The 71884-nt window shown below is 46.5% G+C and overlaps 3 long non-coding RNA genes across 3 annotated transcripts; all 3 read right to left on the bottom strand.

The window, feature by feature from the left end:
• Positions 1 to 29801: 29801 nt before the first annotated feature.
• LOC311434657 lies at positions 29802 to 33451 on the bottom strand. The gene is made up of 2 exons (XR_014691628.1): positions 33252 to 33451; positions 29802 to 31310 (listed from the first exon to the last, which is right to left on the bottom strand). It is a non-coding gene; the product is annotated as an uncharacterized lncRNA (long non-coding RNA).
• Positions 33452 to 39639: 6188 nt separating this feature from the next.
• On the bottom strand, positions 39640 to 43256 carry LOC311435332. The gene is made up of 3 exons (XR_014692066.1): positions 43000 to 43256; positions 42304 to 42375; positions 39640 to 41961 (listed from the first exon to the last, which is right to left on the bottom strand). It is a non-coding gene; the product is annotated as an uncharacterized lncRNA (long non-coding RNA).
• A 10710-nt stretch (positions 43257 to 53966) lies between these two features.
• LOC311433348 lies at positions 53967 to 61999 on the bottom strand. Its single transcript, XR_014690695.1, has 3 exons — positions 61909 to 61999; positions 60673 to 60782; positions 53967 to 54081 (listed from the first exon to the last, which is right to left on the bottom strand). It is a non-coding gene; the product is annotated as an uncharacterized lncRNA (long non-coding RNA).
• Between the last annotated feature and the right edge of the window lie 9885 nt (positions 62000 to 71884).

The following is a 71884-nucleotide window of genomic DNA, read 5'->3' as shown; positions in this document are numbered from 1 at the left end:
CTAGGTGTTTCAAAATATTAAAATTTCTTCTGAACTTTCAAGGGTTAGAAAAATGCATTTTAAAGTGTGAGTTGAGGTAATGTCATGATTTAACAAAACCATTGCCTGATAACACACCCATTGCCTTTGGATGATAAAAAAGGAGCTGCTGGAGGGACGGAAGAGGGTGCTGTCAGCCTCAGGTAAGACGCCTTTAACAAAGCTGATAAGAGCACAAACACCCTGTAGACAAAATCCCTCTTGAAGGTTGGGGGAAAGAAAGCAGATCAAGTTTGTTCAGCCTCAAAGAAGGTATCAGAGCAGAAAGATTTCTTCCTCTACCTGCCCACAGTGACTTAGCTGTAGCTCCATGGTCATGTTGCCTCCTTGAAAGACCTGCATGTCGTTCAAAATACTCTGATGCAAAGGAAATGGTGGTCACCAGACTGGCATTGGATGTGGGCATGGCCACCAGTGGTCCTGGCTGGTGTTCAAATGCCAGAGCTGACTTCACACCTTCATGGAGGACCTTGCTAGGGTACACAGAGGGCCCCCAGGCAATGAACAACATGAAATCCTTGGAGAGGGGAGGAGATGGAGAGCAGAGGAGAGGGCATATTCTTCCCTCCACACCTGCACCAAGAGCTGAAGAGAACCACCTGGCACCCTGTCCCTCCTTTAGCTGCTTAAACTCCCAGGTGAGGCACAAAGGGCAGGATGAGCCCCACTCCAAATTCTGCATGGTGCAGAGCCCAGCCCCAGGGATGAAGGTCTCGCTTGGCATCGGATGCCCAAAGGCACTGCGTGGCATATTAAGCATCACGTAGGCATGTGATCCCGAGTCGCTGGCAGCATCCCAGCAGAGTCATATTCCCATTGCATTCCTTGGATATCTCCCAGCCACTGGCTTGAGAAAGTCACTAACCTTCGTATGCTTCATTGTTCTGCCGGGGTGTCTCAGTCCAGAGGGTGTCTCGTGATTTCCACTGACCACTGCACATGCACTTACACAGGTCATCCCAGCAGCTGCTGAGCATTAGGATATGGCTGGGTGGCATGCCCCAGTCCCCAACGCCCACCAGCAGGAGCCACATTTCTTCCAGAGCTGGACAAGTCTTTCCAGCCACGGCATGTAATCATCACTCCCACTAACACCTTATCCCAGGAGGGAGCAGAGGAGCAGTCTAACAGTGTTTGACTTAGCATCTGAAGTGTTTGAGGAGAGGACTCCTTGGGGATGCAGGGCCACAGCAGCACAGCAGCAGGCAAATTGTACCCGGGGAACACATCAGTCACTATGGGGAGCAGTCTGCATCCTCTCTAGTCCTGGGTAACACCAAAATTCAGTTCAGGAGGGGGAGGGTCACCAAATAGAAGTCACATTTCAAAAGAGGTAGAGCAGTTAAAATGTAAAGGACTCAAAACTATGATATTGACCAGCTGGCCTGAGAGGGGAAAGAAATTTTGCTTTCTTACCTGCTGCTGGAGGATGTTTTCTCTCCTACCAGGCAAGCCGTGTTTCATCCCCAAGCTGCCTGCAGTCCTCCACTGCCGAACACAGGAGGTGCCTGGGTACCATGGCAAGCAGTGACAATACAATGGAGACATGATTTCTTCTCTTTGGCTTCTCTGCCAGCAGGGCTGGCCCAGCAATATGGGCACACCAGCCAGAATGCTTCTTAGGGCCTGTTTGCCTTGGACTCAACACCACAAGTGTGCTTTGTAGCCTGCAGCTTTGCCACACAGCAGTCCACACGCTTCTTGTCCCTGGGAATCTGGGCTGGTGATGTATCCAAAATCCTTTCCCAGACATCTTGCCAACATCCACACCCTTATGCCAGAGCACTTACTCAAAGAGGAAATAATCAGGCGTGGGTCCTGGGCTGCTGCCGAGACGCTGGTTTGCCACTTTGCAGATAAAACCCCAAGGCTTCCTTCAAACTCACCTGTGCAGGAACAAAACCCTCATGTGTTGGCCCACTCATCTTTCTTTCTCTTTCCCTCTGACAACAAGAGTGCTGATTCTTTCATAAGACTGAATAGTCCAGGGCAAATAGGCACTCTGAGCTAGAGGGTGACTCTTAGGATGTCAGAAAGGAGCTGAAAAGCAAGCTCAGTCCCAAAGCAGGCAGCAGGGCTGAGGTATGAGCCACAGATGGACACCTCCTGCCCTTGGTCACAGCTGACAGGCAGGGAATCGCTGAGCTCAGAGGAAGGGCTGAGAAAGAAAGGGAGCAATGGCTGTGTCTACCTGGAGGATAGTGAGGATGAAATGAAGATGGCAGCAGTGAGAAGATTCAACGAGGGTCAGTAACAATTAGGATGACACCACAAGCTGTCATGGACATAAAATTATCTTCAAGCCTGATAGAACAGCATTGGGTGCTGCCATGAAATATCACCTTTCACAGCTCAGGGAAGAGGATGCTGTCAGACAGAAATTCATATGGCCAATACACTGGTCTCATGAGGAAGGGAAGGAAGGTGCTCTACAGACAACACAAGATTTACAGATGTGTACATTCAAGACTGCTTTATAGACAGGCCTTTGGATGAGGAGAGTGAAGGACACCTGAAGAAGAGGCTGAGGAAAACAGCAGCCATTGGAGAAGGAAAAATAGATTTGCCAGAGGGCAGAAGGCTTGACCAGCTGCTCCCATAAGAACAGAAGTTACAGTAACAGAAAGGGACTCAAACATGAAGTGAGAACCAGGGACAGGATAAGAACCAGCTGACCAAGGACGGCATGATGGACCACTTTCAGCTATTCAGCATTTCCTGTTATCCAGCAATTTTATTTGTACTGGCTTAGGCTAGGAAGTTAGGAAATGTTTCTCTTTTCGAGCATTATTGCATTTTTGTGAGTTATTAATGAAATGACTGTAGGCTCCCATGTGTCTGATACTGTTAAACTCTGCATAAGGTTGGAGAAGTGAGACAAGGTTTGATGACAGTCAGACTACAGGGGGTAGCATAGACTTCTCCCTGGCCTCCTTTTTTTTTTTTTTTTTAATGTACAATAAATAGATGTTACAATTATAACAGGAACAGAAAATATCCAGGACACTTGCAGAACGCAGGCCCAGTTTAATTTTATCAAATTGATATAAAAAGAAACTCAAATATACTGATGATATATATTGAAAGATAATTCTCCAGTTTAAATTAAATTACTGATATATCATGTTGAAGAGGCTCTGTGCTGTCTTTGAGAATATGCAGAAAGAGAAAGACCAGCATCTCCCATTTCCTGATATATGTGAACTGGAAAAGTGAGTATAAACTTCAGAATCTGCTTCTTTTGCGCAGTAAAACAGAGAGGTTTATACAGCAGGGACTAAACAGCAAGCAGCCAAGAAGCCAACACACAGGTACAAGAAGAGTTAGACCAATTATTAAATACAGAACAGGGCATCTTGATTAAGGACTTTCTTAAATCATGTAGCATGTAAGACAGGGAGACATGAGAAAGATGTTCAGCTGGTGGGGAAGGGGATGTTTTTCCATGTCCGCTTATTGTTTAGCATGCGAGCCCCTACAGTGAGCAAACATGCATCCAGTGAAACCTGCCAGACAGAAGTTGGTTTCCTACAGACTTCACATTGCCTCTGCAATCTGCATGCTCAACCTTGAGCATATGGATCTGTAGAGAACTTAATTTCACAATCCCATACCCCTTTTCCACAGGGCTTCCACTGTTCTAACTGTATGCATAATTATTCAGCTTAGCTATTTGCCCTCCTTACGCAGTGCATCACCTGCAGACCTGTTTTCCACTGATTCTTCCTGTTTTTGGTGGTGGTGGTTGGTTGGTTGGTTGGGTTTTGTTTGTTTGTTTGTTCTGTTTTGCCAGGTAGACAGCATTACTGAATTCCCTTGTGACCTTACCCTCAAATCAGAGAGCTTCAAACTCTTGATGTCTATTTCTCTATGGCATGCATGTGAGAGGGGATGGTGCAACCCCATAACAAAAGAGAGAGGTCAAAGTTGCCAGAAGTCTCTCACTAATTGTTGCTTCCAAAATGAAGGCACTCAGGGCTTATATTTCCCAAAACTGTTGGCAAGCTTACAGCATTTTATGCATTCAGCATACAGCTCCCACTGATTTCCCTTCCAGGTGTGCATGCTCAGCACTGCCACAAGCATTACCTGCATAAAAAACACAGCCTGCAGTGAGTGACAGACAAAGTCTGGTCTGAATGGACTCTGCAGCTGCCCAGAGAGACAGGAGAGCATCTGTTTCTCCAGCACAGCATCCCTCTGCCTCACCTATGGGACACTCCCTGCTGCTCCTGCCATGAAACCCATGCAGATGGCATCAGTGCCACTCAGGGCAGGTAATCCAGAGCAGCTTCCCCCTCCACAGCCTGACTCCTTCCCAGATCAGCCCACTCTGTGTGCTGAAGGAGGCAGAGGTCATACCAAAATACAACGTGTGCTCATGTAACCAGAGAGCAGCACAAGGCAGAAGCATTCCTCACGCTCGGCATCTCCTAACAAAGTGACCAACTCTGCAACTTCAACATGAGGCGCTGCAACAAAAACAAAACGGTCTTTTACAGAAAAATTGGACAAAACATTTTGTTGAGTGGATTTGTATTGATCAGCCACTTTGTCTGCCACAGAAGAGGTACTAATTTCAGTTAAGTAACAAAGGTCTGCACTGCAGATTAGCTGGGTTAGGAAAACTGTTTTTTTCTTCACAGACCAGCCACTGGTTCCAGGAAAGGAAGGGAGGGGGTAAGACAAACACTTCTGCTTGGAGTTTCACAGCTATTTAAGACAGCAGTCGGATAGGAAGACTGAGGTCTTCTGGGTTCAGTTCTAGTGTGATAGTAGCCATTGCAACCAGCAGTTGCACACCATTCTGCCACTAATCTCCCCTCATTTCTTCGTCTCTGTAGATGAAAGAAAAGATTAAAAAGTATTAACAGCAATCTAGTCCTCACCTCCATATAAACACAAAAATGGTATGAAATAGGACCAGTCTGGTACCTCTCCCAGACAGATTGCATTATGTGTATTTTCTGCATGAGTCTGGCCATTGAATCTTCATCATCGTAACAAAAATGACTGAAGAAAGGCCAGTTGCTTATGAGTTTAAACGGTGTCCTATGCTCTTGGCATGAGTTTGATGCATGGTCGTGGCAAGTAAAATTTGCAATTGATTTTGCTAAGTAGGTATTTCAAAGTGATAGAGGTCTTTCCCTTGCTCTCTGGGAAGCATCCGTTTCAGAATGCCTCTGAGACGTTACCTCATTAATTTTAATGAGAAGCCCAGACGTGAGTCTGACACAACCATAAATTGTTCTTTTTGTGCGTGCGTGTATGTGTGTGTTTAAAAGAGCTCCCTGTGTTACCTCCTGAAGGACCTCACTGTGTTGCACGCTGACGTCCGCTATTTAGGCACACGTCATCCTGGCTTCGCCACACAGCTCCCTTTTCATGCTTCAGCCACCCTTTGCGAATTACCTTCGTGCTTCTCCCTGCCATGCCCTCTGTGCACAGATCTTCTTCCATCTCTGTCAGGAGCAAGAGGTTTCTCCTACATCAGACAGCCTCTAGACTGAGGCTGTAACATCACCCCCAAAATACTCTTGCTCAGGCACACCTGTATACTCACTTCATCCCACCCCATGTCCCTCACCATCCTGTCCAAGCCATGCAGCTTCTAAGGAGCCCCCTCAGACCCTTATGCAAGGGAAAAGCTGAAGATTAGCCAGGCTGAGGGATTGAGGATGGGTGGTGACCCTGACACCCCCAGAAAGGGGGTAAGGAAGCTAAATTATGACAGCTTGCTATCCTATTTTTCCATACCTGATTGCCCAGCCAGGCTGGCCATTGAGAGACAAGCTGCAGAAAGAAACCATTGACAAAGGAAAAACCCTTGCTTCGGATATCTACATGTATATCAGGAGGGATCCGGCTTTGTACGTCCTGTTATAGACAGTCCTGGAAAAATAGAGTCCTCAATGCAGCCCATTCACTAGCTGCCGTGAGCTCAAATCCCACACATCTGCTGTGGGCAGTGGGCATTGGCTGCTTAAGTGACATTGCCACAAGGCACAGCAGCCATTTGCCCCTGCAGCTATGCCATTTTGTCTGGTATAAGAAGTAAAATGAACAGCAGAATATCGCTTACCATGGTACCTGTGCTCCTAAATTTCGTCCTCCCACATGTGTGCATTTCAGAGATGACCCATTTCCCCTCCCAGAAAGATCTCAGCTTCCTCCTGTTGCACAACAGGCTTACTCCCGCTTCCAGCTATGGACCATTTTCATCCCAGCTCATCTCCTCATCAAGTTCTGACACTACTTAGACCATCTCAGACTGGGAAAGAGATGTTTGGTATGTTTTTTTGCCCAGCTGGTGTCTATTCACTCAGTAAATGCCCAAAATTAAGGTAAAGTTTTTCATCTTTCTCTGTCTCTGTGGGACTCAATTCTTGCTCATAGTTTGATAGTCACTTGGGTTTTCCCACCAGTGAGAATATTTATGTTGTTTTTAATCCTTCTCAAAGCAGTAAAGGCCACCCACCAGCTCTTTAAAAAAGAGATGCTGCATCTGTTTGGTGAACAAGTTATATGGATCTGCATTTGTAAACTTTGATTCAACCCAGATACGCTAGTGACTTGGGCTTCCTCTGCTCTCTACGTCCTGATTAGTATCTGCCCTTCTGTAAACATCCCGAGTAGCTTGGCAACATGGACTCTTTCCATCCTCTGTGATCGCATATGACTACATTGCCATTTTATCTTGATTATAAAAGTAGAAAGTCTCTGCTGGTACAGACAATATTTCAGAACGTGATGGTGTCCATCTCACCCCAACGTCACAAAGTGGCCTGCTCTCTACCTTTGCTGTGTACATGTTAGTGGAAACCTGAAGAACTTCACTTTCTTTCTCATCATCAAACCTATTGATTCCAAGTTTTTGTCCCCCCAGCCATATGTTCATAAATACACTTTGGTTTTGTGTGTCTTTGCAGTCTGCCAAAAGCAGCATAGTTTTGTTATATGGGATGCTTTTATTGAAAATTTGTAACTAAATCGCTTTTGTCGAGCTCATTGTTTTCTGTTGCAATTGCTTCCATGTTTACTGCAAACTAATCTGCTCTTTGCCTTCTGTTTACCCTGGCACAGTTTTTGTGCCCTGGTATGCATATGTAAGTAGATTCACTACCCCTGGCTCACTGCTTGTTAACACTTCCAAGTACTGGTTTCACTGGACTCCCAAACCCCTGATGTTACTTGTCAGCTCAAGTCCTCTTCTCCCAGCAATCTTCCCTTGTGGTGTGTCACAGTAAATTCCCCACTCTCCAAAATACCAGCTGCCAAATAGCCATGAATGAGCAAGGTTCAGTTTTATCCAGCAAGCCCATCAAAATGGTTGATAGCATCTTCTGCCAGGACAATTCTTGTACAGTCGCCTCTGGGATGTTTCAGAAGGACTGGAGACTAATCTCCATCAGACTGGAATGGGCAGTGAATTTCCCTCTTCTCAGAGATATAACCTTCTGCTGTTTCTCTGAAGTGTTTCTAGACAATCTTAAAGTCGATGCAATCTGATTCTGAATCTTCATCAGGCTCCTTTTAAGCCCAAGGACTGAGTCTTAACTTTAGCAGACTTGTTTCCTGCTGACACTCTACAAGAGCGATGCTACTGCCAGGGTGTGGAGGACCAGCCTTTTTTGCCTGGCACACGATGTATCGCAGCGTGCAGAGAGTAAACATCTCATCCCATTCAGGCAGGTCATAGCCAGGGAAGCAGTGGCAAAGCTTTTTCCCATAACAAGTATTCTTTCTCTGGCCTTGTTTTTCATGTTCTCCTCCTTTCTCCAGCCCTCTCTGCCCCCTTCCTTTCCTCTTACTGCTTCCAGTGTGGTCTCTTTTCTTTCCACCTTCAACCTTGCCTGTCTTTTTGTTGCTGGCTGACCGTAGAAAAACTACCTCTGATCCAGGGAACAGCAGAGCAATTCTCTACGCTCGGTGAGCTGCTAACAGGACTCTGTCAACAAAGCGCCCGTACAAGCAGTGTGTTCTGTGTGAGCCCAGCCTGCTGCGTCAGAGGGAGGGAGCCACATTTTGTCGAGTATGGACCTCCTCCATGGCTGGGGTCTGCTCTTTGAGTATCCATCCCCCAGGTGCAAGCGAATCTCTATTTAAATGGCACATGTTCTCTAGTTCCTGCTTCTAAAAGTAGAACCCATTTAACTCAGCAGATTGCCCAGCTGGAACAGGCTATTTACAGCTGTACCTGAAGCTCTGATAAGATAATGGTTGTAAATACCTATCACATTATGTTGCCTTCGGTTAGTGTTTTGGGATCACTCATGAACCAAACGGCTTCAAGTATTGAATAACATCTCAGGGTTCCTTCATGAAGCAAGATGAAAGTCCAACGGGATTTTTAAAATTTGTTTATAGTACTAGAAATTTCCTGGGGACCTGGTAAAAATCATCTGATTGCGTGGTAAAAAGCAGGCATTGCAGCTGGGTCTCGAGGCAGGGAGTCAGGGTGGGCCATTTTTCCACTTTGTTCATTTAATAGGTGTACATTTCATTAAGTGAGATTGGATCTGACATTTATTGGAATTATTAGGGAACAGGGAAAGGAGTGAGGTGAGAGAGCTTAGAATAAGGAGGCGAGCGGAAAACGTGTGCACATCACAGGGTGAAAGAGGATTTGTTCTTCCTTCCTCCCTCTGCCCTCTCCCCTTCCCAAAATTTAGTCTGCTTTCAGAGCAGAGTGGAGACAGGCTTCTGTGTGGTTTCCCCAAGGTTCTCCCACATTCTGCTGGTGGCAATGGATGTGGGGAAAATGCACAGCACTGGGAGCCCCTGTCACAGCAAGAGGCTGTTGGAGGGGGATTGCCCAGCCCAGGGAGCTGGTGTAGGCTAAGCCTACATAACAGAGGTGTGAGGCAGGCTGGTAAGGAAAATAAAAGACCAAGGTTGTATGGGGATGTTTGGGTCTGGGGAATGCTCTCTCCTTTTCTTCACTGCAGCCCCACAGTTTAGCATGAAGTATTTATAATATATTAGCATGAAATAAAATTTGAAGACCGGTGCTGTCCTGACATGGCAGAAGAGGCTGCTGAGGTGCCACTTTCCACCGACCTTCAGCATGGCTGCTCTCCCATCAGCCAAAAAAACACCCCTCAAGTAAGCATCCTTACGGGATGCACACGTAGTTACGCTTGCAGACCACACACGAGCTGCAGACAGCGCTGGATGGTCCATTTGCTTCGTGTTGTTCCTCTTAGAGAGGAGGGAGATCCCATTAAATGTGAAAGCCGTGCTCTGCCGTCTGCCCCGGTTTCCTGTTCACGTGACGGCCATAAGAGGCAGCCCGTGCTAACCTTTGGGGCACCACGCAGAGCTCATCAGCATCTTGCCTGAGGTCATTAATAAGGCATACTTCTTTTTCTATCTAATTAAGCAGATTTTTCTATTTAATTGCTGGACCATCCTTCCTTTAGCCCCGTGCGTCACTGTGGTTATATTCACACAGGCGCTCTCAACCTGAGGAGCTGGAAAAAAGCATCCCCTGAATCATGCCCAAAGCACAGCAGAAGATGTGGTTCTCTCCTCCTAGGAAACCATAATCAAGTTCATATGTGTTGTTTAAACCCACTGTTGTGTCTGTGTGTCAAATAACTGCTGCTTGACCCATTAGGTGAAACGACTGCAAATACAAGGCTATTCTGGCGCCAGAGCTAGAACCACAGAAAGTCAGGAATATTTATAAGGGCAACAAAGTCAGCAGCTGGGATATAACTCCAGGATCCAGGAAACATCAGCTCCACTCCAGGTTCAGCCTCTGGGTCTTCTTTTTCACTGTCATCCCATGTCCATGAGGTACAGACTCTCTCCCTCATTAAGAGCTCGTACAGTATCTAGCGTAACAGGGCCTTGACCCAACGCAGCCCCAGGCCCTGCCTCCATAAATCAAGTACAAGAATGGGATTACAGCACTGTCACCCAACAGCAATAGCATGTGCTCCAGGTCAGAGACACTGAAGGGCAAGACTTGCTCATTAAGAAAGAGAAAAATATGGGATTTTTCACTTGACATTATCAGGGAAACATGTTCATTCATGTTTACAGAGTTATTGTAAGGGCTTCCTACAGCAAAGATATCCTCTTATGGCGAAAGTGAAACCCTATCCAGCTGCTCAGCCTGCTCTAGGCTGACCTCCAAAACTGAACAAAGCCCCCAAGACAGAAAGCGGATTTGGGGCCCAGAGGAAAGCCTCAGGCAGTGCTAAGCTCCTTGGCTAGAGGAAACCTCTGCGCTATGCCAAACCGCCCGGAGGCTGCACATCTCTGAGCTGCACCAGAACTGATGGAAGCAGGCACCTGGCCCTGCCACAAGCCTCCCAGCCCTCCTGTACCAGTGCAGGCAACTGCAGCTGGAGCCTAGCATTTGCAGGTGTTATTTCAGCCCCATTCCTAAACAGATTTGGCCTTTTCCCATTTGGCTCAAAACGTAGCTCAGGAGCAGTGGCAAAAGCTGCAGCCTCTGCTGGCCTCCGAGGGATTCTGGCTAGTATTGGCTCCTCAGCACAAAACCCAACATGCCTCAGACTGAGAAAGAAGAGACTTTCCACTGTATATTTGCAGCCTGGGTTTTGCTTTCCTACAGAAAATATTTTCATTGAAGCAAATCAGTATTTCCTCGCCCCTCCCGAAGGTACCCCAGATCTATGCTGCTTCTTTTGCAAGAACTAATGTTCCCCATAGATTCACAGAAAAGCTTTGAATTACACAATTATTGGAGTGACAAAATAGGATACAGGGCAGCCTGTGGTGTAATTTTGTGAGCCAGGGAGATGTTAGGGTTACTCACATCTAACCCCGCTTCTGTACCTGGCATCCCGGTGAGGCATCAGAATGGTGGCAAGTCTAGGTCAGGTATGAGTTTCTCAGGAAAGGGGTGGGATTCAGTCACTCAAATAATCTGGGGTTGGAGCTGGGGAAACCTGGCCCTGCTGCTGAGGGGAAGGCTGCTCCTTCCCTTCCTTGCCCTGCTCAAAAGGAGGATCAAGATTTCTCAGGACTGTGAGCAGGGCAGAGGCAAGGGCAAAATCAAGGTCTGAAGCTCCTGCTGAAAGTGTTAGTGATGGACTAGCACGACCTGAATCCAGCTTGGCCAGCTCCACTGAGCAGTCTGGGGCAGGTCGTTTCATCTCCACGCTGTGGTTCCCCGGTTGTAAAAGAGAAGAAAACTTTTCCCTACCTCAGAGCAAATCCCTTGGTTCTTGTCAAGCACTTAACTACTACAGCAGTGAGGGCCACATAAATTATAATTACACTGAGTGCCTGGTGCTGCTGCCCGGAACTAGCACTTCATTCTTTAGTGCTCAAAATTTCTTTTTGGTGGGGAAATTAGCTGCCGCTGCAACCCTAATTAGGTTCCCTGTCTTGAATGGCTCATTTCAGCATATAGAAATCAGTTTTCTTTGTCTCTAAAGGAAGCCTGAAATCATGTTTCAGAATTCAAACCAGGTTATATTTGCCCATAGCACACAGCCCCCAAAGTCTGGTTAGGACAGGGTGGGGAGCCAGGGGTGTTAAACTTAGAAATGGATTTAATTAACCTTTGCTGTTTATTGCTTGCTTCCAGAGTTCAGCCAGGTTAGGAAAAGAACAAGGAATGGGTCACCCAGTGTTTACACAGGGCTTTTGAAGAATGGCCCAGACACTTATTTTCCCCCTCCTTTCTTTAAACATTCTGAGTTTAAAGTTGTGGCTTAATTTTGGAGCCCCGGAAGGGGGATGTTGATTCAGGGAATGGTAAATAGATGGTGGTAGGAGGCAATACAAGCTTCTCTGTGCTGCCTTTATCCCAGCCTATCTTTCTACTTCCTCAGCCTGCTGTATGCAGGAGGTGGTAGGAGAGCTCAGCACGAGGGCTGCGATTCATTTCCATGCTGAGGGTGCGCACAGCGTTTTGGTCATCTCTGTGTTTGTACTGCTCCTCTGTGTGAGATGGGAGTAAAACAAATCATTGTCTCTTGAGGTTTTTTTTGAGACATCCCAAAAGCACTTCTACATGAGGTGTCCCTTTCTGCCCTTCCTTCTACACAGAGCATCCGTGCCCTGCCCATGCAGCTGTTTCTGATAGGAACAGACAGATCTGTCGCCTGCTGGGGGAGAAGGTAAGGAAATGTATTAATGCTGCAGCCACCTGCCAGCAGTCATACCAAGTCCAAACTCAGCCAGTGGGCTGCTTTGTTGCAGTCCTGACAAGGTAGTTCAGCTTCTCCAGGAGAGTCCACAGTCCTCCAGGCTGCATTCGCACCCACCGGCACATAGCTGGGGAGCTGGGGCTTTTCCTGGGCTGGGGAAGGGGACAAGGAGACAGAATAACTGAAGAAAGATGCTGTTTACTTCTATTCTCCCAAATGAGTCATCCCCAAATCAGCTTTCTATTGAAAATACTCTGCACAGTGTTGCAGAGGGAAAAATTGTTATTCGGGATTTGATGAGCCTGCCCGATGCTACGGAGCAGGAAGCCACATAGTTTAAACAGCTGTCATCAGACTGGCATAATCACAGCAAGAAGCTCCAGCAGTGGCTCTGAAACTTAGGAGTGACACAGGAAGATATAGGAAATGATTAAGCAGGCAAATTGCACTGTCAGTGTAAAAAGAAGAGGTAGCACTTTTTCAGCCATTGATTTTTACTTTTTCTCTGTTTACTTAAAATATGCTGGAGAGGAGAGGAGAGGAGAGGAGAGGAGAGGAGAGGAGAGGAGAGGAGAGGAGAGGAGAGGAGAGGAGAGGAGAGGAGAGGAGAGGAGAGGAGAGGAGAGGAGAGGAGAGGAGAGGAGAGGAGAGGAGAGGAGAGGAGAGGAGAGGAGAGGAGAGGAGAGGAGAGGAGAGGAGACAAAGGAAAATAAAAAGAAAATACATAAAATTAAAAAAAAAAAAAAAGGAGAGAGAATTTAGCACATTTCAGAATGCAGTGTTTTATATTCAATATGTGACAGATTCCTTCCTTAGTGACCTTATATCAGATTGTTGGATGGTATAAACTGATTGATATCCATTGGTTTTTGGTTGGGAATCCTATCCTGTATACTCAAGAAACAAAAGATGGAAAAAGAAACTCCTAGGAGGTCACTTTGAGGTGTAGATATTACACAAGACAAGGCTTTCACTCGCATATTGTTTATGCAACAGCAGTGTCAGACTGCAGTAACTCTATTTGCTTCCACCAGGAGTTTCAAAAACTACAAAAGATGAACTTAGACTGGGAATTCTGTAGGGTAGAGACATGAGCAATGCTGTAAAGAATGAAGGAAACGGCCTGCAAATAGAATAAAAATTTCTATAGCAAAAAGAAAGGAAAAGAATATCATAGCTTTAGCAGGCTGCCATAGTATAATTCCCTCTAATAATCACCCAGAGTATACCCCTTCATTTTGTAATGACTGCAAGCTGTGTATTGAGCCGGAGGTGGAAGACAGAAGTTCTTCCAGTGGAGTGGGTGTGATGTTTGCGGTCATGCCTTACCTTCTAAATTTATGTCCATGGAAGGAAAAGGGGTGGACAATGACCTTTGGTCCAATCCTGAGCCAAGAAATGTTGATGCGCCAAGAAAGAAAGAACAGTTTTCTAATAAATAAAACATGGGTAGAAAGATGACTTAATGGTTACAGGACACCTCAGGAGACAGTAAGCCAACCCTTGCTCCCTCCTCCACTGAAACATAAATAGGAATAGTTCCTATCCCTTTGTTGATCCGTAATGTAATGGGAGTCAAGATAGTCTCTCATTACACTTTTGGACAGCGTCTAGGAGAGTGAAACCTCAGTCATGGCAAAACACCTCTGGAATCCAAGCGAAGACGAAGATGTCATGGAAACTTGGATCTGGATGATCCAAAACATTCCACCAGCCTTGCAGTGGAAGGCCGTGGAGATACTGCATGACAGTAAGTGGCAGTATTTGCAAAACAGAAGCGGATGCTTGCTCCTTTCTAATTATGGAGGAGAGAGTAGTTGATTCAACCTTAAATGGCCTCTGAAACAGGAACATGCAAAGAGAAAATTTCCACTTGGACTGAAATATTGACTCAGTTGGTGGAAGCCAAATTCTTCAGCAGATTAGATGCAGTGATAAAGTTTTTCAGATCTCCTTTGGCATGGAAAGCCCAGGGCTGAACACCTTGGATATATTCATTGGGCAGGTTCCAAAACATTTCCCTGCACAGATGCTAAAAAACATGTAAAAATTGAAGTGTCTGCTGAGGATTTAATTGTCTGGGACAGACCTGTCACTGAATATCGCGAATTATTTCAGCATGCCCTTACTGAAAATTGCAAGTGGGAAAAGGTTTCAGATAAATAAAATGGTTTCAGTTAATAAATAAAAAAATAAATAGGTAGAAACAGGCAAGAAAGAGAAAGGAATCTCTTAATTACTACAGATACTGACCCTAAAATGATGAACTGAAAGTTTGGATTCTTAGACATGTTGTGTCCATAAGTTTATGACAAGATTTTCACAACCTGTGTGAAATGGCTTCCCAAACAAAACAAAGGCAGTCTGACAACAAGATAAATAATAATAATAATAACAAAAAAAAATGTAGTATGTACTGATATTAATCCAGATTACTTTTTTTTTTTTTTTTTTTTTTTTTTTTACCTATTAAAAGCAACCAGGTTCTACATGAATGCTTCAACTGGAGACTCCTGAAACCACGAGTCTCCAATTTCATGAGTGTCCAACTTTGCCCAACGTGCTGCATGACTGAGCAGAGGCCTGAAGAAGTGCATGCAAAGAGCAACGGAGGTAAGAAAGTAAGTGCTTGCACAGCTTAAGAAAGCAATGCTAGGTCTTGCACAGTTTTCCTGATTTGCCCAAGTATCGCAAGGGTTATAAACAATACCAGGCGGACAGCAGTTCCCGCTGATTCTAGAAGAGCACACTGTGATCCTCTGGTTGTATGATTTCGTCATGGCAGGTGTGCTGTCGAGAGCAAATGCACTACCTGATGGTGGGGAACAAGCAAGAACAGCTCATGCAAACACAGTAAAGGCATCATGTACTGCATCTCCTGAGACAAGGGAAATCTTCTAGGAATGAAATAGGGCAAGCATCAGCGCACACAACAACAGAAAACTCGTGTACACATTTATTCGCTCTATGTTTACATGCTTCTGGGATGAAAGAAGCAGAAAGTAGATGAAACAGAAGAGGAAGGTGCATGTAGTTGTATCTAGATATTTCTGCATTTATTTGGAGCCCTCTGACAATGACCAGCCCAGCCACATTGAAACCGGGGCCAAGAAGCCAGGTTTTCTGCTGGTACAACTTGGCACCAGTCCATTGACAAAAGCAGATCACATCCTTGGATGGTGTGGAGTGGGGTCACCCCACTGAAGTCACTAGTCCACTAACCCAGCCTCGCCTTCACAGAAAGTTGACAGAGCAGCAGCAGCCATCAGGAGCTGAGAGTTCGGCCCCCTCCTATGTGTCCTGCAGTAGATTAGGAAGACAGAGGTTTCTCCAAAAGACCAACGAGGCACGCTGACAGCAGAAAGGAGGGGAAAGGGAGGCAGGGAGCCAATGTAAGGATCTTTGCTGGGCTTGTCAGCATGGGCTCCAAGCTGATGCTGCCTGAGCCAGCACTGGGACAGGCAAGGAGGACGTGGCTTGGGAGGCTGAGTGGCTGCAGGTGGGTGAGAAGGCAGCGTGCCCAGGAGACGGGGCCAAGAGGAGGAGAAGGGAGTAGGACCCAGCAGAAGGAAGACTGGTGGAAAGGCACCCGCTGTCCTCTGACACATTCGTGATGTAACAGCAGCAGCTACACCACGGGGCTCCGTCATTGTGCTTCTTCAGCAAATTTGCTGGTGTGCTGAATTTAGAAAAGCCGTCTTTAAAAAGAGAAAGAGGGAGACATTGTTTCACTAGAGATGGTCCCACCTAACACTGAAATTGCTTAACATTTCTTATTAAAGGCTGGTTTTGGTTACTTATAACTTTGTCACATTAACCATCTGCCTGACAATTCCCCATGCTGGGTGCCTGCCTCAAGCTGAATTTGTTTTGTTCATTTGTTTTTGCATTTCTGCCTAAGTGGTGTGGTTGTTTCTGAGAACAAGGAGAAGAAAAATGCATTGTTTCCTTCATGGTGAAACAGTCGTACTGATTTGTGACTCCCATGCTTCAGCAGGCACATGAATACAGGGCTGCCCTCATCTCAAGGATGTGCTTCAGGCAACCTCCTTAAAACCTACCCCTGCTTGGCCACCTTATGAGCCTTAGAAAAGCCAATGTTTGCATTTTGTAAGCAGAAGAAGCAAGCCAAGTGCTGGTTTTCCCTGAAGGTTTCCTGGATATCTCTTCTGGGTTTGTGTCTCATCTTGACCAGCTCTGTGCCACCACGCAGGAGATGCAATTGCACCCATGTGCCCCTGCACAGGGACATGAGGACTGGGGAGGATTGCTTCATCCACCCCTCCTACTGAGTCTTCTGGCTGTGAGAGGCCTGGACCTACTCTGCCTTCCAGGAAAGAGGGGTAAGCAGAGATGCAAACTGGAAGGAGCTGGGGGCTAGGAGTGGAAAATAGCATGAGGCACCAGCAAGAGATGAGTGATGGGGTGGTGTGAGTGAGAGAAGGGGTAAGACGAGGCAAGGAGCACCATGGTGTATAAGAGAACATTGCTTAGGATCTAAGTGATGGAGAAGGTGTATTTAAGCCATAGAAAATTCTCCTTTGGGAAGTCTCAATGTCCCTTGGCTGCCCAGGCTCTGAGAACAAGCCCAGCGTGCTCCTGTCTCTACTGCTCTCCTGTCACCTCTGGTGGCACAGGGCAGTGGATCTCCAGGTCCCCTTCCTGTGGTAACCCAGGCCAAGGTCAGCACGTCTCCTCACTGTGCACTCTATGATGGGTAGGAGAGAAAGCACTGAAACTTTGTAGTGATTCCTCCTGTAAGCCAATGCAATAGCACATGGAAAACTATGCTAAAGGAACACTACGACTGCACAGTGCAGTGAGGAAATACAGGTCCGGAGACTTGCCATACAACATTAATTCCTCTCCTTTGTGCCTGTGCTGTATAGTACAGCCCTTAATGGCGTGATCACGTACAGTTTTGTTGGATTTTTCCCAGAGGACCCCTGCATCCTTTACTGCCAAGCTGAGGGGTGTGTAGGAAGTTAGGAAAGGGATTGGAGGCGGAGATGATCTGGTCATTAATTCAGCTAGGTCTGCTCCTTTCACTGAGTCCCTGTGTGTTACTGGCAAGTCACTTAAATAAGCATTTTCACAGTCGGCTGCTACCTCCCGCTCTGTTTGCCAAGCTATGGACACCTGGGGCCAGACTGGCAAAAGTGCTGAGCGATCTCCATTGCAAGCAAGGTTGCTGGGAGCTGTGCCTTCAACACCAAATTATGGGAGTCCCTGGCACTAGAGGTTCAAGAAATCCTGGACACTCCTGGCAAAAATCCTGGCAGAAATTCCCTCCCCCATGCTCCCTCTCTCTTCAGCCAAGGATGTGTTTTGCCTCCCAAGATAGTTTGTATCAGGCCATCACACATTTGCCTGTGGTTCCCTCTCCATTTTGGGTGATTTTAGTATCAAAACTTTCTAACAAGGCTATTCTAGGTCCTGCTCAGATCATCTTTCTTCTATCCTCTTAGCTCCATGTCCTGCCCAAAGATGTTCTCCAGTGCTCATTTATTCATGAGCCTTTTACAATATTAGACTTTCTCGTCCACACACCATTCTCCCTCCCCACTCTCCCCCTGATCTCCTCAATAATTTTCTTTTTCTTTTTCTTGTCCTTTTCTCTCAGTAATTGCTCAGCTCTCAAATTCACAGAAAACAATTGGTTTTGTTAGATATCTGCAATTTTGTCTTTCACAATAGTTGCTTGGAGGGTAAATTCTCTGCAGATTTAAATAACATGCAAATGTCTAAACATATGCAACACTGAAAAAAAAAAAAAAAAAGAAAAAAAGAAAAAAAAAAAAGCAAACTCATGTAGTTGTAAATCAAACAGCCAGACAGAGTTAGTGGTCCCATCTCTAAAATCTTTGTCTTCATTCCACTTCAGTAAGATGGAAGTGGTGCTAGTTCCTTCTTCTTTTTGCAAGGTCTGCAGTAAGGGGAAATGTCTTCATGCTTGTGAACTGCTCAGATTTGGAGTGAAAGTGTCACAGAAAAGCCCATGAGGAAATGTAATCAGTTTGCACTCTATGCAAAGCTAAAGTGGTGTTTAGTAAACAAGGTCTGAGGTCAAGTGATGAGTGTAAGAAAAAATTCTGAATAGTAACCCAGTGAGCTCAGTGATGATCTACCCTATACAGTGACCATCCTGTGACTGTAACACAATGCAGATCCATATAGAAGGCTGAATTGCGTGAAGAATCATGATTTTGCATGAAGAATCATGATTTCAGCACTTCTCATTTCTAAACATTTCATGTTTCCAGCCACAGTGTTCTTTTAATCTCATTTTTAAGAGGTAATAAGGACACTGAGAATACAGAAACGAGTGTCTGTCTACCTGAAATACTCTGCAGTTAAAGTATTTAGAAAGGTAGAACTTGGTTATCCACCTGTTCTCTGTGATGATGCAGAATTGGACTTCATGAGACACATGCCACGTTACCTCCTCTGAAAACTTCAGGCAAAGATCTGGAGGAAATGTTCATATTCTTATTTGTTTAACCTTTTCCCCACAATATTCAGGTTAAATTTCCCCTTAACCCCATTCCCAACCCCCCTTTAAGCCTTTACAAACAGGCAAGCACCATGACTCTTTGTCCTGGCTGCTCAGAAACCAATAAGTGTGAGCAGGTATTAACATGCACCCATAATCGCAGACAGCCAGTACAGAGCCAAACCAAGCAGGTTTGGGGCATTGTCCCATTGCAGTCTTCAAAAACCTGGACATGGCTGATCCCTCCAGGCCCTCAGTCCCTGCTGTCACTTTGCTGGAACACCATCCAGGTTATCACTGCCTCCCTGGCCTGGTATGCTACAGATTTCGGATCAAGATTGGAACTTCCTGGTTGTGTTTTGTGCGCGCTTTGTGCCAGCGAGACCAAACTCCACTGACCGTCCTTGTAGCCATACTGCATGCCAAGATCTTATCACATCTGTTCCACGTATTGGCCCACCTCCTACCTTCCATTTCTTGAGCACCACATCTGGCTTTCACCAACACACTCGCAAATTCTCTCACTATCACCTGCCAAAGTTTTCCTGCCTTCTCATAGGCTGTGTGTTTTGGGTTGATTAACAGGTGTTTGCTTTCTATTTATTTGGTTTTTTATCCCCTAGATGAAAATGCTATTTTTTTTTGCCTGGCTCTCTGCTCCTCCAAAGTCACATTGTGTTTGTTCTCTGCCTAAACTTGCTCTTGCAATTCACCACGGTTAAGTAGCATTTGTTAATGCCATTAATGGGCTTTTAACTCCCCGCAACCCGATTAATAGTGGAGATATTAAGTACACCCAGAAGTAATGTTTACAAAAGCACCCATGTGATTTAGAAGCATGAGTCCTGTCAAATGTCTCCGCGTCAGCTTTGCCTTTGAAAGTGAACTTCACAGTCTGGCATGGACCCAGAGAGGTGGGAGCATGGGAGCAGGCTCAGGTTTTTTTGAGTGCCCTTTTTTAAATGTATTTATTGCAAGCCTATCCCTCTATAGCGTGACATTTGGGTTAGCATCAAATCAAAGTGGATTTGCGTACTTAGATTTTTTTTCTTCCCTCCCTGACTGCTGGCAATTTTTACAGGATCTCGTTTTCTGCCTTACTTCCTGCTCAGCCACTCGTTTTGCCCTTGTGTTTTTAAGAAAGCAATGGGGACTCTCCGTCACTTCAGGCTCTGTCTCCTTTATGTATGGATAAAGTCTCCAGTATTACTTGTTTTTTTTTTCAACCTCTATTTGTAAAATCCTTTCATCTTTCCTTGGCAGCAAGAACTCCCTTCGCATTCCTCTTGCATGCACCCTTTCCCTGCAGCAGGTAATGGCTGAGCATTCAGATTTGGTTGCTTTCCCTGCAGCAAAGGATATTAACATATCTAAATAAATACACCTGTTTATGCAGGAGCCAGACAGGTATCCACAACAGACAGGGCTTGCTCTGTCCTCTGAATGCTCCTCTCTCTAGTAAGCCTCACAAATGCCTTATCTCAACTGAGCCACCCTCAGTTTGCTTTTAGACCCCTGTATGGACCAGTCCCAGTTCTGAGGGGAGAACAAGACTAGACACTTAGCTTCCATCCTGGACTCCTCCTACAAGAAGGGATTGTTTACACCTCGATACATACAAATAATTTCCCAGAACAGTGGGTAGCTACGTGGTGCTAATTCATCGCAGCAGGAGCCACACAACTCTATCTTATTCACTACCCGAAAGCACTGAATCTCCAGGGTCCCACAATCTGCTCCAACTGTGATTTGTCCCAAACAACCATCAGAGCGTGAGACCATACCTTTCCAGCCCATCTCCACAGAATTAAATTGCTACAGAGCTCCCCATTGGCATTCCCCAACCTCCACTGAGCACTGACCACCCTTCGGAACAAACACAACTATTGCATCCTTCCCCTTGTTGATGCAGAAGAGCAAAGATCTCCTGCAGAAACTTGCCCAATTGCATTCATCACCTGAACTAGAGGTATGGGGTGAGTGGGCCATCCGCTTACTGGTATACAGAGCCAGTTCCCATACCAGCTCTGAACAGCCAGCAAGTCTTGCTCCAGGTTCTGTGTTAAGCCTGAATGGCATTCATCAGTGATTCAGCAGAGAGTTGATGGCTTTTGGCTGCTGCTTTCTTGCTGTTTACATGGCAAAAGAATGCCATCTATCACCATTCAGCGGCCTTGCCCATGCTGAGATGCTCTGAAGTTTGATACTGGACACAAACTGAATGATTGGGGGATGATTGTGCTAGATGTGCACGTGCTTTCAGATCCTTATGCAGCAGGAGGGCTGTGGTTCCCTTACTGCAGGCAAATCTGTGATTTCCTAGCAGAGCTGCTTCCCTCTCTCACAGACAGCTTTTAGTCATCAGGATGTTTGCAAAGACTGAGGTACAGGAATGAAGGGGGTGAACGTCCACATTTTTTCCATGGATAGGAGGAAGAATGGGACATGACTGGACAGTGCAGTAGTTCTCTGCCTGTTCCTATAACATATAACCAGATGTTATAGAAATATGCTATCCTGACCCTGAAAGAAAAGGTAAGGAAAAATATGTTACATGCACATCCATTTTCAATCCACTTTGGAGAACCAAAGACAGTGATTTTTTTTTTTTTTTTTTTGAGCTGTACTAACAGGCCACAGCCCTTTAACTCAGATGACTGAAACAAGCAAGGAGCTATTCCTATATCCTGGTGCATGATGCCCTGGTATTGACCTTGCTGAAATGCAACTTGTCCAAAAAAACTGAGGTTGCGACACGTAGCATTGGGGTCCTTATAGGCATTGTGGAGTGCTGGAGTACTCCGATATTCTATTAGAGAAGCCTTTGGTGTGCCACACATTGATTCCCATGTAGGATATTCCCACCACAGAAGCTGGGTTCACTACGAGCTCCAAATGAAGGCAGACAGTTGACTTTCAACAGTAGCTACTTCTTTATGGCTGTACTTGGGCACTGCAAGCTCAGTAATGGATGAACCACAACTCCTTCCTTTAATATTTAGTAGTCACAATATTTTCCCATCATTTGTTCACACAGATGGCAAGGACAGTCTTGTTAATTAATATATTTTATATAGCTAAAGCCCAGCATGGAGGGGACTGACTATCTCAGATCAGGACCCTCAAGGTGCAGTGTGGTTATGAGCCTTCTCAGGCAGAGTTTTGCAGTAACTTGGCACCACCTCCTGTGGCCCTGCAGAGAGGGAGACCACTTCAGTGTATCCTGCTTGGTGGAAATTTAATGTGTTCTAAGAAGCTTGGGGGAACGGTGATCTGGAGTGGCCTGTTACGATGTGGCTGGAGGGTAGAATTAGACCTATACCCATCTCACGGCAGCTGCCTGACAGAAAGGGGCAAGGGTTAGCCTGGGACTCCAAAATATTGTTTGGCACTCGGTCAATGTGAGATAATGGACCAGACAAAGTGGGGATGGAGAACCACAGAATGCACTCAAGGAGCAACCCTGCTGGAGTGCATGTTGCTTCCCCACGGGCATCCGTCAAGCATGGCCCTGCCTGGTTTCAGTGACCCTGCTGTGGGTGTGTTTTCAATGAAACAAAAGAGAAAAGGGCTTTATTTCACCAATTAAAAAAAAAAAATCACACAAAAAAATTGAATAAATGCTATTTAAATCCCATGTCTCCTCTTCATGAGTTTAATACAGAACACAGGTCCATCTTAAAGCCCCAGGATACCACCAAGGGCCTCTTAGACCACCTCTGTGGGACACCTGCCTCTGATGTGGCCCTGCCCAAAAACCCCTCTGAAGTGATCCAGGCAAAGGCAAAGGCAGATTGGCAGCTCCATCCATTGAGGAAGCAGCTGGGACTGCTGCTGCTTTCAAGCATGACTTCCATAACCACCATCACCCTCTCTAGGACAGGTCTGTACGCTGCCAGGACCAAATCTAGCTCTACATTATCCTGAGTGCTATGAAATTCATTAATATGGTTGTTATTATCCTGGGGGAGCACTTTACAATCATCAGGTGAAGATTAATCTCTGGCTGTACTGAACTGCATCAGCTGTACCAACTTGTCCCAAAGACCAGATAGACAAAATGTAGCATGGGAATAGATCACAGCATGGGGACTGCGGGTGGGAGGGGGAGAATCAGGAAAATCAGTGTGGCTGGATGATAAATGAGTCAGTATGTGTCTCAAGGATAACTTTGGACCATCAGTTTGTCTCTGATGCATAACTCATGCATGAGCTGCCCATTTGAATAACAGAAAAGCTTCACCTCTGCTGTTTTCTCCTTTCTTCACCTCTCACCGTGACATCTACTGGAAGTAAAACTTAGATTAAACACGATCAAGGGGAAAGGGAAGCCAGGAGATGGGGGTTTATGGCTTACCACGTTCTCATCCATGTCGATGTACAAGCGACCAACAGCTAGGAGGACATCTGCCAAAGTGTGCAAACACATGTTGAAGAAATCAGTCTGGCACGCTGAGAGATGGTTAAAAATCAACACAAGGAGGGCTGTAAGCAGGAGAGCTCAGGCTGAGACACTGAGAGGTGGATAGTCATTAGGAATGCAGCAGTGCACTGATGGCCACAGCAAGACAGATGGGAGATCATCAGCTATTCAGCTCATCACGTCGTGGAGAAGGGGGGGCACATCCCCTGGGAGTCAGCGCTGGAGTTACTGGTCAGGGAAGTCTGCAGAATGGCAGTACTGCCAAGGGATGGTAAGGTGGTGCAAAAGAGTGCAGCTTCACTAAAAAGCGAGGTGACAATCTGTCCCAACATTATTTTTGGACTGGTTCAGTGCTGTGAACTTTTACCACTAGCAGAACTCTAGCCTGTTGTTATTTCGATAAGAGACAGAGGATGTTTCGCAAAACTTTGTGGCAGAACACGTAACGCTGGCCAGAGGGCTGTCACATTTGCAAAACTGGGTGAAATGTTGCAAACAGGCAGACTGGCGCCATTGGAGAGCAATTCCGAAAAATGAACTCCTGGGCACTTCCCGCTTTCAGCCAGGCGCCCAAACACCCTCCAGATACGAGCATTTTAACAAACGCTCCTGCATCCCAAATGCTGTCTAGCTTCCAGGACCTCAAAGCATTGCCCCAGCATCCGCAACAGGATATAAAAAGTGAATATAAAAAAGTTTTTTCTTAAAAAAAAAAAAAAGAAACCAGAGGTTTGACTATAAGTGTTTAAAAAAAGTACTGGCTTTGCAGTCAATAGCTCTGCAGGAAACTTGCCATACCATGATGCCAATGACCGAAAATGCCTCCGACATGTCCCTCTTAGGGGCCACCCAAAATGTCTGAGTAGATGGCCATGCCATTGTGTGATTCCTTAAAATAAAATGACTATAATTGTGGTTAGGCTTCAGCAATCCAGGAGCCACATGAAAGAACATAAAAGCCACAGAATAACTTAGCTACATTGTCTACTGGGGCTTTGCCAGGGCTATTTCGGAGATGATGAAATCTCTATCTCTGCAGAACTTACTCTCAGTTTCAGGTTCCCAGATCTCTGCTTTACCTCTCCTGGAAATCAGCTCTATCACCTTGAATTCATTGGTGTTCGTTCCCCTGCAGCCGAATCCCATCGTGGAAATGTAATTAAGGATAAGCTGTTCTCTGGCACCAACACTATTCCAGAGGCCCAAGTCCCACCCCAATTTCAACGCAGCCTAAAGAAGAGGCTGTCTGTTCCAGGGTATTGCATAGGAATGCGTGGCTGTCCTGCTGAGTCACGCTGATAGAAGTAACCTCTGCCATGCAAAGGTATGCAGTTATTTTTGCTTGGTGCCTGATCATGTGCAAAGCAAAGCCAGATCACCCAAGTGTAGGAAGGGAAGGCAGAGGAGATCTGCAGTTTGCGATGGGAGCTGCACAAGGGAATGGCTGTGCCAGCAAACCTGTTCCAAAGTCTTTAAACTATCTGCCACCGCGTGGCTGGTGCTCTCGGCTGTTCTTCGAACAAAGGAGCAGCAGCAGAATAAATAAAAATTGCAACCTACAAATGCAATCTGTACTTGAGGAGACACACCTCATGCTAAGAGACCCAGAAATGCGGAAAAACACTTTATTTTGCAAGGGGCCCAGTAGAATCCCTACACTGGGAGGAAACTCAGGAAAAAGATGGACTGAACAAAAAGCTCTGGACTGCCTGTGGGACAGCTGAGCATGTTCTTTCAGTCTTTTCCCCAGAGAATGCAAGCAACCATTGAAGCCATTTCCAGGGGTGACAAAGTGACTGAGGAGCCTAAACCTGCACTTTAGAAGTGGCTTAGGGTAAGGGCTTTTCAGCAAGAGGGTTTCCTAAGACCCATCAGTTTTTGAAAACACAACCTTTCCTCAAAGATTTAAACCTATCAAGTGTTTAAACACTCTAATGCCCCTGTTTTAAAGCTGCAGAAGTCCCACTCCTGCCTCCACATTCGTACCCTGCTCCCATTCCTCTGCAGAGTTAAGCTGGCAGTGCAATCCTGCCAGGCAGCTGCAGCAGCCTTCGTGCCATATTCTTTGCGTATCATTCCGAAGTTATTAGACCAAAGTCAGCAAGTGAGCAAAGACTAAGTTATGACATCCAGGGCCTGCAAGTACAGTAGCAGTGTAAACAGCAGACATGTCCAGAAGCTCCAGTGCCCTCCCTTCCATCTTCAAGGCTCATGATTCTCTGCTGTCCTGAATCTCTGGATAGTTTCAAACCTGATGCCAGCCCTCAGCCTCTGCTACCCTGGCAGTGCAGGTACAACCCTTTGCACTAATCAAAGAGTTGTGGTGGCAGGGGAAAGAATGACCTACATACTTCAAAACTCTGTGTCTGTAGTAAAACTGCCCTGCTGCCTTGGAGCCAGCAATTAGAGGGAGCAGAACAGAAGAGCATCAAATGCCCTGCTCCACATTGCATCTTCCACAGTTTGTTTAGCCACAGTAGCCCCCAAATAGCATACTACCAAGGTGCTGTCAGATAGACCTGAGCAGGAGAGTCCAAGTCCCAGAAGGAGCTGTTGGGGTTTCTAGGCCATTCAAAGAGAATAATCATATGTTCATCTTCCCCTCTCTTCCCTCTTTGTTCCTTGAGTTGTGCTTTCTTTTCCCATTATTGGGGCTGCAGGCACTTGGGCACTGATTTTTAAATCTCTCATATTGCCTGTCCTTGATAGTTATCTGGCCCATGAAACCTCCTTGGAAAATATGTCGATCTTCTGATCCTTTTCTGCATGGACCCCGAATGCTCACCAGGAGCACCAGGTACGACACCTGACACACCGCTCCAGATGAAACAGATGTTCTCCTGGTGGGAGAGATCAGGGCACTGAGGGCAAGGGGGACAGACTCCCCTAGTTCACCCTGCCCCAGACAGGAGTTACACACTCGGGTGGGCAACAAGCTCAGGCAGCTGTCTAGCTTTTTCCACTGCTCTCCAAGGCATCTCTTTCTGCTTCTGTCCATCCTCTGCAGACACAGATAGATGTGTGATGGAGCAGCTGAGGAGGAACATTGCTAGTCTTACTGAATGGAAGATGGGTCTCCTGCCAGCTCCAAAAGTTGTGCTATAACGTTGCCCTTTTATCTTTTACATAAAACAATTTCCAGATATCCATGCTGATGAAAAAAAGTTGACAACATGAACAATAATGGCTTGAAACCCTAAAGGAGAATAAACCCTCCTGGCCCAATTTCCTTTACTCTCAGTGCTTGTTCACTTTAAGGCATACCTCCTGGAGTCTGACTTGGGGACACGGGACAGCTGAAGCTGGCAGTAGCACGTAAGTGACACTCAGACATTGTATTGCCTGCACAGAGGTGAATGCACCAGCAAATAGGAAGGCAATGCATAATGTGCTGTGCTAATTATATATACTCCTGTAACCAGGGAAGGGCCTATGCACATGTCAGCGCCTGGAAGAGCTTGGAAAGATAGGCATGAGATGCAAAACTGCGATTCCTCCTTTCCTCTCTCTTCTCCATTCAAGGCACTTCCAGAGAACACAATTAAGGATGGTATTTATTTATTTCTTTGAATGAAAAAGAAAAATTGTGCTTGTGATTTGGGGGAAGAGCTGCCAGAAGAGGAACTGGAGCCCTTCCAACACCTCACAGTCTAGTAGTTAAGCATTGCCTGAATTGGGCACCAGGGAATCTTGAGTCTTGCTTTCTTCCACTCACTGGTTTATAACTCTTGGCATTTAAAAGGCACCTTGTAAACATTTATTTCATTGTTCTTCAGCGTATAATTGAGCCATTTGCCTGCTTACCTTGTTAGAGGGAGGAAAGCACCCTGCAAGGAAAAGTTCTCTTTTTTTCCTCTCCTGCTGGGGTAAAATGGCACCAGCAGCTCAGTGCCTTCCGCTTCCTGCCAGCTCCCCTTCCCCTGAAGGGAGAGGAGGTCACCTTGCAGAGGGTCTGCTCGCTGCATTGCCAACTCTTCCTCTACCTGCACAACACCCACACTTCATCTACCCACATCAGTGGCTCTCAGCCTGCTGCTGTGCCAGACCAAGCCCCAACTAATGAGTGTGCCAAGCCAAGACCTTCTACATGGTTGACTCTTGTGAGGCTGGTGTGGAGGCATGGTTGCCTCCTGCCAGCCCTCTTTGTAGATGCTAGTCTTGGTGGTGGTGCTCCAAAGTTTGCCCAGCATGCCTCTGCTATCCATTTGAGGGTGGCACACACACCATACTGTCTCCAGCCTGAGGTTGGCTGGTTCCCTACTTGAGTTGATGTGATTTTTGTTTAATGTTTCCCTATTGCCATTACTTGCACTTAAGACACAGGCCAAGGCTTGTTGGACGCTTTGGCAGAAGCCCTGCCTCTCTATTCCACCCTATGTACAAAGTTAGTGGAGAACTTTGCAGAGTTCCAGTAAGGGACTGAGTGACAGATCTGCTGGTTAAACATTTACCACTGTGTGAATCTGCTGAATAGCAAATATGCTAAAAAGGGGAAAGGAAAGGGCATGGCAAGAGATTAACTGAGGACAGTCAAAAGTCAACCAGAAAGGAGTGAGGATGACACTGGAAAGTTCAGGTGGCAAGCGGGAAGGCTACTGTAGTGTAAACACTGCCTCTCAGCAGCACGGATGCCAGAGCCTGGACACAAACCAAGGAGTGGAGCAGAGGCACTGTCTCTCTCCAGGTTCAGTCCTCGCTGCTTCATGCCCACAGGTACCGTGGTCTGAATAACCAGCTACTGCCTCCAGATGAATTTAGTGGCTTGTCTGCTGAGGATTGCCTTTTGGATTGATTGAGTTTCTTTTATCTTTCCAAGCCTTAGGTCTCGGCTGTTCCCAAAACATGTGCTCATCAGTAGGACAGTGCTGATGATTCTTGCAGCCCTCAAAAAACATATTCCCTCATGCAAAGTAACTGTTCTCATCAGTGGCTCTGACCGTCAGCCATGGTGGCACTGAGGTGGTGGGAAATGGGAACTACTCAAGTAAGAGAGCAGGCTTTCCAGGAACTGATTTCTCTGACAGACCACTGATTCAGCAGTGTGCTGGGGCTGGTGGGGCAGAGAACAACGTGTGTCTGGTAGGACTGGAAGTAGTGCCTGAGCAGAACAAAGGTCCCTCTCCTAGAAACCCATGAGGAGTTCCTTTTAGGCCTCCAAAAGCTGGCTGGAGCAGCGAATACAGCCACTGCCACTAGATACGTAGGTAACTACTAAAACGGGTTGTAGGCAAGACCACATGGGCACTAGGAGGATTTATGGTGTGTTTCTACAAGCCGGTGGGTGACAGGATGCAGCCCCACAGCAGCAACATATGGGCAGGCAGCAATCCCATGCAGGCCAGGCCAGGGCCCCGCTGCACGCTGCGCACACCTCCAGCTAGGGCAAGCGGATGGGAACAGCACCCCAGGGCCGAGGAAAGGGCTCCATTTTGTCTCCTGTTGACATAGCAACTGTACACCATTGCCAGCATGCCCGGAGCATGGTGGCAAAACATTGTACCATGGGATATCTGCCCAGAAAGCAGGGTGTTTATTTTGAGATGAGCACAATACTGAGTGAATGCAACAATTCAGAGAGGGAAGTACTTCAGCCAACATAAACAAGGCAGTTATTGATATATTTATATGACTGAGGTTCCTGACTTGAATTGTGACCATCCATTTGCCTTTTCTTTGCTCTTCATCTCAGGCCTCAGTGTTGACCCAGACGCAGAAGCAGCTCGGTGAAGTCTGGCTGATCACCACTTAGCTTCCTCAGTGTCGACGGGGGAGACTCTGCAAAGCCCATGGTGCCAGGATGCTCGAACCTTCTGTCTCCAGCAGTGCCACTTCTGCTGTGGGGAGGGCGGTGAGCACCACCACCACTAACCCTTGCTCCAGACATTCAGGGGGATTCCTGTGACTTTTGGCTTCATCTGAGGTCATTGGCATGAGGTGGTGGGAAGTCCATGGTGAGTGTCTTGAGGTGAAATGCGGTGAAAGTAGAGCCTGAACACTGCAGCTGTGTCCTCATGTCCACAGCTCATGTGCTTCTCCTGAGGTGCAGGGTGGGTAGAAGTTGTGAACAACTTAAGTCGGGAGAGGAAGGCTACACCCGTGCTCCTAGAGGTCAGCAGAAACATCAAATGCTCTCTAACAGGAAAGCCAATCTCCACTTCATTTCTTACACTGCTCTGCCTGGCCATTGCTTTGTTCATGAATTCTTTCACAAATTCTTAGGTTGTTCCCAGACTTCCTCCATTGCCTTTCTAACACTGCTTGGATGCAGCTGAGTGCTCTCTACCTTCCTTGTCTTGCAGCAGGCACATGCCAAATACTTGTACAAGAATAACACTCTCATCTATGCAGCCATGGTACATCAAGAAATACGACAACAGAGACACAGGCCATTAATATCACACTACCAGCCTTCATGCAAGCTGCAGGAAAATAGCTCTTTTTCCTCCATCTGCTCTTGCTAGACAGGTGTGAGCTTAAAACAGAAAGAGTTTTAGCACATTTTCTTCCTCTCCTGTAGAAGATCCTGGTCCAGTTTTCAGCTCACTGGGAAAGAAGATAAGTTAGGAAGGGCAGGAGGAACCAGTTTACTAACTATCTGAGTATTCAACAGGCTGGGCCTTAGAAGGCAGAGGAGAGTTTGTTCAAAAAGGCAATGGGCCTTCCTGCTTCTTAAAATAGTATGAAGTGAAAGAATGAAACAATCTATTGCTTGTTTGATTGTCCCAGCAGGATTATATTGCTTCACAGTGCACATGATAAAAACAAACACAAATATGTATACCAGAAAACTCTCTTGCATTTGCCCGCACACAAATACAAACTGCACTGCAAAATATTTTGGCAGTCAGTGTTCTCATTAAAAGCAATTAAAATTAGCAGGAATGCTTTGCCAAAACTGCAGATATCTCTGTCAAGTTGATTTGGTCATTTTACCTTTCAGGAGCTAAAAACAAGCTGAAAACGACAGCATTGATCAAACAAGCAACCAGTATTTCCCTTTCCCTGGTAAAGGCTCTGCCAAACTATAGCAGGACATGAGCACTGGGGTCAGGGAGAGGCAGGAACAAGTGGCTGAAAAGGAGAGGGAGAACAGAAGGAATATAGGTGGCATCTCTGGCCAGTGGTTATAAGATTTGATGCCTAAAAAATACAGTGCTTTGGTGATGCAGTTTTTCTATGGAGCAGGCAGTAGAGTAAGGGGAGCATCAGCATGGCACAGAAACTGAGGTTTGCCACCACCCAGGCTGGCAGCGGTGCTCCAACATGGCACATCATCCTTCCAGGAAGAGGATCACTCCCTGCACAGACAGGTTGTCTCTGGGTGGATTTGAGGAGCTCTTCCGCATTTCTCTTTGCATGTGACATGTCAGAGAAAACTAAATGTACCAAAGAGTCCCCTCTTGCCCTGATCACTGCTCTCTTGGCTGTGATCCCCAGAGTGTGGCTGTCCAACTGGCAAACTTCCAGCCTAGCTCTCCACAGGACATCACTGGATATCTTGAGTTCCTCCTCTTAATTTTACCTGACAGACCCTGCAGGCCTTAGTGATCCAGCAGCTACTATTATGTTATACCTACATGCATTTCTGTCTCCAGAATCCCAAAATATCCTGGATTTCCCATCAAAGTACAAGGAAGCCATAACTGTCAGTGTGCAAACCTGAGCTCATCACAAAACAGGGCTGTGATCTCAAGGACATGATGCCAAATGAGACTTAATCCCCTCCTAAGCAGACCAGTATATAGGAGTGAGATGAAACATAAAATGAAATAGGAGTGAGATGAGCAGGTAGGGAGAGGAGGAAAACACTTGCATGTGAGAGAGCAGGGCAGTCTTGTCACATAAAATATTTATGTTAACCTCCCCAAAAAAATATTATTGCATAGACAGGGCCCAAGAGAGGGTTCTTTCTTGGCAAATTATGCAAGAAACATGAGGATAGTTATGTACACAGTCATATAAAGGCAAATGCCACCTCATGACAGAGCTGGACCCTCTGCTTGCCTGCTCCAGTTCAGACCAAAGGGCTAGGTGTCACGCAGACAATGAACAGGCCTTCAGCTCCACTGCTGTATAGGGGGGAATTTCAGCCATCCCATTCTTCAGAGCTGACGGATTAGCCATAGAAAATATGAAGATCTCTTCCTGGGGGACTTTCTAGGAACTCGCTTCAGGATGATTCTTGTTGCTGAAAAGGACGTGTATCAAAGCACTTTATATCCTGTGGGAGGAGAAGGGGAATTCTTTCACAGACATCATCTCTTCCTTATGTAATTAAAAAAGTCGATGGGAAACGAATCCAGACATGAATATTTATCTTTGGCTTCCTGGTAAGCCTTTCACTGCACTAATTCTCTTGGCCTCTTCCCAATTTGCTTACAGAGAGAACCCAGATACACTGGCTCCCCGCAAAGACTTGGGCACCTGGGGACATGTAGCCTGGGAACCTGTTGACCCTCAAGTTGTCTGAGCGGGCTGATGCATGCATCTTCATCTAACGTATCCCCTGAAGACTCACCCCTCAAAGTAGTATTTTCCATAAAGGGTAACACAGCAGTGATTCTATTAACGAGCACTGCTGTGAAACTGCCTGCTGGCCCCTTCCCACACACCACCCTCATCCCGGGGAGATGTCCAAGGGGGTAAGATGGAAAGGGACCCACCATCCTGGCTGCATCGGTTTTAGACATCAACAGGACAAAGACCTCTTCTGGTCCCACTGCACAAGGATGACTTTCGCCATATGAGACCAAACCATCAGGGCTTGGGAAGGGACCACAAGCACACCCCAAGGCAGTGTTAGAGATGGCCTCCTGGTGTGCCTCCTGCTTCCCTACATGTTCTCACCTCTAAGCAGGCCCCATGTCCTTGCTCAAGGATGCTGCTACCTACTCTAACACCTTACGTGTAATGAAGCCCTAATCCTCTACAGCAGAGCACTCCCTCAGCCAACTTTTTTGCACAAAAAGCACTGCTCACAGCCAAGTAAACTTCGTGAAGTCAAGGACCACCAAGTTAGGAGGAGCATAGATTAATCTTCTCTATATAATTCTCCCTCCTAGATGCAAACACTAAGATATCACCTTTATAAGCCTAAGGTAGTCTACTTTTAAACCACAGTTTGTTCTTCTCCACACAGAACAAACTGTAAGTTATAATCCGCAAAGGTTCAGAATTTCCTCCTGTTCTCACCATGTTTATTTACCCCTCTCTACCCAGTCTCTGTCCTGAATGCACTATTATTCATTTCCTCCTGTTGGTGCTTTCTCCATTGTAACTGCTCACTTCACAACTTTAAGGAGATTAAGGCTAACATAGTGAAATTAAGGCTCCATTTTTTGATCCTTCCTCCAGTTTGGGCTGCTGCTGAATCTGGATGCCCTATCTCACCCGGGGTCCCTGTGATGCCAAACTAATTGCCTGATGACACCTCTATAGTTTGCCTCCAGCTGCCTTGCAGGTAAAGACTCTCCCTCTTGAGCAGGAGCAGTCTATTTTGGGGTATGACTGTTCTTTGCCATCCATTGGTGGTTTCCTGCCACCTCTCAGTGGTTTCTCTTTCTGAGCAGGCATTGCTCAACAGCTCAGGTAACACCTTCACCTTCCACGTGCACAGGAATGAAGTGGCACAGGCTGGCCACTGCAGTACTTCACCAGCAGGGCACAAGAGCTGTCCTGGCAGTGGGGGTGAGAGAGCAGCACAGCGAGCAGGGGCAGGAGCTCCGCTAAGGTAATCCCTTCCCACCAATGAGTCAGGGACTTTAACCAGCTCATATTACCGCACACAGTTAATGTGACTCAGGTACTACCTGATCACCTGATAGCTGTGGTGATGCTATTGCACGTCTAGTTATGAGCTGACAATGTCCTTCTATTCCCTGAAAGTGAAAGATTTGCACAGAGTGTGATGGAGAAACATGACAAGTCCAGGGGAGATGCATGAAGTGATCTCTCTTTTCACCCCAGCTCCTGGGCAGCCTGATCCAGTGTCTGGTCAATGGGGAGGTGAGGAGAGACCCTCCATGACTTCAGCAAGGCACCCACTTTGACACTGGCTTTCCCAGCTAACTAACTGGGACAGAAGAGCTCAGGCATCCCACCTTGTGCTTAGGGCTGTGGAACAGACCTTGCCCTCGGACTGTCAATTGCTCTGTTCCATTACCTTTTCCTCCTGTGTCTTCCTCACCTCTGCCAGCTCCTTGTTTTCACCGTCTTCTTCTTCTTGGCATCCCCAGTTCCTGTCTGTGATCTCTGCTGTCTTTCTACCTCCCTTCTCATCATCTTCTGATGCTTTCTCACCCCCCCTTCCTACCGGCATCCCTGCAGCTTCCACGTACCAGCCCCCAGATTCTTTCTCTCCTCATTTCCTACCTCCTACCCTTCTACATGGCAATCAGCACGCTCCTCCTCCAGGTAGTCTGACATCACATCTAGCCACAACTTGGAGAGAAGCTCACCACAAGTTCTCACACGTCCAAAGCTCAGTGGAGCAACTGCAGATAAAGCCTTGCTCAGCGAGGGATGCCTGGGACAGCACAGGCTCTCCTGCTCCCTGGGACTGTGCACACCACTGCTTTTTGGAGATAAAGACCTGATTAGCTCTGGGATAGGTTTTTTTTTGTTTGTTTGTTTTTATTATTTTTTTAAAGGGTAGCAACAAATTACATATTGACCCCTTTCCAGACAAGTATCAAGGCCCTCTAAAATAGTCAGTGACAATATAGTAAAAAAAAAAAAAAAAAAAAAAAAAAAAAGAGAGAGAGAGAGAGAGAAAAAATATATATATACAGGGCAAAGCATTGTCATTTTCCTAAACTTATTCTCAGAAACCAAAGAATCATTTTAGCCAAAACTTAAAAATTTAATTAATTAATCATGCTGAAGCAAGAGACCTAGGATGGAAAATTTTAGGCTAAATACTCAGTGACTGGCAATGTTACAAGCAACTACAAGGAAAAAAAAAAATCTGAATAACACGAAGTGCTGGCTAACTTTACCCAGTGCTGCCCTTGATATGCAGATTCTCAGAAGCGCAATACCCCTCCTGTCAAATTTATCACTGTGGTAATGCTGGTACCAACTTAGTGAGAGTTTTGCCTGAGTAAAGGCTAAGAAAAATATTGAGTAAGGACTTGGGACGTTGCCTGCTAAAATCATGGTGCAAATAAAGTGCAATGGCACTGCATGTTGTGTCTTACACGGGCTGTACTTCCTTGTCATTCGGGAAGCCCAGGTAGTTTACAGAGCACATGAGATCAGGAAGTCCATCAAGATGTTCCTGGCATAGATTAGTCACAAGACTATCTATCCAAGGGTCAGTCACATGTGTGGAAAATAAAAAATAGCAGCTGACAATCGGTTGGTCTCTGAACATAATCAATGTGCACTGTAATACTCCATGAATCACACAGTGCACACATGCATTGAACCTCCTTCATGTCAAGAAGAGGATTTTTGTGTAAATCCAAACAGCTAAGTACAAACTCTGAATTACAAAACATAGAGGAGGGACCTCTCTGCAGAACTGCCAGCATCATTTCCTTTACAGGCAGATGGCAAAATTGCCATAAAAAGACACTTGAGGAGGAATTTGCCAGTAACACTTGAAGGGGTGTAAAGAGCCTGTCCCTCTAAATTGGGGAAGGAAATGTCAAACCAGCAGATCCAGATTTTTATATCCCTGTATAGATTTATCCTCAGAGAGGGGATTAAAGTCTTTGCATTTAAATAAATAAATAAATAAATCAGCAGTTTGGGGATACATCATTGCAGAATCATGTCTAGCAACCCAGCTTCAGTCAGCATGACGGGGGGAAGCTGGCGTCACACCCACCAGCCCATCGGCAGGGAGATGCAGCAGGCTGCTGGGTGGACGTGTACGGATCATCCATCTAGGCATGATGAAAGAAGAACAGACATTTGGCATCAGTGGTTGCCATTAGATTCGCTGCCTCTCCCATGGTGCCGGTGACTAAGAAAATCCTATGTCGACCAGTTTCTGCCAGACAGAACATTTGTTTCCTACTCATGCAGAATTGTCTTTTATTCATTTTCACATCCAAAAGACAAGCCAGCTAAATTACACACACTTGTGCAGCAAAACCCAGAACGTGGGGCTATTCCCACAAGAAAGACTCAGAGACGTGTGCCATGGGAAAGAACGGACCATGAGGGGAGGATGAGGAGGAGGGCTCTTCATGGGCCATCACAGAAGACAAGACAAATAATGCTGACCAAACGCAGAACCTGACTGCACAGGCCTATATTAGGTAGCCCAGAAGTTCAGCCAGGTATTGCTGAACCATGGCAAGGTTCACATCCCCTTCGCTAGTCCCACAGGAGTCCACACCTAGGTGACACAGGGAGGGAGGTTCAGAACTCAACATCCAGCAAACAGCAGGCTCTAAGAACCTTCTCACCAGGCTGCATGGTTTATTTTTGGTTTCTTCAAGATTCCTTCTGCTGCAGACTCCCAGCAGAAGAACAGACACAGAAATAGGCAGTGTGAGTGTCGCCTTCCCCAGATAGATTTCACACTTGTAAGGCACAAAGAAGGAAACCAATGTCACTTTGATCGAGTGCTGTGGAGTAGGGTTAAATGATGACACACCACTCGCTCCTGCACGATACCTCGTCAGCTTAGCATACTCACACCTGATCTCTGAGTGTTACCCCTTATAAATAAAGGAAAATATTTTCAGGAGTGTGCAGGTGACACAGGAGCCCAAGCCCCATCATGGCTCAGTGAGATGTTGCATCAGATTGTAGGCACATAACAGAGGTACTTAACAGGTCGATTACCCAGGTGTCAAGTGGGACAGATGCCACCACAAGGAACCTGGAGCTGAATGAAACACCTTCTGGAGGTGTCCATCCCCCCTCACAGAGAGCTGAGGCTCACTGCAGCATGTACTCAGGCCTTTCAGTCTGCACAGGAAAAGTAGCCCACAACAACAATGACCAGCTCCCAGCTCCCAGTCCACAGCCCAGCCACGTCCTGCCTCTAGGCCAGCTCACAACCGAAATGCGCCCATGAAACCATTTCATCAGGGTATATTAACATCTGCCCCCCTAAATCCTGGTGAGCAGCACTTCCCTCCAGAAATGCACCTACGGCTTGGCTGGGCTACTCAAGGACTGCAGCTCCTCACTGGGACTAGGAGCCCCAAATCTAACCCTGGTGACACAGAGGGAAAAATGTTTTTTTCTAGAAAGGGCCCCCAGCAACAACATGTTCCCAGGACATGACACCCTGACGGACAGCACTGGGTGGCTGTGTAGCACTGAAACACCAGAGACGCTGCAAGCTGCACGGGCAGCCCAGAGCACAGCATCTGTCCTGGGAGGAGATGTTTACACTGGCTGTTTCACAGCCAGCTCACCGCTTTTCTTCCCAGCTCATGAAGGTGCTGCCTCCGCCCAATGTTGATCAGAGCACACGAGACCCAGCGTCAATGCTGCCTGCAGGCTGAGTGGGTTTCAGGTCCCATCTCCCAGGAAAGATGGAGCAGTAGGGCATGTGGAGGTAAAGGTGTTCTCCTACAATCACAGGGGCTCAGTGAGCCTAGGAATTAGAGGTCTAAAGACCCTCTATAACAAAAAGCATGCTCTGCAACCTAGAGCAGCAAGGTCACATGCTGCAGCATCTCTTATTCCTCCAGCACAGCTGGCTCACACCAAAGGCCTGCAATAGGCAGAATGGATTGTCTTTACACCAGCTCCTCTCCCAGAGCCCAATCGTGCCACGTTCCTGCCTAGGCTGCTGAATGCAGGTGATGCAGCAGGTCTGTATGTCAGCATCACCACAGGAGGAGTCCCATGCTTGGGATTACTTCTCCACCAGCATCATCTGGAATGGTGCACCTGTGCCTTGTACTGTGAAGCAGAGTCTTCGGTCTCATAAATCCTGTGGGCGTCAACCGCTGCCACATCAAACATTGTCCCTGCTGTTACTTGTGTGATCTGCCAGAGAACAGGGGACATGTGAGGCCATCCTTAGGTGTGAGCACACGGTTCCCCTAGAACGACAGCTGAAATATTCACCGTGACATATTAAAATAAACCAACCCTCCCTCCTTCAGAGCCAGCTTGTGAACATGTAGGGTGTGTGTAGTCAGATGAATGTCACTGCCAGATAACGACATCTCACACAATAATGCAGTGTGAAGAGCCCAAGTGAATGCCAGTTAGTGATCGCTGTCATGTCAGTATATTGCAAAAGAGCGACTGCTCTGCTCGCTGTTGCCACAGTGTGATTTTGGAGAACCTCAGCACTCACCCCTGAGCAGCTTCTGAGACTGTCCACGGGGAATGTTTCTCTGCTTTCCCTTTGTCCTTGACCATATCTTTATACCAGGTGATTATAAGTGTAATCATGTGCAGGGAAGAAAAAAAAAAAAAAAGAAAGAAAAAGAAAAAGAAACCACACAATAAAACAAGCTTGGATTAGAAACTGTTTTCTGGAGCATACAAAGAGAAAATCTTTGCCTGAAACAAGAGTTTGTTAGAAATAATGGCACATAAATAGGCAATGATATTTCAATAAGCGGGTCTACCATCCTCTAACCAAAATCCCTGTTCCCATCATCTAATTTCTCAATTTAACCTCAGACTTTGCCAGTTCCCTAGCTTAATCAGAGTTCTCCCCTCCATGACATCAAGAGGGAGCAATAAGGCATAAGGGGGTCTGGAAAAGAGGAATTCAGGCACAGACTGTCTACATGAAGATCCCTTCCCACTGCTTCTGCCTCTTTCCATTTAGACTGTCAGCTTTGCAAAGAAAGGCTATGCACTTTCCTGCAAGCTTGCACAGCATTTGCACAAAGGTCCTGCACCCAACATTTAAATAGTTGTAGCTAAACAGAGTAAAGTGCCTTACTGTGGGTTTTTCTTTCCTGGGGTAAGGTGCATGCAGTGGGAATCTTTTGAGATCCTTAGCTCTTCCAGCATTTCCCCCTCTGTATTCCAAGTTTTTGTGTGATTAAAATCCTAGTTCAGCCAGACTCAGATGAACAAAGAAGTAACCACGAAGAGTTAAGTCTGTTGACATAAACTGATTTATTTCTGGACTAGAGTCCTATTTCCCATCCTGCTTTGCACCCTCAGTTTTACTGGGCAAAATAAGTCTAAATAGTTGTTCGGTGCCAGACACAGCCACCATGGCTGAGGAACGGAGAAGATTTAGCCACTCCAAACCATGGAAGCAGCCATAGGAAGAGCTAGTTTCACAACACATGGGAGGCTGTCAGATGCCTCCTCTGACTGGGAAAGACACAGACTTTTCAGAGTAGATTTAAATCCAAGAGAAATATTTATTTTAAAAGATAACAAAGGATTCGCTGTTGACAATAAGATGGTAACAAGCAAAGCCATGCAAGACACGCTTTTCACCCATAACCCACATATGTTCAGGGAGTGTCTCACCCCAGTCCAACATCTGTCCAGGTATTTGAGCAATGACTTCAGCAGAGATCAGCACTTGGTAAACATCTACATGAGCTGGGGCAGTACAGCGAGACCTAGGGGTGGCAAAGAGAGCATAGGCTTAGGTTGTAGCTATACTGCAGCAGCAGGTCTGAGCAGCAGTACACAACCAGCTTTACACAAACAACTGGGGCATGAAGAAGGTTGTGTCTTTATTGCTGCTGTCACTTGAGCCCCTGAGAAAGCAAGAACATCCAGACATTGTCTGCTAGACCCACTTGTGCTGGAGCCTTCCAGGTGTCATGAGCATCTAAAACCAAGTGGGAACCCCTTTTGGTATCCCATAAAGGGCTTTCTAAAGAGAGTCCTTCTGAAAAGGATCCTAGTTGTAGTAGATGGTGACTCTCTACTTCTTTATCTTGCACAGCTGAAGATGCACATCCAATGGTAGCATGTTGTCTCTCAGAAAGCTGAGCTATTTCTGAGATGCCATACTTTCATATGGCTTCCAGAAACCCTCAGGACATCTCTATAAGTCTCCCTTCATTCCTTGTATGATACAAAGCTGAGGTCTCTGAGGCAATATATTACTGTTTAAAGAAATATTTTTACAGAAAAAAAAAAAAAAAAGAGAAGCATCATTAACAAACATTGCACATATCACATTTTGCAGAATGTCCAATGGACAGTGCAAGGATTTGGTTCTTGAAAGTTGATTTTTTGGCTTCTCCTCAGTGAAGAGAGCAGCATGGTGCCACCTTGGGTTTTAACTCATCTGATTTCTCTTTCCATCCTTTCTACAAGCCTTTTGAAATACTATTCCCAATCATAGTTCCAAGAGTTATTTATTTACTTATTTGTGAGATGTAGAGTGCAGGTTATTTTGCAAATGTTTTTTTCCTGGTGTTATTGTTACCTTATTTTTATAGTGTAAATCCAATATTTCTCTTCCGGTCATAAAGTCTGTCAAGAATCCAGGATAACAGCAGCAATTCACACACCTCACTGAGCACAACCAGATTTATCAGGACAGCAACAATATATCTTTAGGATATCAGAATGCATCACCTATGGCTTTATTATAATTCCCCTCTGCCTGAAGTTGGGGTTCTAGGTCCAGCAGACAAAGAGTTTAGAGCTATGGTATGCTCTCACTTTTTTATCCATTAGTGCTACAAGAATGGACACAAACCTTAGAAGCAACCAGTAAATAGCTGCCTGGATCGAGCTCTGTGAGTACTTTAATAATCATATGGTCTGAGAGACCTCCTGGGCACATGTGCGTTTCTGAGACAGAACGCGAAGGTAACCCAGCCCAACCAAGACATCGCAAGGTCTCCCGCATCAGTGCATCAAGTGCTGAGGGAACAAAGACAGGACAGGATGAGAGAAGTGTCATGGCCTGGGCAAGGCGTGGAGAAACATCTTCTGGAGAAATCAGCAGGCGGGTACTGGGAAGGTAGGTGTTCAGTTCCCATTGCAGAGGCCCTTCATGACACTGAGACACACATTTCCCCTTTGACACATCGGAAACAATTTCAGCTGCCCACACAGCAATTCCCCCTCTGGAAAAGGGAGAATCTGATGCTCTCTGTTCTGCTCATCTCCCACATGGATCAGTCCCACCAGCGTTTGGGTGCTTGCCCGGGTGCTTTCGGCATGGGGACCAGCTGTTGGTGTCTCAAGAGGGGGACATCACAGAACATTACGGCAGCTGGTGCCTAATGAGAGAACAGGCTGTGTTGCAGAAGCCTCAACTTGATCGAAACTGAGCCTGCCACGTCCTGTTTTCCCAAGACCAGCCTGAGGAAAGCAATAGATACGGCGAGGAAGGAATGGGTGGGCTGGTGCTTCTAATGGCAGTGCAGAGGAGTCCTGTAGTGGTTGTTATCCCAGCAGCTAGAAGTGTTATCTGATGCAGGGGGGACTCTTATCTCCCTTTTTGCTTCTGATGGTGCAGGTGAGCAGCCTGCCAACCTGAGACTTCTTTCCCCTGGGGAACACTGGGTGGTGCCTCAGTGCTGGCCAGATCAAAAAGGTCTCCAGAAAGATTTGTTCTTTCTCAAACATTTTGCAGCATAGCCCCTCTTCCTCAGAGGCTCGTTGAAAAAATGCCACTTCATCAACAGCAATGAGTGACAGGGTCCCCAGGACACCCTACTTGTCTCCTGCAGGTTCATCAAAACACCCACTCCACTACCAAAGAGCACATTACAAATCATGAAGATGTATTCAGCTGGGCACCCCCTCCTCCTCAGCACCCAGGCAGTCCTTCCCTCATTTACAGCAAACAAAGAAAAATATTTGCAAAGGCATGGGCATGCACAGGGGAGCAAGTGCTGCTGCTGCTCGGTGCAGAGTGGAGTGGGGATATGAAGGGAGACCCAACAGAGAGCCTGGGGAGCCCAGAGCTGCTGTGAGAGAGATCACTGGAGCAGCTCCTCCCCACATCCAGGTGGCCTCATTGACTTTGTCCTGCCCTGGCTGGGTTATGCCTCCGGTGCCATGTTTCCTGAAATAGGGATCCACATGTCTGGCTCGATGAGAGCAGGCTGTCCTAGCAGTGTTTAGAAGCTATGTAAGTGGAAAGCATTTTTACATGAGCTAATTTGACATGTAGCATTTCAGGAACTTACAATTTATTCCATTCACATTTCTAGCCAGAGACAGCGTCTTTATTTTTATGGTTTTGGGGAAGGGGGGGGGGGGGGGGGGGAGAGAAAAAAAAAAAGCAGAGCAAGAAAAGAAAATGAAAAAGAACACTGAGCAAATAATAACATGTATGGGTGTGTAATACTCCAACCGCATGGCTACAGCAACATTTGGTCCCGTTGACCTTTTTGCTCAAATTAAGGTAATTACTCAGCTACTGACAATAATCTGCTGGGTTATGTCTGTGGATTAGCCTATACAGAGGGGTATGATAAATACTTTTATAGTTTGACACATACAGATGACTCCAGGCTTGATCCAAAGTCTAAGTACAAACTGTCCTTAAGTGCAGAATGATTAAACCTTAATTAAACGTAAAGATATAGAAAGATAAATAGATGGATAGATAGACAGACTACATGTGTTAAAATAGAAATAAATTATAGCAGAAATTTCCTGACTAGATCTGAGGGAAACAGACTTTCTACCAACATCAGCAGTTTTTGTTTCCCAAGAGATTTGTTTTTAATTTTTCCAGTAGGAAAATCAGACCCATGTATTTTAGATCAGATAATTCAGTGTGAATGACGATATGTTATGTCGTTGACCTGGCTCAAAATACTCTTTCAAGTACATTTGCATACTGTGATGCACTGTCTCCTAGGCATTTGCATTTCTTTCCCATAATATAGAAGTCTTCTGGTTCATATGAGGAAACAGGGCTACCAATCAACCTGGGCCATGTGCTTCCATACAAAAATCTTTTGTAATGCTGAACTGACTCAAAAAGAAGCACTCTGGAAAAAATAAAAAAATAAAAAAATGAACAAACTGACTCAGAACATTGCACCCTGGAACAGTTAAATAGACCATTCCCCTCAGACTTGTCAACAAAAGCAATTTCCAGATGTAAATATTTTAGAAGTTTTGTTCAAAAACCTCTGTATTTCAAATGTACATTTCACTCTTGTCATAAAGGAAATGTTGAAACATCTATTTCATGAAATAGAAATTCTGATTTTTATTTTGTTTTCTTGCTGCATAGCATACACACACAAAGTAATATTTTCCTAGCTCAAGTTATGAGGCTGATATGCTGTTATTTAAAAATAAAAATAATTTAAAAAAATCTCTCTCACCTGGAGACCTCATATTGTGATTGAAGCCAGCAGGCAGCTAACCACACAGCTGTTTGCTCACTCCCTCCCACACTTAGTGGGACGGGAAAGAGGAAAAAAAAAAGTTAAAAACTCATGGGTTAAGATAAAGATATTTTGAAAGAACAGAAAATGAATGGAAAATCATAATGATGATAATGATAAAAGAAAATATTAAGCAAGTGATGTATATCTCATAATTTGCATATTTACACAGTGTTGACTACCCTTAGATGAGCCTTGGAAACTTTTGCTGCTTGAGCCTGGATATTGCATCTGTGCACTATTTCCACTTACAAAGGTAAAGCACCCACTGCACTCTGCTAGCACTGATTTTCTGTTTACCGTGAATGAAACACCTGGGATGAGACACACAAGCCCTCAGGTCATAAGGCTTGTTGCATGACACTTTGATATTAAATTCTGGCATTTAATATCATTTAGAGCAAGCTTGCTTGTAAAGCAGCAAGGTTCACCCCTGAGGCCAAGCTGCCTGCAAGCCCTTCTGGTGCTGAGCCATCTGGTCCCAAGGCTCAGTTCGTGTTTGCAGTCTCCCACTGTAATTTGCACACCCACAATTTGACATCTCTTGACAAAAGCATAGGTAGCATTTTTGTAAATATTTGAGAGTTCATATTTTTACTACTGTTTTTCATCTTAAGGGCTAAGAGCACTTACCTACCCATCAGAGGTGCTGGGAAATATTCACCAGTTCTGGTGCAGTCTGGAGCAAAAGATGGAGGTTTTTACTAACCCACTAATTCTGAGGCAAGTGTGGAACAGGCCTGGCACTACTTGTTGTCCTTTAAGAAGAAGCAGATAACCCCAGGTAGAAGCAGGAGCTGGAATGAGACCTATGAACCTGAGGGTGAGAAAATGCAGAAAGCATTGACACTCCAAGCAGACAGGTGGAAGCTGGGAGGAAGTTAATATATGTGTCTTATTCATGGTGTTTTCAGACCAGTCTTATCAGCTAGATCCTCAGCTGAGGGATATTTTGGGCCAAACCTTCAGCAGGTGTGAAGCAGTGCAGCTGCAGGGATAAGCCCTGGCTTAGCAACAGAAGAATCACAGGAACCAGAAAATGACTCCTTCCCTGTGACTGGCTTAATCAGAGTTTAGCTATCCCTGAGTGACATTTGCCCTAATCTCTTTCAAGATTTCCAGTGCCCTTCTGGTCAATCTAAGACAAGCCAGGAGACCGAATCCATGGTCTAAGCTGGTAAATCCATGCAGTAGCAGTGATTTACACCCATTGCTTGTTTACTCCTTGAAAACACATTCCAGAAATACCCACGGGGTTCTCATTTTCCTGCTGCTTCTGGAGGTCTCACCTAAATCCAGAAGGCAACAAACCTCTGACACCACAAAAGTCCCTCTGGTTTTCTCTCCCATCACCACCAGACCGAGCACAGCAAGCACAAGAATCCAGCAAAACAAAGCCAAACAGCTTCGTGCTGTTATTTTAAGCCAGGAGAGGGGATGGGGGGAGGCGGGGGGAGAACAAACTGCACTGCGTAAGCTGGGAAATCATTTAGTTTTGGCCGATGGCCTCTTGTGGCTGTGGTTTCCACAACATCTCTGTATTCTATCTGTGTCAAGATGGAACCAACCTCCTGAAATAGACTTAACAAGCTAGACGGGAGCTATTTTAATACCTGGAGCTTGTTCCCTTTAGACTTTGTTGAGTGAGGGGAGAGGGTGGAAGAGGAGAGACAACAAGCCAGGATGATGTTATTTTAACACGTGCACCAGAGCTGTCAAAGCATAGCAGTTTGGCTGCCTTAGCACACACCCCCATCTGCCCCATCGCTACTACGTGCAAGGATGCACAGCCTGAGCTAGCACCCGCGTAGACCAGAATTAGCCTCATTTGTGTATGCACACGCACACGTCTTACTGGAAAAGCGTCACGGTTTCCTTCGTCTCACACCAAGGAGGAAGGGTGACTTAATGTCTCCAGATGCATGCATGCAAGGCGTGATGGGTGACCCGACAAAAAGTGAGATGGACCCTTGTGACCCAAGCCACATACACATCACCCCCCCCAATCATGCCACTAAAATAACTTGACCATCACAGTTCTGCTCAGGACTGCTTCTTCCCAGCAATAGACATTGCAAATCTGGAAAGGGTGACAGAACCAGGTGCTTGAATGCTCTGGAACAAGAGCTTTGATACCATCTGGTGCTGTGTGATAATAGGGTAGACTTTCACAGACTTCATCCACTGAAGCAATACAGACCAGTCCTTTCCCCAGGCCTGCCTGGTTCCCAGTTTCATAACAGCTCAAACCACAACTTCCCCTCCTTTCTTCACTGGTTTTGCAGGATTAAATAGTCTGTCTCAAAAATGTTCTCCCAAACAGACTGTCAGTGTCATGCCAGACCCTTTCAAATCTCAGTGCACAAGGAAGCTTTAACAAAGGCTCCTGGAGTGTTTTTCTATGTTTCTGTGCTGGAGGATTCATCCTGGTGTCTTGTAATGGTGTACTGTGCTGAGGGATCAGCCCCTCCATGGCAATCCAGAACCAAGTTATCCTGATTTATACTGGGCACCTGTGGCCTGATATGGTGCCACAAAACAGCAGATCAGCTATACCCCTGACGCACAACAGCTTCCCTTTCTTTAATCAAAGAGACCAAGGCCATATACATCTTATATCACCTTTAGGTCAGAGAATAACTTGCTTCAAGGAGGATATTCTTCAGGAGCAAACCAAGCCCCTTTGGCAGCCTGTCTTACTGCTGAAGTCACAGGGCAAAAATCTTTAACTACCCCAGTATCTGGATTCCTCTTTATGTTTGCACACCTTCTGTAGTGAAATAATGTCTGAATCTTCTTATACCTCTGCATTATGCAGCAAATCAGATCAAAAACATATGTGTGTCACTGTGCTGATTCTTCTTCTTTCAAGGTTAACTCTAATTTCTTTGCCCTTGCAACCAGACCTCCCCAACACAGCCAGTGAAGTCATCTCTATCAGATGGAAAGAGCTAAAACGTGACACAGGCGATCTCAGCTCCATTGGCTGCTTATCTAAGTACCTGCAGCCAAAACAGAAAGCTTACTCAGGCTGCCAAATAAAAATACCTCTTGTAGGCACATTCCTTGCAGAGTACGTGAGAGGGAGAGCTGAGGAGACAGCAAGGGAGGGCAGCAAGCAGTGAAATAGAATAAAAAAAAATACATAGGTAGATGGATGGATGGATAGATAGATAGATAGATAGATAGATAGATAGATAGATAGATAGATAGAAACAGACAAGAGAGTAGGTGAGAAAAAGAAAAACACAGGTGAAGACCTATGAAGATAGAGACAAGGAGACAAGGAACATGGGGGACGTACTCATTCCAATAGCAGCAAATGTCATGGCAGACAACACAACTGTATGATACAGTGCTTTCTTAGCTATGCACAGTGAAATCCTAGCCCTGTTGAAGACTATGGCCAAAATCCCATTGACTTCAGTAATGCCAAGACAAATGGAGCTGCCCTGTGTCTCCCAGCACCAGCTCTGGCTCTTCAACCTGTCAAAATCACTCCTGCAACCTGATGCTGCTTCTCCAGTTTCACCCATCACACTGCCAGAACCAGGCCCAAAGGGGCAAGCAGGGAATAACTGCATAAAAGGCCAATTTCTGTTTTCACTGTTTTCCATGTATGGTGACAAAGCGGACAGCCAAGAGCAGAATTTAGCACCTGCAGCCCATCGCCCTTCAGAAAGGCCTTCAGACCCAGCAGGATTTCCTTCTCAATGTCACTGCAACTTGTTTCTGCCTAGGGAAAAAGAATGACTCCTAATTACTACAAAGGGTGGCTAACCAGCTCCAGCTTGCTGGGAGCTTTATCCAAAATAACTGGAAAGATTTCCACTGCTTTCGGAGAGCAAAGCGTGCACTGACATCAAACTGATGCAAAGTGGCAGAGGCACTGCAGCCAGCAGAGCCAGCTCTCACAACAGGGTGGACTCTGAGAGCTTGCTCTGTCTTATTTCTCACTGTGATTTGATTACACAGTAATCATAGCTATGCAATGTGGCAGGGCTTAAAACCTTCAAAGCAGAAAGAACTCCTTGCAGTGCAGAGCCACCGCAGGAGTGGCTATCACTGAGACAACTGAGTTTTCTGCCTTACTTCCCTATCTTCCCACTCTATCCCCAATTAAGCTCAAGGTCACAGTCATTTACTTCAAGGTGTCCTGCTGCAAAGGCCCAGGTAACCAAAGGACCAGCTAGCACTTGAGGTGAACATCGTGACTGACAGCTCGACTTCTCCAGCATTCGGGAAATCTCAGCTGCAAGATGAACCTTCTTCCAGATGGCTGGAACAGACCCAGGCTCACTGATGGAGTGATCTTCTGCAAGAAGACACGACGTGCCTTTCTATGCCAAGTGTGAGGGCATTTCTTCAAATCCTTCTTTTATCCTTCAGAGGTAAGAACTAAAAGTGAAAGGAAAAATGAACGTCAAGACTTCAGCATAGCAAAACATTCCACCCTCATTCTGACAGCAAACATACATGTTCCTCATGCTGCTCAGGTGTTCAGAAAATGGGTGACGAAAGGGTTGTGAGGATTTTTGCACAGAACCAGCTCAGCAATTCTCATTAGGAAAATGAGAATTAAGTAGGGAAAAATGAATTTTGTTTCCCTAGGACACAGTGCTGGGTCAAATAGGTGGGAGGAGTCCACCTTGTTGATATTTCTGCATCTGGAGTGAGGAGAAAACATGCTCCCCAGTTTTTCTCAATAACTGCACACCCCAGCACCCCTGCTTTAACCTCAGCACCAGTAACATATTGGGGTTTTGTGCGGTGGCATTAGCAAGATAGGCAGTAGTTTATGGCCATTTTGCTGACTGCAAACCAGCTGCACTAAGCATTTTTCTACTTTGTGTTTAGCATGAGTCATATCTTCAATGAGAGAAGAGAAGAGAAGAGAAGAGAAGAGAAGAGAAGAGAAGAGAAGAGAAGAGAAGAGAAGAGAAGAGAAGAGAAGAGAAGAGAAGAGAAGAGAAGAGAAGAGAAGAGAAGAGAAGAGAAGAGAAGAGAAGAGAAGAGAAGAGAAGAGAAGAGAAGAGAAGAGAAGAGAAGAGAAGAGAAGAGAAGAGAAGAGAAGAGAAGAAGCAGGATCTATGACTAGTGCCGGATGAAGCACTGATACACAGCCCCGTGGCTCCAGCACTTTAGTTTCAGCAGATGCACATACACCGAGTGATGTGTTGACTCAAATGCTGTCATGGGCATAAATGGCCTAAACATTGCCTGATCGCAAACAAGTGCCACCTTGTGAGGCACATGTGCTCAGAACCAGGTGCGTGTCACTTCAGTAGCGCTGGAGGATATTACCCTGACTTAGCTATAAAAAGAAGGAGGAGGGTGGACACTGCAGCAGGTACTGGAAATTGTTCTTGGCTCCTAGCAGCATTGTTTGATCTGTTCAGCAGGTCATGTGCCAGCCAGCCGCCTCTCTACGTGTGTTTAGGCAGCTCTTGCATGTCTGAATTCTCCTGGACAACTGGTTGTTTTAACTCCTTCAGCTGCCTTGACCTCCAGCAGGAAGGCACTGTTAGAAGCAGCAGAATGAAACCCAGCAGGGCTGGAAAGCAGCAAAGGGCTTGAGTTAAGCAAAGAGGGTTTTGGACTTGAGAATGAAATGGTGAATTTGCAGGGACCCTCAAATTAGTGGTGCTCAGTGCTGTTGCTGTTGATAAAAACAGACTTGATGGTCATACTCCTGAGAGGTGTTTCCTAACAAGGCTTTGATGGAAAATTAGCCAGGGCAGCCTCTACTCTGTCAAGCTTTGAAATCCTGCCGTGGAAACATGTAGCACAGGCTGAAGAGTCAAGGATAACAGCAGTATATAGCACAAGCTGGTATCAAGCAAATAACTGGCAGGGAAAGGTTCATATGCCTGTCATGCCGTGCATCTTCAGTTGCATGCATCCCTCATAAAAGCAAATCCTAAACCTAGAAAGCTTGTAAAATTGACACTCTCCACTGGAGCCTGTGACTAGCCCGTCGCTCTGAATCACACAGCTATGACCCCCTTCCTTACCATGCCTTACCTTGTTGTCTGGCAGCTGTTAGTGTGCTCCCCCTGCATTAGTGCTGTAGGGCTCCCCTACAACAGGCTGAGGTGGATACCCAGACAGCACATTGCCTCAGGGAGAGTTTTCCAGACTTCCTGCCTCCCTGTGAGTCTTTTCTTCAGAAATCTTCCCTGATGGATCTGAGGCAGGTCTTGATATGATGACCTGTGCTCTGTTGCCCCTACCACATATTGAAGCCATTACACCAGCAACCCCTCTCTCTTTCTTTGCCCCATTCTGCTATATAGGTCCCAAATCTCAGGTCCCTGGCAGAGATCCGGAATCATTCCTCAGGGTTTATTCCAGCCTGCCAACAGTGCTGCTGAGAGTTGAGCACACGTTTCTATTTCCCATCTCTTTGTCCAGAGGATGAGCTGGTTGCAAGGTGGACGGTGACATCCCATGCTTCAGGCAGTGCACTTGTGTTTGCTCTGTTGTAGCCCGAGGAGACTGAGCTGGCATCCTGGGAATTTCAAACATCAGTGAAGACTTCTCTGTTCCACTCCCTCCTTGCTTCTCCTCTGTGGGAGATCTGCTGCCCTTTCATGCAGCTCAGTAAAAGCAAGGGCAGAATCCTGATCATGGAAGATGAGTTAGGAGAATCCTGCAGAAAATGGAAAATAAATCAGGGGTGAGGATGTCCTTCCACTTAACAAAGAGGCCTGGGGCTGTCGTGATCACACAGTGTCTGGAGAACATCCATGACATGGGGACACCACCCCTGACTGTTTTGCTGGTAAAACCACAACACACTCCCACCGGTACCTTCACAAGCTAAATGGTTGTTCCGTGCTGACCAGTAGGCTATTCTGACCCAGGGTGTCACTGAAGTTAGGAGACATGCAGTGGTGTATAAATGACAACAGTGAGAGCAGTCAGGCTGTAATTGACAACAACGGCGAGCAGAACAGCCTTTTGACTTTCACCATCTCAGCTAACACAACCACCTCCTCCCCACAGAGCTTGTCTCCAAAGGAGATCCTAGCTGCTAGCTGCAGGGCCTTGAGGAGAAGTCCTGGCTGCCTTGTGAAGCAACCTTTGTCTTTATGTCCTCCTGATTGACATCTGCATGGATTATGGTTTCTTCTGCCAGAGGAGAATAGGACCGATCTTCTGAAAGTGTGCTTGATTTCCCTTGGGGGCTCTGCACCTGTGGAAGATGTTGCCATTGTTGTTTTCTTTGTAGCTAGGGTTTAGGGACTACTGACCTCTACAGAGAAAGGTCCTGGGTATTTCTTTAAGGTATATATCCACGTGGAGACAAGGAGTTTCCCAAAAGGCTGTATTACAAGACACAGCAAGCCCAGATGAGCTGGGGTGCTCAAATCAGCAACAACAATCTCACCTGGAAGTCTGGAGATTGGAGACCAGAGCAGAGCAGTGGAAAGACCCTTTTGCATCCAGTCCTCTGTTAGGACAGACAACCATATCGCATGAATGTGCTCAAAAGCACCTTTATAAATCAGGCTGACAGCTGCAGTCTATCAAAACACCCTACTGGAGTGGGAACTCTGCATGCCACCTAGCTGGCAGCCATGACCTGGTGGCAGGGCATACCAGACTGCAGTCAGCTCCAGCAACCACTGTGGATTTGTGAGATCAGCACTGCTCCTGGTAACTGCCTCTATAAAATATCAGAAGCATCATGTCGGGACTGACTTTACCATTGATGAATTGTTTATATAAGATCGTAGCTTGAAAAGCATGAGGAACTTTTATCCTTGTTAACTTTTCATGACCTACCCTTATGTGCTACCTGCAGCAGAGATAAGAACCATTCTCGTGCTCAAGCTCTCTATTGTCCACAGGTACCACTTTAAAAAAGAAAAAAAAAAAAAAAAGAAAAAAAAAAAAAGCCTTTTTTTTATTTTATAAGGGAGGTGGGGGGAGAACATTAAACCTTTAGGGCTCAGAAATTATCTACCATATCAAAAGTCACTGTAGGCTTGACAAAATTCCCCTTGTTAATTGGGAGCAGCCTGCAAGGAATTACAAGACAAAATCAAATATTTGAAATGCCTTTTCCTATTGTTATGCTGCTCTGCTTAACTGCCCTGGCAAACCTGCTGTCAGTTATAAATTTCTTCCTTGTGCCAAGCCATCCCAGCAATAACGAAACGTGCGTGCTCCTGAGTTACCCCTGGTTCCTGGCCTCCTGACAGATCACCCTTTCCTGCCTGTGCCTGTGGTTGGGCAGTGCCCTGAGATGTGTGCGTGTTCACGGAGGCTGCAGCCTGTGAAGAAGACACATGGCCATGTGTGGACTCCTCATCCACGCTCCACCCACACCAGGCATCTTCAGGCATCCTTGCACTCGATGGCCAGGGCATAAATCCCCTGGTGACTCCATGCTCGGATCCCTTCCCAGCCTTGCTCCTTCTGCTCCTCATGCCCTCCACACCAGCCTGCCCAGCTGTTTCAGCCCTGAGTCCCCACGCCTTGTCCTGGTCGTGCAAGACTTCCTTCACTTGGCCATTTTGGAGCAAAAACACCTTGGTGAATGTTTGGTCTGAGCCACTGATACGTTTTCTCACATGCCACGTGCGATTCAATATGTCTTTTTCATTCTCCAACACAAACGTAAGGTCACTAGAAACTCAAATACCTCTCACTTGTCAAGCGATGACAGATTTCCCAAGACGAAATGCCTGATGCACTAACAGCTAACACAGCCTGGCCCCGGATCTTATGTTTGTCAAGATCACATGTGGCACCATGACTTCATCATCAGGAATATCCCCGAGCGTTACTCAGTCGGGGCAGCCAGCCTCATTCAGGGGGTGACAAATCATCCGCAGCAGTTAGGCTCCTCACCCCACTAGCACCACCAACACTGGAGGGCAGATAAACAGAGAAACATGCCCCCCTTTTTGCCAGCGTGTCCATGGCACCACGGAAAAAGGTGCGAGGAGCCCCAGGCCCACGCCTATGGACTTTGTGTGGGAAGCCTGCTCTGTCGGAGGTGGTGCAGCAAGCCACACCTGGGAAGTACAGCTCTGCAGCTGTCAGCCAGCCCTCTGCCAGACTGACTGCCAGCAAGAATCACTCCGGGACGGAAGGACAGACCATCCTCCTCGCTTATCAGCCTGAGTCAGCGCCCGGGTGATGTGGGTGCCCTCTATCAGCAAGCTGCAGCTGGTCACATACTGTGTAGGGCCAGGAGAGTGGTGTGCACAGCCTCTGAGGAATGCACCCAGGTCTCTCACGTCCCTAAAGTGAAGATCCAGCATGGGCATCTCTGCTCCTCGCATCCGCACTCTGCAAGAAGGCAGCTCAGCATGGCTTCACAATCAGAGCCTGAAAGGTGTAAGACTCACATGAGCTCATCTCAAATGCTTCTCAGGAAAAGCCAAACCGCTGGGTAGGATTTGGGAAGCACACAGTTTTTGAGGATTTCCTCTCCTTATTGGTTTGTTCTGTGCTTGGTGTGTGAATTTGCGCTCAAGGGGAGCAGTTGCCCATATACAGCCAGATGGACTTAGTGAAGCCTTTGTCCTGCAGCCTTCAGGCAACCACATTGCCCAATGCCCTGTTGGAAAGGTCTCAAAAGTTATGCTGTTAAGGGTGGGATAAAAATCTCCAGAGAGGAGTCCTGAGCACATCTCACCCTGATGAGGTACAACTTTCAGAACACACCTAATTCTAATTTCTCTTTAGGCAAGACCAGGAAGGACTCTCACAAGGCTCTGGAATAGGTATTTTTCACATCAGCAGAGAGAAAAGCAAAGTCTGGCATTTGCACCTAAGTGGTGTTATTTCACCGCTACTGCAAACTGGCTGGTCTGTCGGTGTACTTGGTTCCACATTTGCTTCTGGATTCTGGTTGTGAGCTCCATCCCTTTGTCTTTGGACCAAGCAACACATGGCGTAGCTGGGATGCCCCACTGGCCCTTTTCAGGAAAAGAGCATGCCCAAAATTATTAGCAACCCCTTGTGATCAAGTGATGACATAACATGAAGTAGCTACAGAAAGGGACATGCGTAGTGTTCAAAGAGAGTAGGCACAAGTCCAGAAGATGCTTTAGAAATTGTCCACACTTTTAGACGAGCTCACTTGGGGGCACGGTACAGTGCAGTTTCCATCTCCAGTGCAGCTGCTAGGTCTACCTGCTCTGCCTGGGTTTTGCTTGGTTGAGTGACTTTGAGCTTCTTTCACAGCTCAGGATGTTTCCTGTGTGTTCCCTCTGCTGGTACTCTGTAAGAAGGGTCAGGCATTAATTTGTGTGGTTTTATAATTGATGTGCCTGCACCTGGAGGTCACAATAGCAATTTGTACCAGGAAGAATGCAGCACTTAAAGGAAAGCCTTGCTCATTTTCTGCACCACAAGGGAAGTCCGTGGACCCTGCACAGGGCTCAGCCATGGTCCACAGCGACTGCAGTGTGCCGGCATCAGCCCGCTGGTTTTGCAGGGCTGCCTATTGTGCTCTGACCACCTGCTGTCATCGGGCAGCTGCATCAGCGTGACGGGTTTTCCTGCCTCTTCCAAAACACAGTCCTGGCCAATGGGCATGGGCAGATTTTACCGTTTGTCCTTTTTCTGTGTGGCAGACACGTCCTGTCTGCCTGTGGGAAACTGCTACCTGGAAGGAAGTGCTGACTTCCTTTAACATCTCATTTGTTACCTTTTCATTGTGTTCTCAATCTAAATGTCAAGGACTGAGATTTTCAACATGCCCAAAAGGCTTTGAAACTCATGCCTCCAGCATCTCTTCTTGCGAGAACTGCAAGCTAAAATGCCTCATTGGTGCTTCAAAACAAGCTCAGTTGCTTCAAAGCATCCTTCAGAGAATCCTAAGTGGGGATTACACCTGGCAGCAGTGCCCAGAAAAGCCAATGTGTGCAGCAAGAAGAACCCAGGGAACTGCTCCCCTCACCCAACATGTCAGTATGGTGGGTCCACAGGAGAAGAGATCCTAACTCCTACATGCAGCCCATGGAGAACCAGAAGTTCCAGCAAACCCCAGTGCCGAGTGCTCGCTAGTCCTGGTCCTTCCCTTGTTTGTCACTGAGCCTGGAGTGAGGCAGGCAGATTTCATGGCAACTTCAGCCTTTGATCACCAGAATCTGCAGACAAATCCACTGCAGAGGCAGAACCATGAGCAACATAGACACACATACAAAGGTGATGGGTATCTTTTTAATGTCCTAGTGTTTTCCTGCACTGGGTGGAATGTGAAGAGGGGCTTGGCAGCCCTCTGGGGACTGCTCAGCTGGGGAGGCTGTTTCACTAACTTGGCCTCCGCAAGGGCACAAAGTGAGTGTGATAGGATCAACACGGCCTCTAATTAATGTTTTGTCTGCAGGACAAAAACTCTCAGGAACCGAAAAGAGAGACCTGGGACCTTCAAATGAAGAGGGTGATACAGGGTGACAGCTGGAGAGGAGGGAGAGAAATGTTCAGCATAACACAGACTGTAGACCTGATTCATCCAAGAGTTGTACACATCCCCTACCTGTCTCCAGCCGAGGAATGTGAGATTACAAGGGCTGCCGGGCTCACCCAGTCTGGTCCCCGATTCTCGCAGGCACTGCATTTCAGAAATATATTGAATTCCATCTTCAAAGTGGACGGGTATTTGCCTGGAGAGGAAGGCTGCTGCAGAGCCCCGTTTCTGAACGCAACCCCTCCAGGGTCATGGCATGTTTCACAGAGGTCATGAGCTCACTGGAAAAGAGATCACAGTCATGGAGTTTGGGCTGGATGTTGTGTAACTGTCAGAAACTCAAGAGCCTGCTTCTAGTTTCCCTCCCAATTCAGTGTCCTTGATCGCACGTGTATTGCCTTCGTACCTTTTGAGAAGGGAAACGTAGCACATATGCTTTAGTAGCTACCCATTGTTTGTTTACTTTTTATTGCCTGCTTGCCTTAAAATGATCCCAGAGTGTTCTGTAGTTCTAAGGCTCCTTCACAGGACAGCCTTAAAGTTACCACATAAATCACGGCTCTCCTCACTCTATACACACAGACAGGGAGCAATAAAGAAACTATAAAAGGAAATTTGGCACTTCTTCAGCTTATCATCTAAGTGTAACGTGGTTGTTCTTTAGACAGGAAAGTGCCTGGCCTCTTGCCTAGATGATTCACCTGGAAGAGAAGAAGAGAGATGGGTCTTTAGGGTGGAAAAATTCTGCAAAATTAAGAGTGAATGGCACAGAGGTGTTTATTGGCCCAGCTGCCAGGTCTACGTTTCACCCTGGCTCACCTTGGCACAGAGAGGAAAAACATGTCTCTCCGCTCTGTGGTACCGGGTGAAGGAAAGAGTCCAGAGCAGCAGGGACACTGATTTACAGCCCGGCTGTGTTCACTTTGGGGACATGATCAAAGCATCCTGCGATCCCCAACTGGAGCGATGGGAAGAAACGGCCGACTGGCTATCTGCTTGGCATGTCCAGCTCTAGCATGGGGCCAAGGCAAGTGCTTTGTTTTCATGGACCAGAGCTTCTCAGAGTGGCAGCTGAGGGGAAGTGACTGAAAACTAATTCTCAATTAAGTTGGGGAGCCAGTAGGTGGGAAGTTCCACTCAGGCCAAAGGCCCATAGCCTTGTCTAGAGGTGGCCTTGTGTTGGAGAAATAAAAAGGTGCCAGATGTCCTGTGCCCACAGTTCCTGCTGTGCCCTAGAAGAGGTCCTGACCTCTGAAAACTTGTGTTACTCTCCCAGTGACGGCTGAAGCACCCATTGGGAGACCCACTTACCAGAACATATGCAGGTCTCCCACCAGATGTGTAACACACATGGGATGCAGCCCACAGTCCCTCTGCCTTGGGACACAGTGCCAGGTGATAGCCTCATGTGGTTACGTGATACACATGCACTCTTCAAGGCCACAAGTCACAAGCCAAGGCGGAGCTCAGAGCAATGACTGTGCTCTCCTCCCTCCTCGGTCTCAGCACAGAGACTGAGAACATCTCCAGAGACACGGCAGGCTGGTGTTGTGGAGTAGAGGCATAAGGTTTTCTGCATGCTCTGCACTTTCTGGGGCATGGGGCAGAAGGGTTTCTTTGAGATCTGAGGGTAGGGCCAACATTTGTATGCAACTGAACAGCCAACAGTATGTGGTACGATGCACGAACTCCTCACAGACACCAGTGATGGCTGGCTCAGCAAGCCTGGCTCACCTCTTGACACATACTTGCAAAAAGAAGGAATTTTCCCCTTAATGAGCAAACAGGAAAACTGGCGAAAGTGACCCTTGTGAGGTCAACCCCTCTCCCTCCCCACAACCCCAGCATCTACTCCATCATAACACCGTTCTGCATGTGTTGCACTATTTCACCTTTGGGAAGATCTTGAGGGGAAGGCAAAGTGTCTTTGTGGAGATGTCACGTAGCTTGCCACCAAAGCAGCAGCTCAGCCACTTGATGCCTACACTGGACTGGCACAGCCCTGGGAGCACGTGGGCTACGTAAGAATACCGGGTCCCCTCCCTGGGGAAGGCTGCCAAGAAAGTTTGATTAATGCTCAGCAAGGTGATTGACCTCCCATGGTGAGCCTGGGCAGGGCGTGGTTGGTGTGAAAAGAGGCTGTGATTTCAGGGTATAAAAGAACAGTACAGGAAATATGGGAATGAAGGATTTTGGGCGGGATGAACCATTGCACTCTCTCTTGGAAAGGAGCAGGGGTTGAGGACGAATGAGCCTGGAGAAGGCAATGTCTGCAGGGGAGGAGGGTGATGAAAGAAAAGATGAAGTTAGAAGTCCCACTGGAGGGTGAGCCTGCCTGAGGCTGAAGGCTTGGGAATTTGCTGGGGCTCAGGCATGGGGGAGCATGCCTGGCCAGAGCTTTGTGGGAGCACCCAGGAGGTTTCAGGGAGCTCTGGTGGGACAGCTCAGGGGGCAGAAGCTGCTCTGACAGCCACGTTAACATCCCAAAGGGGAGTCATCGTCCCTCTGCACCCAAAGGGATCTCCCTGGGTCACCAAAATGATGTACCTGGACAGCAGGGACTCCGGGGAGGACAGTCCCTGTAGTAAATACCCTTTGCGCATACGTGAGATGACAGTGGCTCTTCTGGACAGGAATACCTTATACTTATGGGCCTGTCCTGCTACCTAGTCTGTGAGTCCTCAGGTTCAAGATCTAGAAAATACAGCAAACTGGGTCACCTCACCTCAGCCTCTTAGCTCTAATCCTTCACATTTTTACCACGCTGCCTACCAAGGCAGCTAGCTCTTAACCTGCACAGGGTCTTGCTCCGTGAGGGCTGCTCTCACCACAGCAACCACAGCGTGTGGCCTGAGACACAATGTGTGGCCTGATCCACCTGCAGGACCTCCCTTCCCCGGCGTCACCGCCAGGCTGACGGAAGCAGTGGAAACGCTACGCCCATGCGTGGTCTTGACCCCTGGCACAGCGTTGTTGCCGTTTCCACTTTTATTCAGTATGGTTTCCTGGATAAATGGCTCGATTCTCCTCTCCTGAGCCTCTGTAAATATTATTTCAAGGGTTCCGTTGAAATTGTATAAACAATCACCCGTTTTCGACTTTCACACAATATTTTTGTCGCCCTTTAATATGCAGATATATCTTCATGGCCCTGACTAAGTTAACATTCTCCTCCAGTGGTTCTCACTTCTGTGCTGCTTTATTTACCTCTTAAGCAACAGGTTATTGCCTTTCACTCGCGGCCTTGAATTTCTCGTATCCCAAATAATTTCATGGGATTTTAGTTGCAGTAATGACCAAGGGATTCTCGCAGCATTGAAGGCCTGTGCCTGACTCTCATAGATACCAAGGATTTTATCCAAAAATCTCATTTCGCCAAGGTTTTCGTATTTGAAGAACTAAAGCTCTGAGTCTTAATATTTTATATTACTGTGGGACATAAGTGACTGAGAAGAGACCTTCTTTTGGGTGCCTGAAAGTTTGTCTTTTTTTCCAAAGTGTGTGATTTGGTCCAAGTAAAAGAGATGTGTTCTCCCTGTTACTTTTATTTATTTATATCATTTATCTACCGTAGCTAGAACACAAACATGTGAGACTGTAAATGTGAAGTGCTGGGGTGAGGCAGCAGAAGCAGTCACCCCATCTTTATTTAAGAATTTAGTGCAACCATAAAAAGACATTCCTGATAAAATACTGGAAGTAAAATCTTCAATTGCTGCATCGTCATCATAAAGACACCAAGAAATCACTGAGAAGCAAGAACAAAAGAGAGTCTCGGAGGCCTCCAAATTTTGCCGACGTACTGCTACTGCTATCTTTTCTGTACATATTAGCTGCCAGCCTGTCTTGAGCAACCTCCCTGAAGCAAGCAACAGACAAGTGTAGCAGCCACAGGCTGTTTTTCCCCTGCTCTTGTCTTCTGCCTGAGGAACTTTGCTCCCTCAGCAAATCCTGACAAAGTATATGGCACTTGAATGAACAGCTTTAACTGTAAACACGGAGCAGGACCAAAGGTGAGATAAACAGGAGGCTGTGAAAAGCAAGCAGCATAACCCAGCAGCTCTCAATGATCCGGGAACAAGGGGCAGAGCTGACGTCCAAGAATTGGACTGAGGCTGATGTTTGCTTGCCCCTGAGATCACAGGACGCTGTTATGAGGACCCTTTCAATGGGGATCCTGTAGGAAATTTGCTGGCTGTTAACAGCAAGGTGGAAGGGAAGAGCAAATTGAACACCGTGGCTTAGACCACTGCTTGACCCTTTGCAAGTGAAGAGGGGTGGCAATGTTCCGGCAGAAAGTCCAGAATTACTATGAGGGGGTTAGCAGGTGACACATGCTTGGAGAGCTGCATCCCACTCCACTGCAGACATGCCATCAATCATGGTGGTGAAGCTGCTTCTGCCTGATGTTGTTACTTACCTTCATACCCCACCCAGCAGGGCCACGGCTGAAACCCGTGTCTGCAGGCAATGCTGGCTGGAATGTTTTTAAACATAGCTTTTCCTTCTAAAAGATGTTTTGATTAAATGAATCGTTTTAAATAACAAGATATTGATGTCAATGGAAATTTCCCCTGGCAAAATATGTCAGTATGGGCATCTTCTTTGTTTTGTGTTGAGAAATACATTTTCATGAACTTATAAAATCCAAAATTGTATCCCAATTTTTATTGTACTTCTCTTTTACTACATGACAGCACCTCAACATGTACATCAGTGTATAAAAGACTTGAAATATTGGAGTTTTATTTCCTTTCTTAAATCATGATGGACAGCTGCTATTTAGTACTAATTAAAAACCTTATCTTTTTTTCACAGATCAAAGTGTCTCCTGTTTGTTTTGTAATGAAGCAGTTTAACACTTTTTGTGTTTGACTTTTTGTCAGACTGTTTTGTTACAAAACAAATAAAAGTCACTTTGATCTGTAAAGAAAGATAAGATTTTTTAATTAGTACTATATAACAGCTGCTCCTAATTGCATTTATAAATAAAAGAATGGAACGCTTCAAATCTCTTGCCATATTACGCACTACACTTTATTCTAAAACAGCCAGTAATCATGATAAAACACAGAAAGGACATGAACTAGGATTTCTGACTGGTGCTTTGAAATTCTGGAATATAAATGAAATACTAAAGGTAAAACTCAAAATCCCAAACTGGAAACTGTTGGAAATTCCACTTTGCATGAAAATTGCAAAAATAATTGATTTGGCTTGTGAATACCTTTGAGAATTTCTCTTCCTTTGGAAAAGTTGAGGGTGTCTCCCTGAAAAACAGCAGGCAAGGACTAAGGATAGCTTACATCATTGGCCCCATTTCTCAGCATGTTAGGACAATCCACAGCCATGGTGTTTCCCCCACTCCTCATCGCTTCTAGACACTGAAATAGCCACATCTGTTAGATTTGTATCTTCTACTCTGTATGAACACTGCCTAGAGCAGTGGAGTCCCATTCTTGGCTGGCACCTAACCACACTGCACATGAATAGCAATAATGCATCTTTTGGCAAGGAGACAACATCTCTTCCCTTTGGGTTCATTTTCCAGAGACCCCAGGTTTCTTCCCTCTTATTCCAGTGCAGACTTCAAACACCAGAGCCTTTGGTTCTCCACACCTTCTCCGTACCAAATTTTAGGCTGAATCCAGACTTTCGGTCCTCCTCTCCAAACCAACTCACAGGCTGGGCACCGTCTGCCTCAGGGAACTGCCTGATGCTCTCTGATCACAGCCTCTCAGAGCAGCAGTGATTCACCAGAAAATCTCAGTCTCAAGGGGAATGCCGACGTCTGCATCAGACGGGCACCTTCCCTGCTGCTGACTCGTACCCATGGAGTTTGTCCCTGTGGAGAGCCTGATAAAGGGCTACCCGCTTTCACATCTCCCAAGGCCAAAGGCATGTCTCATTGCACCCAGCTCACCAGAATAATGCCAGGCACACCACATACAGCCCTGAGCTGCCAGGAGAGCCCAGGATGGTGGTCTGTCCTGCGTGATGCTCCACTGCTCCAAAGGTCCCTGGCAGGACAGCTGAAGGATCTGTTCCAGATTAAAGGATGTGTTTGGGGAGGGGAGGGATGGAAAGGGAAAACAGACATGCCTCTCCAAGCAGCCCGTCTCCGCCAGCAGCCAGCACCATGTGCTTCATGGGAGGTAGAAAACCCTCGCAGTGGACAGTTATGCAATAGTCTTCCTAGTCTAGCTCACAGCAATTATTGTCATGAAAGATGAAGATTTATAACCCTTGTAGGTTTTTATCCCAGCTGGTGTAGGGGTGGATGATATTTTTATTGCTCCTGTATGGAAAATGTGAGAGTAATATCTTCCAAAGCTCTTGGCCTCAGTAGTATTTTCGAACAAGGGATTCCACAGGTTGCATACTGTGTAAAACAGTGTGTTTCTTTGTTAGTATTTCACATGCAATATTGTAAGCCATAAGCTTTTTCTTTCACATTCTGGTATTTTAATAAAAGATAAATAACAGGGTCTCATGTGCCTTCTCCCTGTCATTCTTCTTTTCATTCCTATATCACATCCCTCTTACCAAATTAATGCTCCTAATCTTTTCTTTGTGAAACCTTTCTAGGTCTCCTAATAATTTGCATCATCTATCTTTAGGTACCTTCTATTTCTGAATAGAAAAGTGACAAAATCTGAGCACATCATTTCAAATATAGACAGAATTCTGATTCACAGAAAGGCATTATCATACAACCTTTTCAGTACTAGCTAGCTGTTGTGAGTGCTTTTGCTCAAGGAGCCTTAAAAAGACCTTGATGTTTTCCTGAGCAAGAAATAATTAATTTAGGTCCTGTCCTGTTACATAAGTAGTTTAAATTGGTCTTTCATGTTCCATTACCTTGTACTTACCTACACTGAAATTAAACTGCTGGCTGCTTACTCTGGTGCTCCTCATGCTCTCCCCTCTTTGTGTCCTCCAAGCAACATGTCCCCCTGGAGCCGGGGGTCAATGTTGAGTCCTGAAAAAACAATACTCAGGGTCCAGAGAAGAGCAATAGGTGCCTTGCAGCCCTCTGGCAACCTTCCACCTAAGTGTGGTGGGTAACAGTTATTTCTTAGCCAACCTCCATCTGCAGCTAGTGGTGAAACAGCTGCTGAGTGCTGCTCCTACACCATGAGCAGGTCTGCAGGAAAGGTGATGTGAGGTGAGGCCACAATCATTGGTTGCTGCCTGAGTAGTCAGATCCTTAAAACTTCATGCCTACGGAAATCCTCGGGCAATTTTGGTCCAGCTTCCTGCTTAATATCTGCTTACTACCAACTGTAACACTTCTGCCAGCTATCTCTTCCTCAAGTCTTTGAGATTGCTGAGCAAGATAAAGCATCTGTCTCAGAAAGTCAGCCAAACTCAAGAGTTGAGTTGCAAGGCTAGGTGGTCCCCTACCATTGCTAGTGGTTACTTGCTCAAAAAAAAAACATTTACTTTCTCTTGTCTGACCCTGCCTGGCACCTGTGACAAAACACTAGTTCTCCTCCTTCCCTTACTTTGAAAATCCATACAAGGACTCAACAGCTACAGCTAGGCAAGGGAAGCATATGGTGCACATAGTTAAGAGAGCAAACAAGCATTAATTATTACCATTTTGAACATCACTCTACTTCATATTTTGTCCATGGACCAAAGTAGAATTTGCCACATAAAGCTTTCTCCATATCTTGGCCCGCACCTTGTGCAATTGCTTGTGGGGCTGCTCATCTCTTTATGTCTGCTGTTTGTTTTTAACTGTGTTCAGCAACACAGCACAGGATGAAGAAGTTTGATCAGCAAGGCTGAGATGGGTGGAAAGTGAGCTCACTGAACCTGGATCGTGGAAGCTCCATGCATTCATTGCAGTGGCAAGAGCAGAGTTTGGAAGATAACCAGCAAGGACCTATAGCTCACCTAGATTTATCTCTTGGTAATAATTCTTGCTGCCTTTAGAGGGGTATGATTAGCGCTGTTTATACAGCCTTGGCCAAATCCTCAGTAACTATAAATCAGAATAGCTCCAATTAATTTAATGAAACTGTCAACTGACACCAAATAAACATCTAGTTTTTAGTATGTTCTCAAATTCAACCAGATCACCCCCTTTCCATAAATACCTGGTTGGCAGTTTCCCCTCCAGAATTCCTGTAGACCCTTCCTCCTGGAATCCAGCAGACTCCATGTCCTCACTGTCTTGCTGGGCATGAGGTAACATCTGAACGTTAGAACCATAAATAAAAGAAGCACACATTGTTGTTTTTTTTTTACTACAGATTTATATTAGCAAGTCAAAGCAACAGCTTGGAATGGTGGAGGCACAAACCTAAAGAATTTGTGGTATTTGTAAGAAATGCAGATAGTAGAGGATTTGACTTATTTCCAAATACTACAGCAACTGTTCCTTTAATGCATAGTGTTCTGCTCAGCCTATTGCGTTGCCTGCAATAGAAGTTTATTTATGGATGGCCTGAGGCAACTACACAAACCTTCTTGTAAGAAGTTCTTGCTCCATAAGGTAAATCATTGTTCCTCTAAACCACCTTTCACCAGCAGATTTCTGTGCACTTTGCGAACAGCGACTTAGGCATCAGGGAAATCCTCTGTTAGGCAATTAATTGGTGTTGCTGTACTAAGAGAGAGATTCAGTAAGTTGCTCTAGGTCAGCAGGAAAGGCATGAATTAAACTCTAAACTCCACCAGCCCACTTTTCACTTCCAGACTATGGTCAATTTCCCACACCTGGAACTAGAAGTCAAAACCTGACTCCCATCACCAGATGCAAATGTTACACTGCAACTCTATTCATTGGCAGAAAAGTACCTATATCTCTCAAGCCCCTAGTCCACACTGTAAACCTGACACTGTTTCTATAAAGTAACCCACAAAGACTCCTCCATTTGCTTTAAAAAGATAAAAAATCAAGTTTTATCTCCTTGTTCTTTGGTGAAGAGCAGCTCATTTTGGTTTGCTTTGGAAGTCTCCAGTAAGGACTCTTGAGGACAGGAAGAAGCCTAAATTCTCAGTGGGAGTCTGTTCAACTGTCCTGCCTGGAAAAAAAAAAACTTGGATAAAATATTTACAGTTCAATCCAAATCTGTGCTAGGTTTCTAATTAAGAGGTTTCAGATCAGTTCCTTATTTTAAAATGGTGATTCTCATTCCAGGTGACTTCACCTTTGCCTGTTTTTTGCTTTACTATTCTCTACATCACATCAATATTTTTGTGATTTTTTTTGTCTCCTGTCCATCAGATTATATCCCCCATGTACTGATTTTTACCAGGTTTAATCTCCCCTCCTCCTACCTTTTTTATCCATTTTTTTTTCTGTTTTTTTTTTTCTTAAAGTTCAGTCTGAAGTCAAAGTCAACTCTTGCCTGACTTCAGGTTATCCAGATATTTAGTCTTTTTTTTTTCCCCCTAATCCTGTTTACTGCACCTTTCCTTTCCTCAACACTCCTCTGCAAAGATCCATATGACATTAGCTGTGCCTGTTCTTTGAGGTGTAGGAGTATTTTGCACTTTGCCTAAGTCCATATCCTGGCCACATTCTGGTTTCCTCTGGTTTCACTCTCCACTCTACCCACATCTTAGTTTCCACAAGAATGAAACCAAGTTGCCTGCTCAGGAAGACACATCTCAGCCACATCAATGTCCTGGGAGCTCAAAGGGAATAGAACCAAAGGCTGTACCATGGCAGACATCCATCCATAGTGTAAACAGGACTGGACCTAAACAATGTTGTATAGACTAACTTCCACCTGTTCAAGTATCTATACTGTATCTTCTCACAATAACTTCAACCAGACATGACACCTGAAAAGTGCTCAGCACCTCTAAACTTAAGATCAGAGAGCTGCTGAGCCAAGTGATGGAAAAGAGAAGGTCCCCACAACCAAAAATAGGTACAAAGACGGAGTCTATAATCACATAGCAGGTTGGCATTAGATTAGGTACAGAACCAGGTCTCCTGGTTGTCCCCACTGGTGCCCTCACCACAGACTATATGACATTTCTCTCTCTTCACTCCCTTCTCATCCCTCTCCATCCCCCCCAAGCCACTCCTCTCCTTTTATTTTAAGAGCTGACTCTGCCATTTCCCATCTATAAGGTGACATATGAAAACTTTCTTAGAAAACAGTCATAAAAAGAAGAAGAAAATGAAAAAGAAAGACCCAATGGAGAGCAGAAAATTACAGTGTCTGGGCCGTATTTACAATAATTATAATTATTATAAAGCACAATAGGGTGTAGAAACCCATAATTCTCCTGGTGCTTTCTGATTTTTAGATCTATGTTTAGAAAGCACACGCCAGAGAAACAGTCAGAAAAGGAATGTCATGAAGTCACTTTCCTCTCTATGTTGCAAAAGCATTGGGGGGAATATTTGTGTCTGCAGGAACATGGGGACAAGCAGCTTCAGAAATGTGTCCATCATTGCCTGTCCCAGTGTGACGTGCCACCTGCTAGACTGAAAAATGTAGCTGTCTCCTAACACCACTTCACAAGCAGAGGCCCTCTTTTCCCTAAAGGTCCATGTGTCACTTTCTAGGACCATGCAGTTCTCCCAGTTCTGACACTTTGGTGACTCCTACCTAAACGTCAGACTCCACACCAGCAGACGTGGCCCCCAGCCCACAATAGCGCAAACTCAGAGTTAATCCCTTGCATGACCATATCACAGTGGGATCTCGAGACCTCCTAGTAGTGCCCAAGGCAGCCTGACTAACATCTGCCCCCTGGGACTCATTCTTTCCTCATTCCTCTTACACATACAATGCAGGTGGTTTATTTAGCTCACCAGGTTTCATAGCCAGAGAAAGCAGCTTGAGGTGCCCTCATGTGTAAGGCAGGAGGTGGGAAGGCTTGCAATGGTCCTTCCCTCCTGCAGACGGTTATCTAGCCCATTAAAAAACTCTCCTCCCTGCACAGAGGAGCTTTGCCCATTTGACAGTAAATTCTGTTGCTTATATGCAGTAGGCATCTGCAGCTTCATTCCTAAATCCTGTGCAATCTCCTCAAGGAAATAGGCCTGAGACCTGCAATTTTAATCAGACATCTTTCATAAAGATAAACGCTCATATTCCTACCTAATCCTGCATGGCTGTCCACCTTGGAACCAAACCAGTTCATTCTGAGCTTCTCCCAGTCAGAGTGATGAAACCTGTGTCTCCCAAACGAAAGAGAAAGGTCTCCCTGCACAGTTCAGTGTGTCCAGAGTAGTCTGTGCTGTCAGAGGTTGTGTGCTCCAGCATCCAGCACAAACTGGATTAGGTTCACCTGCACAAATCTCCCTACTCCTTCCTGTTCAGGTTTGGACTCTGCCCTCCGTGCCCTGACTCCTGAGCTCTGCTGCTCTGTTTTCCTAAGCAGCACATGTTCCAGCCGCTATGATATGAACCAGCATCTACAGCAGGGCCGCCTCACAGCCAGTAGCAAAACTGGTGTTTGAAGTGCTATGGGAGTGTCCACTTCTCATCCAGTGAGCTCGGGACACCTTTTTAGGTTGTTGGACTGGAAGCAACCAGGCCAATTCTCTAATACATTGTGCCAACAGGCTTAGGGAACTTTTTAACCAGCAAGGTGGAAGCTGGATTAAAGGAATCTTCTCTGGAAGGAGCATTTTTGTAAAATCAGGCCTTTAATTGTCTTTATTAATGCATGAAAGGGTGATAATAGTACCTGAATGTGAAAACCCACAATGAACTATGACTAGGAAACATGTCTGAGTAACAGGGCAAGGCTTAGTGACACACGGGTAAGTAGATAGGAAATAACGGGGACCAGCCATGAAGGAACAGACAGTCTGTGGGTTTGGGCAGAAGTGAATACACCCTTCCCTCAAGCACCAGTTGTGTTCAGGGGTAGGTATGAGGTGCAGTTTCATGCATTGCAAATGTATCCATGTATGAGCATAGAAGTACATTTGGATTTTTCTTCTAGCATTACACATTTCTGCCCAGATAAGGTGGAGTGGGACTGCATGAAGCATGAACATTCATAACCAGACAAGAATAATCTTTGAAACATGTATGCCTATCCGAAAAAAACTCCCAATCCTGCAGAAAAAGCCAAGCTCAAGCTCTTCACAGTGTAAAAAGCCAAGGGACTGCTGTTAACCAAAAGTAGGGTGTTTTATATTCCTTCCTCCAGCATCCAATCTCTTGTCTCAGGCCCAGCAGAGGAGGAAGATGAAGAAGCACCAAGGCACTTGGAGGCAGGAAGGAGAGAAGCACTGGGATTCTTCTCTACCCCTGCTGTTTCCTAAGGGGCAGGTGGGGAGTTTTGCATGGCAGCAGCTGAGTTCTCTCCCCAAGAGGTAGGAAGGTTGCCAAATCAGAGAAGTTTCCTCCAAGGAGGGCTGAGAGTCACACCTGGCCAGGTGTTCTTGCTCTGTCATGAGACCAGCTACCTCCCCACCTCAAATTAAACAGCCTGAAGTGGGGAGAAAGGGTGATCAGATAGACGCGCATACAGGTATCTCAGATATGCACCTGCCACTCAGCCAGCGCCAGGGAGACGCCGGGGAGAGAAGGAAATGTTTTCTTTCTCTAACATTTTTAGCATGGATAACAGAGTTCAAGCAGAGCGGAGGAGCCCAGCAATAATGGCTTCTGTTGCCTTGAGCTACGCTGCTTAATTGCGTGGGGCTGGCTCCTCTGATCAGGGAGAAAGGTGAAGCACCTCGCTGCTCGTCCCAGCTAACTTTCTTCAACCAAAAAAGCCAGAGAGCACAACACGAAGTGACCCCCAACATCAGAAGTAGCTGAATGGGACAAAAAGAGTCCTGCTAATGTAATTCTGTTGGAATTAACGTGTGAGCAGGCATGTGCTGAAATGGCTTGCAGACCAGGCTGAACCTGAAGCCCAGCAGCCGTGGTCCTCCCAGCTCTGTGGAAGCACACCATTCCTAATTCACCTCTTCTCCAGTTCATGCTTCAGGGCTTTGGGGAGCAGCAAGCAGCTCCCAAATGGTTCTTGGTATCTGAAGAAAACTCAGTCTGCTGAAACAGCTGAAATGAGGATCTTTCTTCTACTCTGTCTCACAGTTCAGGGCCTTTTTCTTTCACCCTTGTCCTTCCCCTCCGTTGCAAGACCTTGGCTTGGTGTTTAAAGAACTTGCAATCATCATAAGATATAAAATGTTCTGCCAGGATGTAAAACTAAAGATCTTGATGTACCCCAAATAATCATGGATAGCAGAATAGAGCTGCTCAGCAAGAAGGGCCTTAGCCTGGCCCAGTCTCTTTGCTTTTCCTGTCAACTCCCTTATCTCTATAGCAAAACTGGATGACACAGGGTAGAGAATTGGCCAATGTCAAATCACGGATTGTACACATAAGTGTCCCACAGCATATGGACCAGTGTCCACCCCAACAGTGCCCAGTCCCAACCGTATTACCAGTGTCAACCCCAACATGTGCCTGCTTACGGCTCCAGAGCCTCATACCCTTCATTTGCCCAGCTACTAACAGTGTCCCAAACCTGCACCTGCTCTCAGGGGGCTGCTGGCCAGCCACTGCTCATCTCCACATCCTCCCACCCTCATCCCCAGCCAGACCAGGCTTTTCTCCAAGGAACATGCCCTCCTGCATCCCTGTGGTGAAGGGAATGGTGAGCTGGATGTCTATGATGGGCCCAGGATGTGTCCACCACCACGTTGTGCTGGAGCCCTGCCTTGGAGGCGATACGGACCTGTGGCATAAGCACCGCCAAGCCTGGCTTCACATCCTACTGCTGCAACTCATCTGGCATGTGGCCCTGGGCAAACAAAGTGTCATTTCCTCCTCTCAGTCTCCCTGCCTATCTGTCTAGTCTAATTAGGTAAAAGCTTTCCAGGGTAGAGATTGCCTCTCCCTCAGCAGTGACACAGAGCAGCGGGGAGCACTTCTAGACACAATTAATGCTCAAGCAGAGCAGGCCTGCTGGATACGATGGTGTCAGCAGGAGCAGACACCCCTGACGCAGGCTTTTATCTCGTCTCGGTTAAGGGGCAGCAAACATGGAGACCTTCTGTGGCTTGGTGAGGAAGCCAAGGCTCTCCCCTGGATAACTCCAAGTCTCTCCCCTGGTAGAGCAGCTCCATGTCTGGAGTATGCAAAGCAAAGCATTGCTTTTACAGGTGCTTCTCCCCTTCACACAGCCTTCAGGGCTCACCTCAAGCACAGGGCAAAGGGTTTTTCTCAGGCTTTGGTGCTGTGAAAGGAAAGGCTTTGCTCTCTGGCTGGAGATAGTTGGAAGAGCCCTGGAAGCCAGCCTATCTCGCAGGTAGGAGCACACAGGCAGCAGGGAGAGAGTGACCCTGGCATGGCTGTTACAGGGGCTTAGGGCTGCTCGTCTGCGTCACGGTGGAGATAACATCAGCCTGCTGAAGGCGGCCTCAGGGCAGCCTAATTGCTCCTGCAGGAGAAGGAAAATGCCAGGTCCCAGAAACCTGGCTGTCTCTCAGCTCATCGCCAGGCCCTTGGGCTGCACTGGGGTTGTAAATCCCAGGGGAGAAGCTGCTGAGGAGGGACACAATGGGCAGACAAAATGAAGATGAGCTCCCTTCACACACCACCATGAGGGGTGCGTGGATGGAGCAGTACTGAAGGAGGAGGCTCACTTCTCCATCACTTGCTCCTCCCCAGGAGGTGGGTGCAGGTGTGGGTGCTGTGCCAGGCCCAGCGGTCACCATCTCAGAAGAAAAGGGTGAGACCTCTGTGAGGGGGCCAGCAGAGAGCGGAGACAAGGGGTGTGATGGCTGCTAGGAGTTTAAACAAGGGTGCTGCAAAGGATCCAAAACCACACAAGTTCTCCCTCAGTCCTTTGCTACCCGTCTTCTTATTTCATTGCTGTTTTCCAGTGGATTTGAAGATGTTAAGAAGAGAATGTCATGAGACTGATGCAGCTACAGACATTGCTAACCTCAAATGCAATCACCACAGAAAGCATTGCAGAATGGCAAACCCGAGGTGTGTGGACATACCAAACCCAGACCCTACTCAGTAAAAATCCACATGCTCAGGATGTTTCCGACATGGCTTATAAATAACACATTGGCCTTAAATATTCGGAAACCCACAGTTATGTCCTCTAGGAGTCAGGCCAAACAAAATAAGGGAACATTTCAAGACGATATAGGTCTATGCATTTGAGAGCTGTATACTAAAAGTAGTGGTGGTAACAAATGTAGTGTTCTCCATCTGCCCAGTGGATATACAAGAAATAAAGTGTGTGTCAGGTAGCAGCCCTGCTAAAATTGACACTGTAGGTGGCTCAAGCATGTGGGTTCTGGGTGTCTTCCCTCCCTTTGCTCCTGCGTGGAGTCTTCTCACTCTGAAGAGCCCAAAAAGCTTGGCTTGTGATCCTGGCAAGAAGCATGAGAGGGCCCGTCCACATTGACCAGGCCCCATGGAGCCCTGCCAACTGCAAGACGGGACTCTGCTTTGTGGAGCTTGCTCAGCAGCAAGAGCTCACACAGTCGCCCCAGCAAGCCCTTGAGCTCATTCACAAAACAGGAGCTCGGATCCCAGCAAACCCACACGCTCACCAAAAGGAGCCTGGAAATGATCTGAGGGAGAGCACAGATGGAAATCATTGTCATCAGGGAGGCCAAGAGCTTTGCAGGAAGCACGAAAGGATCAGATGTTTCAATGGATAAGAAAGAACATCCAGAGCTACACAAGATAGAATAACAATGTAGGAGATCGAAGCCCTTTTGCTCCAGGATACAGGCCAGCCCTGACTGACGGGGATTAAGAACTACACATCTGAACAGTTTATCTCATAATTACCTTCAGCCATATTTCTTGCCCCTCTTCCCTGCACTGTCTGGCACTGGCCCCATCCCAGACACAACTGAGTGAGACCACTAGGAAGCTCCTCTGAGACAGGGTCTCTGCAGGGATAGCAGGAGAGGAAGGAGGCTCTGCAGAGGGGAGATGAGGAGACAAAGAGAGAAACCTCAACCACGGTAATCAACCGGAGCAATCCGCTTGCTCTCCCCACATTCCCACTTTCTCCCTCACCATTTCTGCCAACAGAAGATATTGCCTAAGTAAAGCCCCAATGAAAGAACAGCCTGCTTTGGATATCTAGCAAGACAAGAAAAAAATAATAATAATTTACAGACCATCTGTCCTGTCCAAAGGAGAGCAATCTTTCCCAAACTGAGCTAATTCCATGCAACAGCAACAGTAAGCAACATGATATTAAACAATAATAAATCAAATCTGACATCATTTGGAGCGTGTCCGGTCCTTCTCCTGTGGGGGTATCACTCTTCTGTATGTCGACAGAGAGAAGAGAAAAGCAGAAAGAAACCTAATCTGAATCAGATAAAAGACAGAGAGCTGAGTACGGTGTTTCTGAGAGGGAAGACCCCTCCTAAAGTCTTGCTGTAGGCACTGAGAGGGAGGGACAAGGGGAGCAGGGAGGAAGGATGGGGCAGGATGACCTGCATATTCTGCAGCAGCCAACTTTCTAGACCAGCAAAGTCATTCTGACCTTTGGTGCAGGGGATTGGGACCACCCAGCCCCATCACAGCACACACATGCCTCCCAGATCCCCTGCCTTCACAGAGCAGCCCCTTTTCCAAGGTACCAAAAGGCTTCTCACCTTGGTCCAAACCAGCAAGCCCAAGAGCTCAGACACACATGGAGAGCAGCAGGGCAGAAGGGAAGCTCTCACGGTGACTCTGGGCTGGAGGATGTGGTGGGGATGTCTTGGGAAGGCATCCCTGAACCAGCTTTAAACTTGCTGGGCACCAGTGGCAGAGTACGGGCTGCAGCAGAGAGCTGGGCTTGGCCTAGGAGGGGTCTGCAGTCCCGCACCCTGGTGGCACACTGCCCCTGGTACCCATGCCAGCAAGTAGAAATCTAGGTTAAAACTCAGCCTAACACCCAATCTCATTAGAGTGTGTTTACCAAGCTCTGATTCCACCTCTGGAATGCAGTACACGCATACCCTAGGGATGACTGGATTTATCTCTCTCTTTGTAAAGTACTAACAGAGATGTGACTGGGGAGAGTTTTACTCCATGGCCAGTCTTAGATCTGCATACTAGGCACTTCAAGGTAAATCCACTTTTTTCTTCTTCAGTGGAAGCAGGAAAATGAGGCTGTTTTCCTAGTGATGTACCAGCAAGGGACACCAGTGTAAATGAGAGCACTGCAGCCATCCTTTCCGCTCACTGCACACCCAGGTCAAGGCATTTATACCAAGACACACAGAAGCCCTCTCCCTCTAGCTTAGTGCTTCAAGGGCATGTCCAAGAAAGCACCCAACAGGCAAGGGAAAGTTGGCAGCTGGATACTGTTCACAGAGCACAGCTTCACCCCAGAAACTGAGGTCTTCCGTGCCTGTGCTACAGACACTGCAGAACACAGGGCAACACAGTCCTTCTGCTACTCCAGCTTTTGTTGGAGGCAGCAGTCATCAGCGTGGATGGCTCTGAAGAAAGTGGAGTCCAAAGCACTGGAAGAGAAGTGGCAGCTGAGCTTTGGACTGCATCTCTGAGAAATACAGAAATCTGGGCTGGTGGGGACCATGGGCAGAGCTGGGGCACCCAGGGATAAGCTTGAAGGAAATTTAAAGGGGTTAAGGTGATGGGGTAAGGAATTATCTCTGGTACTTTGTTCTCCCATCTCCCTTTCCTCTGGCCATTTTCACTCCATTGTAGTGACTTGCTTCCAGTGGTGCTGGAAGCTCTTCAGGACAGGGACTAATTCTCAAAAAATGCTGTGCAGCTCCAAGAACCAGGGAATTATGATCCACAACAATTCTCTCCACTGCCATTGTGGCATTTGCCCAACAGTTCAGACACTGAGATGTGGATGTGGTAAAATAGATGGTCTACAGCAGAGAGGAGAAATTAGGTGCTTGATTTTCTTTCACTTTTAATGGGCTTCTTGTAGGTGTGCCACTGCTAATGAGCGTTGAGTCATGCTGGCCAGAGCTTTTTCTTGCACAACCTCTCCCTGCCTCCCTAGGCTGCTCTGGATCTGCCCTCTGATAGCACTATACCCAATGACTAGGGTAAGCACCACTGCCAGCAGCAGATTTCATGACCTATCTGCTGAGCTTTACCAGAACCAGGACCCGATAGTTTCGCT

Source organism: Aythya ferina (assembly GCF_964211825.1).
Source record: "Aythya ferina genome assembly, chromosome: 3".
NCBI lineage: Eukaryota > Metazoa > Chordata > Aves > Anseriformes > Anatidae > Aythya > Aythya ferina.
This window is presented reverse-complemented; position numbering and strand designations above follow the sequence as displayed.